Genomic DNA, 71,308 nt, shown 5'->3' on the forward strand with positions numbered 1-71,308 from the left:
ATAGCTTGTTATATTGTCAACTGTGCTCCTTCTGTTGCTCTTAGTTTCAAGATTCCTGAGGAAATTTGGTCAGATACTCCTACTGATTACTTTGATTTTAAAATTTTTTTGTGTCCATCATACATGCATGTAAATGATGAAAATTAGAGTTCCGAACTAAAAAGTGTATTTTCGTTGGGTATACTTTTGGGGTGAAAGGATACAAATTATGGTATCCTAATCCCATATTTCTAAAATTTATAATCAATAGATATGTTACTTTTAATAAATTTTTTATGTTATCTTCCAAGAAGGAATCTTCTAGTTCTTGTCAAACAGATGATAGTATGCAGAAGCAGGTGGAATTTAAGATTGGTAGTTCTGGTCCTTCTATGCAACAAGTGCTAGTAGATACATCTGAATCTACTGATGAAAATAATTCAGAAGAGAAAGAATATTGCATTGCCAGAGATAGACCAAGGAGGGATATTCGACCACCACAAAGATATGCAAATTTGGTTGCATATGCTTTGTCCGTTGCAGAAGAAACTAATGTAATTGGTGAGCCTACTATCTATTCAGAGGCAGTTTCTTGTGATGACTCTGCTAAGTGATTGATTGCAATGAATGAAAAAATTGTGTCTCTCCATCGAAATAGAACTTGGGTTCTTGTGAAGTCGCCTTCAGATAAGAAAATTATTGGATACAAATGAATCTTTAAGAAGAAAGAAGGTATTCCAGGGATTGAAAATGTAAGGTATAAAGCACGATTGGTTACAAAGAGTTATAGTCAGGTACAAAGTGTTGATTTTAATGAAGTATTTTCACCTGTTGTTAAGCATAACTCTATTCGTGTTTTGCTTGCTTTAGTTGTCATGTATGATTTGGAATTGGAGCAGTTGATATTAAGACAGCTTTCTTACATGGTAAATTTGAAGAGAAAATTTATATGAAACAACCTCAGAGATTTGAAGTTGAAGAAAAGGAAAACCATGTTTGTTTACTAAAGAAATTCTTATATGGATTGAAATAGTCTCCAAGACAGTGATATAAGAAGTTCGACACTTTTATGTTGGGTCATGATTATTCAAGGAGCATGTATGATAATTGTGTTTACTTCCAAAATTTAGATGATGGTTCTTTCATTTATTTGTTGTTTTATGTTGATGACATGCTCAATTTGTCAGAAATTCATACTTTAAAGTTACAGTTGAGTAGTGAATTTGAAATGAAATATTTGGGAGTAGCTAAAAAAATTCTTGGCATGGAGATCAAGAGAGATCGAGGAGTTGGAAAGTTATACTTGACCCAAGAAAATTACCTTAAGAAAATCTTAGAGAAGTTTGGTATGAAAGATGCTAAATCTGTGACTACTCCTCTTGTTAGTCATTTTCTACTATCTACTGCTCAATCATCACAGTCAATTGAAGAGGAAGAGTATATGGCACAAGTTCCTTATTCTAGTGCAGTCAGCAGCATTATGTATGCAATAGTTGCACTCATTCAGATATTGCACAAGCAGTCAGTGAAGTTAGCAGATATATGTCTTGTTCTGAAAAAACACATTAACAGGTCGTGAAGTGGATTCTCGGATACTTGCGAGAGATTTCAAACTATTGTTTGGAGTTTGAAAAAAATAATGATACTTTGGTTGATTTTTGTAGACTCTAACTATGTCAGGAATCTTGACAGGAGAAGATCACTTTCAGATTACGTATTCTATATTGGCGGTTGTGTAGTTAGTTGGAAAGTTACTTTACAACCTGTTATAACTTTATCTACTACGGAGGCAGAATATATGGTTATGACCAAGGCAATCAAAGAAGTCTTGTGGTTGAAGAGTTTGTTTGGCGAACTTAGTCTGCATCCAGGTGTTACTACTATTTACTGTGATAGTCAAAGTGCCATTCATTTGACTAAAGATCAGATGTATCATAAGAGAACGAATCATATTGATATGAAATTTCATTCCACTCGAGATACTATTATTGAGGGAAAAGTTCTTGTTCAGAAAATCAGTACCAAGGAAAATCATACTGACATGTTCACAAAGCCTCTTCCAGTTTACAAGTTCAAACAATGCTTGAATTTGGTTGTTATTCGTTATTGGTGATTTAGGCTCATTAGGGCTTATGTGGAGAAGGTGATAGGTCATAATTTGTTACTAAATTTATAATTATTTTTCCCTTGATTTTACCCAAATATTATTTTAATTGTCGGATTCTACTTATATTTGATAGTTTGTACTTATTTCAGGAGTGGGAATTAAAAGTGTTTAAATGAAGGTTTTCTAGTGAAAAACATCTAATAGTTACACGTGGGCGTGCCTAAACTCACTACTTAAAATCGAAAAGTCGGGATTGATATTGTGCAGTCTCCTAATCCGAGTCAATTTCCTAATTTGTTAGCTGTCAGGATCTTCCATATTCTGGGGGGCACTCTCAAGAAAAAGAAAAGCTGGGGAAATTGATTGAGAATAGGACTTTCTTTTAGAAATTTGATTGGTATTAGGATGCCAATCAATTAAGAGTCAGCAAGTAGAATTCCGTGGAGAGAAACTTTTTGCCTAGGACCAGAAACGTAGCGGCTATTTTTATTCTTCCTTTTGGCCGAATTCAAGAAAGTAGAAAAGACAAAATTTTGTAAGCTTCTGACAGGTTCTTTTTCGCATTGCTTATTCTTCATTAATGGAGAGCTAATTTCATATTTTTAGTCAAGGGGACAACCGAAAATTTTGTTCAATAATAACTGTGAGATCAAAATTATTTTAATTGTTTCTTTCATTCATTGGTATTTGTATATTTTCTGCTTTTAGTGGCTATGACTATTGTGTATGATTAAATAGTTGCACAATATTTAATTATTTGTGTAATCTATTTGCTAAATGGGGGTAATTGAATCCGTAATTATTTGATTACTCTCATTCCGGTAGCAACTGGCATAATTGAATTTGTGTCGGGGAAACGTACAATCTAATTTAAATAAACCCTCGTAGCGTATTTATTGATTAGAGTAGGGTTTCTCTAGTTTCTAATGCAATTGGAGAATTAAATCCTATGGTTGTACTTAGGATTATTTCTAAATTAGAAAAATAGTCAATGGTCGTACCTTGACTATTGAAACAGTAAGGAGAGACTGATTGTCAGATCGTATCAGCAGTTAAAAACCTGCTTATTAATGAATCTTGGAATTATTATTGTACCAATGATCAGTTACTTGAACCATCTCTGAACTGTATCATTGGCTAGAGTTTTCTCATTATTTCTCTCTCTTAATTATTTGTCGCAGTTGATTAATTTAGTTAATAAGTCATTAGCTTTTAATTCTCAAAACCCCCCCTTTTATCCTTGATTTGAAAAGGAACAAATTTTCTCCAGTTCCTGAGGATACGACCCTACTTGCCTTATATACAAATTAATAAGTTCTCGTGAATAAATTCTGATATATCGAATCTAACAAACTCTTCGGAGCCAGGGTGAATCTAGTAACCCATTGCACATCTAGAGTCCCTACTCCAGCACTAGAATTGATTCGGAATCGCTTTTGTTGGCAACTAGGATTAATATTATTATTATTGCACAGGCTCGACATCTGTCAATTTTTGGCGCCGTTGTCGGGGATTGGTGCCTGAATTATTTGTTTCTTTTTGAGTTTATTTTATTTTTTTGTTTTGTTTTCGGTATTGTTGCTAGTTTATGTCCCGTTCTTCCCGTACAGGTGAATTAATTTTTTATCCTGAAATAGAAAAAACTGTGCATAGTGCCACCTCTAGTGATTCTGATCAAGAAAACGTCGAAATGACTATTGCTCGAATGTTAAGGGAGTTGGCTGCTCCAAATTTAAATCGATAATCATTATGCATTACTTTCTCAAATTTAGATGATAATACCCATTTTGAATTAAAGTTTGATTTAATTCACCTTTTACCTTCTTTTCATGATTTTCAGGTAAGGAACCCTACAAGGACTTATACGAATTTAATGTAGTATGCACAAGTATAAAACCCCCAAGAATTACTGAGGAGCGGATAAAAATGCGAGCATTTCCCTTTTCCTTCAAAGACACAGCAAAAGATTGGTTGTACTACCTGCTACCAGGTAGCATAACAACCAGGGAATAGTTAAAGAAGAAATTTTTGAAAAAATATTTCCCTGCATTTAGAGCCGCGAGTTTGAGGAAGAAAATATGTGGCATTACACAGTATCTGGGAGAGTCTCTCTATGATTATTGGGAGAGATTCAAGAAACTGTGTATTAGATACCCCCAGCACCAGATTAGCGAGCAATTCCTGATTCAATATTTCTATGAAGGTTTGCTATATACAGCTAGAAGTCTTATAGATGCTGCCAGTGGAGATGCTTTGGTGAATAAGAGCCCTTAAGAAGTTTGGGAATTGATCGAAAGGATGGCAGAAAATTCTCAACTATTTGGCACAAGAGAGGACGTCCATACTCGTCGAATAAATAAGGTAAATGTCTCATCAATTCAACAATAATTATTTGAATTAACTTCGATTATTCGACAATTGGCTGTAGGAAATCTGCAACAGACCAAAGCATGTGGTATTTGTAAGGACACGGTCATTCCACAGATTGGTACCCAGTGTTACAAGATGAAGGAGTTGAACAGGTAAATATGGCTAGTCACGTGCCCGCACCAAGAGAGCAGTATGATCCATACTCCAACACCTATAACCCAGGTTTGAGGGACCATCCGAATATCAGCTATGGAGGAAATAGACAGCAAAATTTCGTGCCAAATAGATAGCAAGGGTGCCAGCAACAGTATCAATCCCGATCGCAACCTTCTTCTTTCGATTCAGGTCCTTCTTTGGAAGAGTTGGTGAAACAATTGGTGTAAACACCATTCAACTCCAGCAAAATGCCATTCAATACCAACAAAGGACGGACAGGAGCATAAGAAATATAGAAAATCAATTGAGTCAGATAGCCTCTACACTACATCGTTTGGAGTCTCAAGAGAAAGAAAGACTTCTATTTTAGCCTGAAATTAACCCTAAGAACGTGAGTGCCATGACCCTCAGAAGTGGAAAGGAAATTAAAGGGCCTACAGTTCTGAAGGATAAAAGTCAGAATCAAATTCAGAAAGAGTTGGAAGATGAAGGATGGAGCAATGCAATTCGTCAGGTAACCTCTGATTCCCTTGTTAACATTGTGACTAATCCCCCACCTTTTCCTAACAGGTTAGAGAAACCAAAGAAACAAGATAAGGAAAAGAAAATTCTAGAGGTGTTTCGAAAAATAGCAATCAATATCCCTTTGTTGGACCCAATCAAGCAAGTGCCAAAATACATTAAATTCTTGAAGAACTTGTGCGTCACAAAAAGAAAATGAGAGGGGATGAGCAAAGTGTGTTAAGTGAGAACGTTTCAGCGATTTTACAAAGAAAACTACCACTTAAATGCGGGTATTCAGGTATATTTACTATCCCCTGTAAGATTAGACATTCTAAGATTAAAAATGCCATGCTAGATTTAGGGGCTTCTTTTAATGTGATGCCTAAATCAATTTATGATTCCCTAAATTTAGGACCTTTGAAAGAAACAAGGATAATAATTCAATTGGCTGATCGTACATTTGCTTACCCGGATGGAGTAATTGGGGATGTTTTAGTGCAAGTAAATGGATTAATTTTTCCTACTGATTTTTATGTGCTTTACATGGATGATAGAAGTGGTTCAAATCCATCACCCATTATATTAGGAAGGCCATTCTTGAGTACTGCCCAAACTAAGATTGATGATAGTAAGGGTGCTCTCACAATGAAATTTGATGGAGAAATAGTCCACTTTAATATTTTTGATACAATGAAACATCCTATTAACTCTCATTCTGTGTTTGTCATTCATACTACTAATCCCTCTATGCAAGAATTTCCTGAGTTTGATTGTAGGAGTAAATTCAAAATTGCTGCGAATAAGTATCCCCGGGATGAAAGCAATTTATAAAGTGAAAATGAGTAGAAAATTAAGGAAGATGGTTGCACTCAATAGCTATTGGGATCCCGGAGGAATGTTACTGAATGTAAGAAAATTTGAATTACATCTGAATTGAGAAGTAGTGTTTAACGTCTAACCAAAGACGTTAAAGAAAGGCGCTGCTTGGGAGGCAACCCAAGACCCTTTGTTTTTAGTTTTCTTATGTTTTTTGAGTTTTTGTTAAGTGTTAGTTGTGTTTAATGATTTGTTGCTTTTGTGGTAAGAACCTGATAGTTGGCGTGCCCGCGTCTAGTAGTCACGCCTAAGGAAGGAATTTTTAATTTGACGGCCAGAAGACTCTTCACTAGTTAGACGTACCCACGCCAGGTGATTACGCCTAAGGCATGAATTTTCGTCGTTTCGGCAGAAGACTCGGCATGAGTTAGGCGTGCCCATGCCAAGTGGTCACGTTTAAGGAACTTAATTTTCGAAAGATAGTCAGAAGATTCAATGGCAGTTAGGCGTGCTCACGTCTAACACAGCATTTCAAAAAAAACTTTTGTTTTGTTTTCTTTTCCTTTTCCATTTCTTTTTCCCTTCTTTTTCCTTCTCTTTCTTTCTTCTCTCTTTCTCTTTTCTTCTTCTCTTCCTTTCTTTTTTTTCTTCCTATCTTTCCTAGGGAAGGCCCCAAGACCGCAACTTTAGGATCTCAAATTCCACCGCTACCCGTCGATTGCCGTTGCCGCCACCATCGAGCTCTACATGCCCTTTTACTCGTCACCCGTAGCTGTCCACGGACCCCCTCAATTCTCAAGAAAGATTCATTATCCCTTTTGTTTTGTATTCTATTCTTTATCTCTTACATTGGGGACAATGTAAGATTTAAGTGTGGGGGGAGTAGTATATTGATAATATATTGAAAAAGTGCAAGTGTATGCAAGTTTTGTTAAAATTTTTTGTTTGATTTAATCGAATTTTATCCAATTTTTGCCTATCTTTGTGCATATTTGTGATTGTTCCTGATAAACGATGGCTAGATGTATCAAATTTTTCTATTGTTAAGATTTTACACTCTAAGGTGTTAAGTATGACATGGTTAAATTTAAGGGTATCTCTTTGATGAATATTTCAGATCTTATGATTTTTACACTTTTTGGTTAACCTCTTTAAGTATTATAAATATTTGTCTAGCATTTTTTTATGCAAATTGGTTCAACTATTAATCTTAATTTTCTATTTTTAAGAAATGAAGCGGATTTGTGTGATTTTTAATTTTAATTTGGTGTTTATTTATGAATAGTATTCGGCTATATTCTGTTAGTATCGTTGCCTAGTAACCGGATGTCTACACCACAAGTGTAAATTTTCGCGTCAAAAAGCGACGATTGCTATGAGTATGTGGTCCTTTAACGATAAAAGTTGAGTAATCGGGGTCCTTCATTTGGTAGATGTCGAAGTTCGCATCAAAATGCTTAAATAGCTAAAGACTAAGTAGTTCCCCTGAAAAAAAAAAAAAACTCAAGTGTGGGGATATTTTAGATAACAAAAAAAATAAAAATTTTCTTTTGTGTTAATAGTGAAAAATGTGGAAGTGTTTGAATGAATTGTTAGCCCGCTGATCCATAAATTTTAATGTTGAGATTTTGCTTAATAGTCGAATCATTTACTTATGGATGCTGGTTGAGTATTATATATTCTTAAATTAGTTAATCATAAATTGAAAGAATCCTTGATCTTGAAAGCTAACTGGAGAGATATTTTTTGAAATTTAACCACTAATACTTGACATATGTTTTAATTGTATCTTGGCAATAAAAAATTTGAGCAATAGCCATTGTTTGAATTTGATTGTTTGATTTGTTGTTCTCATGCTTGAGAAGAAGCATTGTTTAGGTATGGGGAAAATTGATAGGTCATAATTTGTTGATAAATTTATAATTATTTTTCCATTGATTTTAACCAAATATTGTTTTAATTGTTGGATGCTACTTATATTTGGTAGTTTGTGCTTATTTCAGGAGCAGGAATGAAAAGTACTTAAATGAAGATTTTCTAGTGAAAAATATCTAATGGTTGCACGTGGGCGCGCCTAAACTCACTGCTCAAAACCGAAAAGTCGGGATTGATATTGGGTAGTCTCCCAATTCGAGTCAATTTCCTAATTTGTTAGCTGTCATGATCTTCCTTATTCCGCGGGGGCACTCTCAAGAAAAAGGAAAGCTGAGAAAATTAATTGAGAATAGGACTTTCTTTTAGAAAATTGATTGGTATTAGGATATCAATCAATTAAGAGTCAACAAGTAGAATTCGATGGAGAGAAACTTTTTGCCTAGGACCATAAGCGTAGCGGCTATTTTTTTTTCTTCCTTTTGGAAGAATTCTAGAAAATAGAAAAGACAAAATTTTGTAAGCTTCTGGCAGGTTCTTTTTTGCATGGCTTGTTCTCCTTTAATGGAGAACTAATTTCATATTTCTAGTCAAGGGGACAACTAAAGATTTTGTTCAACAATAACTGTGAGATCTAAATTATTTTAATTATTTCTTTCATTCATTGGTATTTGTATGTTTTCTGCTTTTAGTGGCTATGACTATTGTGTATGATTGAATAGTTGCACAATATTTAATTATTCGCGTAGTCTATTTGCTAATTGGAGGTAGTTAAATCCGTAATTGTTTGATTACTCTCATCCTGGTAGCAACTGGCATAATTGGATTTGTGTCGGGGAAACGTACAATCCAATTTAATAAACTCTTGTAGCGTGTTTATTGATTAGAGCAGAGTTTCTCTAGTTTCTAATGCAATTGGGGAATCAAATCCTATGGTCGTACCTAGGATTATTTCTAAATTAGGGAAATAGTCAATGGTCGTACCTTGACTATCGAAACAGTAAGGAGAGACTAACTGTCAGATCGTATCGGCAGTTAAAAACCTGCTTATTAATGAATCTTGGAATTATTATTATATCAATGATCAGTTACTTGAACCATCTCTGAAGTGTATCTTTGGTTAGACTTTTCTCATTATTTCTCTCTCTTAATTATTTGTCGCAGTCGATTAATTTAGTTATTAAGTCATTAGCTTTTAATTCTCAAAACCCCATTTTTATCCTTGACTTGAAAAGGAGCAAATTTTCCCCAGTCCCTGAGGATACGATTCTACTTGTCCTATATACAAATTAACAAGTTCTCGTGAATAAATTTTGGTATATCGGATCTAGCAAACTCTTCAAAGTCAGGGTGAATCTAGTAACCCATTACACATCCAGAGTCCCTACTTCAGTACTAGAATTGACTCAGAACCGCTTTTGTTGGCAACTAGGATTAATATTATTATTATTGCACAGGTTTGACATCTGTCAATGCTTGAATTTGGTTGGTATTCATTGTTGGTGATTTAGGCTCATTGGGGCTTATGTGGAGAAGGTTGAGCAGTTTTGCTATTGTCAATATTGGAGACACGCCAAAGTGAAGATTTGTTAAAGTGACGTTGTCCCACATCGCCTTTTGTATAAGGGAACATTTCCCTTAATTGCTTATAAATATAGTGGAGCTGTGATAGGATTAAATGCACCAAAGCAAGAGAGATTTAGTGGATTATTTGGGCCTTTGGATCATTAAGTCTTTTGTTTAGTAAAATATTTTGGACTCTCTTGTGTTTTAAGTATTAGGTGTTTTACGCCTAAAAATACTTTTCTAAGGTATTTTTGTACTCTCTTCTTCATAGTAAAATATTACTCCTCCTCCGCCCGTGGACGTAGGTCAATTTGACTAAATCACGTAAATTCCTGTGTTTCTATTTTATTTATTTTGCTTTGTTATTTGACTTTCGGGGTTGTCAAAAATCCTTTCGTCAATTTCCTGAGATCAGACCTAACACCACCAGGGACTCTGGATGAGAAAAAACTATTTTTAGGTCTGTTTATTCTGGTGTTTGGTAACCAAAAAAATTGGGAGAATTTTTTCCCGTGGAAAGTCTTTTACGCCATCGGGAGTAAAATGACTTTCGCATCTGTTGTACTAAAGTTATGTTGCAATAAACTCTTAGATCTCATAACCTTATGATCCCCTTAACAAGAAAAGATTTTAGACCTCATTAGTCTCATGGTCCTTTACTAAACCGAAATCATCTATTGTGCCTAATTTACCAAATCTCCAATTGTGGAATTTGACCAAAATCAATTGAAAACCTAAAATCCAAAACCCCAAATAGAGAAATTTCAGCAAGGATAGACAACTTGAATTAATTGAGTTGTCTTCATTTGGAATTTAACTCACTTTTTGATGATGTTCCAAGTTCAGTGGATTCATGTGCTTCTCTTACTGACATAAATCTGACATACAATTCATTTTGAAGGAAATTCCAACAAGTCTTGGTTCCCTTCCAAATTTGATCTCAAATAATCAATTTTTTGGTGAGATTCCTCCAAACTTTACATCGCTATATCTAAAGCTTCTTGATTTGTCAAACACTCGGTTGTCCACATCCCAAATTCTTTATTAATAGATGTTTATATTCGATATAATGACTCAAGTTGACGAAAAGGATAGAATTATACATTTTAATTAATTGAAAGGTTAGAACTTATCAGTTAATAATTGGACGGTCAAAAATTGAACTTTGTAATAGTTTGAGAGCCACTAGCATCTCATGAATCCTTATCTCTGTCAGACATAACAACTCAATTTGATGAAAAGGCTAGAATTTTATGTTTTAATTAGTTGGAGGGCTAAAACGTATCAGTTAATAGTTTTAGGATCAAAAATTAAATTTCGCAATAGTTTGAGGGTCATTCGGGCATTTTGCCCTAGATTTGATGATTCAGCGGATTAGTGTCTAGAACTCTCATCATCCAATGAAGCAAAGGTAACCTATCACTATAATGTTGCTGATGCAAGACTTTCCCAGCACATCAAGAAAGGAAATGGAGATGGTCTGTTTATTAGAAGTATAGTATCTCGTCAAAATCTCTGGGCACTAATCACGGATACGGTGCTCTGGCTTCACTGCACAAAGTTTACAACTCAGTGGATGCGGGCACTGGCTTCACTGCTACTCAGTGGATCAATCTCACAACTCTTATAGTCCTTATTGTGTGAAATTTGTACGGTGTTTGAACAATAATTTCTATTTAACGAATGGCTATGCAGCCATCCGTTAAATATCCTGCTTCTAGGATTCTCTGGACTAGCATGGATAATTTACTTAGATTAATCATCATGCCTCTAAAAAATAGAAAAAAAAAAAAGCTGATTGGCACCTAAAAATATCTAAGGAAGTTCTTGTATTTTTACCTTGAGTTTTGTGTACAACATAAGAAGATTCTGTTCTGCCTCAAGATCTTTCCTTCAGGATACTAAAAGCCTCTTTGAGCATCACTTGTCATAAGCATAGAGTTAAAATGCTAAATTTTAGATGTTTTTTGTGGTTGGATGGACAAAAACATAGGCTTCAGCTGTTCAATAATTGCAGGTACAAAAAGTAATTTTAGCGTAAAAGCAGGATATGCAAACCAAAAATTTGGATGGACCTTGAGGTATTGATGATCTTTAATTGAAAGAAGTAAAAGAAACCAAAGGAGGGCATCAATTTCATAAATTCATATTCTTGGTTAGGTATAGGATCGAAATAAAAGGAAAAAAATGTAGGGTAAAATGCTCATTAAACTATGTTTCGTTTCAATTAGCCCACTAAAATCCTAAAACTATTTCTTTTGTTGTCAATTAAAATAAATGAACCATGGACGTCATGGCGACGTGCACTGCCACACCACTTTAACAACAGCAATTTTGACATTTCAATACACCCCATCTATCTCAGAATAGTTCAGTTTGTTAATCGATGACCTCTAGCTCATTTTATTCAAAAATTGTAGAGTTTTTAGTTTACCATTTGTCGAACAAATTAGATCTTGTCAGAAAAACTTAAAAATTATTTAGTGGGTTTTATACTATTTGGTCACTTCCTTTTGCGTTTTCGTTCATTTGGTTACCAAAGAGAAAAACAAGATCAATTAAAAGACTGGATCACATCCAAGGTTGTCTAAAATAGTTTTGACATTTGATCATGATAGAGGATAGAAGGAAATGTTAGGGCGGTTATGTGACGCCTCACTTCTCCCTAAAACGAACCAAAGGGTATCCGCGGGACGCCTACCTAGCTCTCGCCAGAACTCAAGCAATTTCATTCAAGCTTAATGCCAGACCGAACATCACAACAAGATAGAATAACATAAACACAATAATGCGGAAGCGTTCAAACTTAACAATCATCCATTATCCAACCCATACATGGGGTGTACAAAATACAACTCAAATCCCAAATATACGTCAGGCCCAAATATTACACTTCAATTCCAAAAGTACAACCCAAACCAAGGGCATAACCAAAATAAAATAGAAACCCTAAAACAAAAGTACATCAGGAGGGTTTCTCCACACTTCCCCGAGATTCAATTCTGTTAAGGAAAACAAATCTATAGGGTGAGCAAAACGCTCGTGAGGCCAAGAACACACATGCAAGCACGTAGTTCAAATAACAATCTCAATTACGAGCTAAACAATAATATATTTCAACAATTGACGATTCACCAAAGGAAATTTATCAGAAACGATTCAAGGATATAGTAGCTCTCAGGAGCTAAGTTCCACTCGCTTTGCCGATGTCACTCGTATACCTTCCCCCGATGACACTCCGTCAACTGGGTAGGTATTTCCAATCCATAGATCACCACTTACTTCTTTCCGTCCACCGAACACCCACTCGGGCCCGCAAGACATGTATGAGGCAATATTCCACGAGTATGCCAAGCAAGACCTCTCAATAGGTCGAGCTTATTTGTCTCATGGCACGCCTAGGTTCCCGACCAAACCCATGCCGGCTCGAGTCCCAGGTCAGCCTATGAGTTTGGGCGTCCCCCATTTACAATTGTGTGTCGAGGAGATTCACTCCAGCGACGTATGCGGCCATTGCATTCAATATCATTCAATATCATTTATTCAAATGAGAACAAGTGAGATAAAGTAAACACTCGTCTTCATTCCTAAAATCAGTAATCATTCATAACAATTAACCACGTATCAAGTACTCATACACTTGACACTCACCAAGTATTGAGTGCAAGTAAGGTCAAGGAAAGTTCAAGCGTCCACCGTGGAATCCTCTTGAAGGTCCTCGTGTGCGCCTGAGCAAATAATAGTGAATTATTATTCACACAACCCAAATATCGAGAAATAATTCGTGCACTATAATAATCTAGGGAATTATGTGAAAAGGAATCTTAATTACTTGCAAATCGAGATTCGAGTGGCGTTTCATAAAGTACAGGAGCATTTGGATTTTTATCTTGGAAATCGAGGTTAAAACGTTTGCATAATGTCGAAAGAATAAAGAGTTCTTGGAAAACTCTATTTCCTTGAAAGTTGAAAATTTTCAGTTTTGATATGAATTTTTGAAAAATCGTATCTCACTCGATACAAGTCGAAAATTGGAAAACTTTATACAGTTGGAAACCTCTTGGAAAGTACTAAAAGTTCTTAGAAGACACTTTTCTACGAATCTAAGTGAAAAGTACACAAAAATGAGCTTGAAATCACTGTTCCAGAATGTTCAGGATTGAGCTGGGATTAGTTTTTCGCTAACTTTGGAAATTCGACAGAATTCACTCGTTACAAACCAACCCTTGAAATTTATAAATCAATTAGAGGTTCAAGTAAGGTTTAGGACAGAACAAGCGGATCAAGAATCGGAGTTTCGAGTACCAAGATATGGTAGCTCAAAGTTGGGAAAAATTCAAGACTGTTGAACAATTTCCAAATTTGAGTTTCCGACTTTGGACCTTTAGTTAAGTGTTGAAACGGACTTGGATTGGTACCAAATTCTACAGTATTATACTCCTATATTAAGGGTATCTCTCTATCAAATTTCATGGAAAAATACCTTCGGGAAGGTGGTTAACCAATCAACCAAAGTTTTGAAATTATTAAGGTAAAACTGCCTTTATCTCTATTTCTCTTCGTTTCCAAACATTCGGCTAAGGAAAACCTCCAAACATGGTTCATTTGTGCAAGAAAAGTCTAAGGAACATACATTGTACATTTGGTAGGTGTTTAGCACCAAGAAATTCATTTAGTAAGACCACAACAAGTCTCACATCAAATCTGTCCAAATCCAAGGGTTTTCAGGAACAAGGCAGTCACCGTATTTTGATTATGACTCACTCAATTTAACTCGGAATTGAGCATGGTTGATAGTGTTGGAAAATACATTCATAGGGCTATAATTTCACAGAAGAAATCGTTTTAAGATTCAGCATGCAACTGGCTCGAAATTAAGCCTAAAGTTGCAGCATCATCAAATTGTTCCAGCAGAACAGAGAAACAGGGCAGCCTTCTTAAAACGATTGGTTTTGCTCACACAATTGGAACCAAAATGTGCATTTTATACCGTTGGAAAGGTGTGGATGTCTAGTTTCAAATGCCTCTGAAGGCACTTGATTTCGACATCGGAGGACAGAGTTACGGCCGAAACACTATCGCTGGACAGAGCTACACGGAAACAGTTTTCCAGCTTGACTAGTTTCACAAAGAAATTCATTTGCCCAACCAAACCTCAATATTTTCCAATGAAAATTTTTACACAACTAATACAACATATAAAAATCATATTCAAGCCATTAGATCATCAAAAATTGGCCTTAAAATAACCGAACAAGGCAGGGTCAAAATCAAAAATTTCTATCCCATGAGTTCCTTGAAGTTTCTACTAATTATACACCATTAATCCACCATTTCAAACACTAAACCAACATTATAAATATCATCAACCACAAAATTAGCAACAACCCAAGAGTGGGAGTTCATAGAGCCCACTTTCCTATTTTTTCAACAATATCAAGTCATCCACTTACATGCAAGTGCTTAGAGATGCATTTTTACTACCATAAATCAAGTTTAAGGTGTTGGACCATGGTATACCTTCTTGGTGTTCTTAGATCAGAATTTTCGGCCCTTCAAATGCTCCAAGAAAACCGTGAAAACTCTCCTTCTTCCTAGCTAAATGGTCTCTCCAAGTGATAGGCTAGGTGTAGTTCAAATTTGGTGGGATTTGAATGGGTTTTTGTGAAGATTTGTGAAGTAAAATTGAGAGAGCAAATGTTAGTTTCTCCAATGCTGCTGGCCGAACCAAGAGAGAGAGGAGGGAGAGTGATTTTGATCAAAATTGGCTTCCTTGAGAAGCTACAAGCTTGTGGCCACAAATCACCCATAAGTCAACTCTTCATAGGGTGCGTTTGGCGCGATTAGGGTTCGATTTTCTCTCGCGTTTGGTTCACTAGTGCACTAAACCTCTAATGCACTTGTAATCATATAAATATTATTTACTCTTAATTGTCCCAAAATAAGGGTCTAAAGTCCCTCAAATAAAGTCGCGCGTGTGAAAACGCGTACCGTCCATCTGAATGCTATGACGCGAAACCTTCGAAAAATTCTTATGACGATTACACTACTAACTATCACTTGAGTATTTAAACATAAAATTACCTATTTTAGGACTATTGTACAAGTCTCCAATATTCCAAACTTATCGTACTCTCAAGCAGATAAAATTTCCAAGCACTATTCACTATTTTCACTAAACGCACTTCCGGAAATTAATTTTTGAAACGAGACACTATAAAATTATAACGAAATTATAATAAAATATATTTAGGTCCAATAAAACTAGAAAATATTATTCGTGGCAAAAATCCAAATAAATAATTAATCGAGCCAAAATTAGGGCTTAAAAATAATAGTTTTTTTTTCGAGTCCTCACAGGTTATTTATATTTAACCTTTGGTGAAAACTATCACCTATGAAACCCCAAGATCTTTATGGCGATTATTGAGAAATAATTAATACAAAATTGCGGAATCGTACCTTGATTCATGTTGACAAACTGATGCTTGAATCTCTAGAGATTTTGGGGTGGCCTTCTAGGTCAACACGTATTTACCGATTCTTGAGAGAGCCCTTTAGTATCTCTATGGTATCTTTCCTAACGATGAAATATCATGAAAGGGCTGTATATTGTGGTACTAGAAAATACGACAAAAAGATACGTGTGACCTGGGAACCATAACCTTATTTATAGGTAACATTCTTATTATCTTTTGGAGCCCTATTTCAGCCCATCATAGAAATAGGAACCCTTAAGTTTCTACACATTAAATGTCCACATCCTTTTAGATACATTAAGTCCAAACCATATTTGATCACTTTAATTGGACTTAACCTTATTTGACAGTTTGCAACCCATAATTATTCACATATAAGTCCAATGTTGGATTAAGAATCCAACAATCTCCCACTTGGACTATATGTGTAACCTTATAATTATGTTTTGCAATTAATCGTATGAGATCAATTTTACTGTCATTATCACAATATATCTGGAATCAATTCGCTCCATCAATTACACCAATATAGGATCAAAGCGGTTTTTGTTACAATTTCGTAACTCGACCCATCAATGGTCACATATATCGATGCAATTAATTGACATAAATCATGATGTGGATGTGTAGCATGGAAATTTCATGTAATGTGATCAAAACATGCCTATTTTCAACTAGTCCACCTTAAAATTTTATGAGATCAAACCATACCAAAGTTAGAGTGTAAATAAATCCAAACTTTATTTATGCATAAAATATCCTTAGATCATTAATAACCGAAATGTATCATAAGAGCATTTAAAATATCAAACTCCCACTAAAACTGTACATCATTTATCAATATGACACCCATACGAGCAGTATGCTCATGAAACATTTTGAGTGGCAATCCCTTAGTAAACGGATCCGCAACCATGGAATTTGTCCCGATATGCTCTATCAATAATTGTCCACTCTGTACTCTATCTTTAACAGACAGGAACTTGATATCTATATGTTTAGATTTCGTCGAGCTCCTGTTATTATTGGAATATAGAACTGCTGATTTGTTGTCACAAAATAATTTAAGTGGTCTTTCAATGCTATCCACTACATGTAATCCTGTGACAAAATTTCACAGCCAAATTTCTTGGTTGGATGCCTCATAACAAGCTATAAACTCTGCAGCCATATTGGAAGATGCTATGAGAGACTGTTTAGCACTCTTCCAGGATATAGCACCTCTAGCCAACAAGTACACATAGCCTGACGTTGACTTCATAGTATCTTGGCATCCAGCATAATTGGAATCAGTATATTCAACGATCTCTAACTCATCTGACTTCCGATACGTGAGCATGTAATCTTTTATTTTCTGTAAATACCGTAAGACCCGTTTGGTTGTTTTCCAATGATCTAATCCTGGATTAATTAAATATCCACCCAACATTCCAGTAATGTACGCAATATCTGGACGCGTACATATTTGAGCATACATTAGATTCCCTACTGCTGACGCATAAGGAATCTTTTGCATCTTTTTTTCCTCAAAAGTATTCTTAGGACACTGCTCAAGAGTAAATTTGTCTCCTTTAGCCACGGGAGTGTCACCTGATTTACAATTTTGCATACCATACCTTTTGAAAACCTTTTCGATATAGCTCTTTAGTGATAGTCCTAAAACACCCTGAGATCGATCTCGGTGTATTTGTATGCCTAGCACAAAAGATGCATCACCAAAATCTTTCATCTCAAAATTCATAGTCAGAAATTTCTTGATTTCATGCAATAGACCAATATCGTTGCTGGCAAGCAAAATGTCATCAACATACAATACCAGAAAAATATACTTGCTCCCACAGAACTTATGGTATATGCAATCATCTACTAAATTCATTTCAAAACCAAATGAGATGATCACTTGATGAAATTTGAAATACCATTGTCGAGACGCTTGTTTGAGCCCATAGATGGATTTTTTAAATTTGTAAATCATATTTTTTGGATCTCCTGATACAAAGTTTTCTGGTTGCACCATATAAATCGTCTAATCAATGTTAACATTGAGAAACACTGTCTTTACATCCATCTGATATAACTCAAGATCGAAATGCGCCGCTGGTGCCATGATAATTCTAAAAAAGTCCTTTGAAGAGACTGGAGAGAAGGTTTCTTTATAGTCGATACCTTCTTTTTGTATAAATCCCTTGGCGACAAGACGAGTTTTGTATCTTTTCACATTGCCTTTCGAATCCCTTTTGATTTTAAATATCCATTTACAACCAATGGGTTTCGCACCTTCTGGCAATGGGATAAAATTTCAAACATTATTGTCTTTCATGGATTTAATCTCCTCATTCATGGCATCGATCTACTTTTGAAAATTTGAACTTTTCATGGCTTGACGGAAGTTGATTGGATCATCTTCCATCAATCCAGAGTTATCCTCATGTTCTTGGAGAAAAATAATGTAATCATCTGACACTGCACTTCTCCTTTCTCTAGTGGATCTTCTTAATGGCACTGGTTCTTGGAGAGGGAGAGTTTGAACTTCTATAACAGTTTATTTTTCGACATTATTTTGATTTGTCATGTCATGATCTTGTTCAGGAATAGGATCTTGAACAAGATTAATGACACCTGTGGGAATATTAATATATTCCTTTTTAAAGACAATGTCTCTTACTGTATTTTCTCCCCCAAACTCGATATCCTCAAAGAACCGAGCATTTCCTGTCTCAAAAATTGATTTAGTTGTGGGATCATAAAATTTGTAACCTCTGGATCTTTCAGAGTATCCAATAAAATAACAACTAACTGTTTTTTAGTCCAGTTTCTTTTCATTTGGCCTGTAAGGCCTTGCCTCAGTTGGACACCCCCAAACATGTATATGTTTTAAATTGAGTTTTTTTCCTGTCCAAATCTCATAAGGGGTTTTGATAGTTGCTTTAGTTGGAACTCTATTAAGGATATATGTTGCAGTCTTAAGTGCTTCACCCCAGAATGACGCTGGTAAGGTAAAATGACATATTATATTCCTTACCATGTCTTTAAGTGTTCTATTTCGTCTTTCAGTTACACCATTCATAGTGGATGAACCCGACATAGTGTACTGTGGGACGATACCGCATTCATCTAGGTATTTAGCAAATGGTCCTGGACGTTGTTCACTTGAACCGTCATATCTATCATAGTACTCACCACCACGGTCATATCTGACACTTTTAATTCTTTTATTGAGTTGATTCTCAACTTCATTCTTAAAATTTTTGAACACGTCCAGTGACTGTGACTTTTCTGAAATGAGATATATGTAGCCATATCTTGAAAAATCGTCTATGAACGTTATAAAATATTGTTGATCATTCCAAGCAGATGTAGAAAATGATCCACAAATATCTATATGTATAAGTTCTAAGACGTCTGAGGACCTATTGGTTTTAAATCTCCTTTTATTAGTTTGTTTCCCCTTTATACAGTTAATACAATCATTAAAATCTGTAAAATTCGAGGGATTGAGAATTTCATTTGATACAAGTCTTTCCATTCTCCGTTTGGAGATATGTCCCAATCTCTTGTGCCATAATACAGCTGAATTCTCATTGATTAATTTTCTCTTTACTTCTCTAGTACTCAAGTGTAGAGATTCATTAAATGAGGCAATCGTATCAATTAAATATAGATTATCGTAATGCATTAAAGAACCAGAACCAACCAATTTTGAATCATGAAACAATTCAAATTTTCCATTTTCATATGAACAAAAAAAATCAAATTTGTCCAAAGCAGAAATAGAAATTAAATTCCTTCTAAAAGACGGTACAACAAATGTCTCATAGAGATCCAAATAAAATCCAATTTTTAACAATAATCTAAAAACTCCAATTGTTTCAACTTGAACTGTTTTGCCATCGCTCACGTAGATATATCTTTCATTATCATTAGGCTTTCGGCAATTCAGGCAACCCTGCATAGACACACTGATGTGAGTTGTTGCACCAGAATCTAACCACCATGTGTGTCTAGGTACCGAAGTTAAATTAACCTCAGAACAAACCAAATTAAGAAGCATACCTTTCTTAGCACGCCAAGTGTAATAGTTGGTGCAATGCTTCTTTTGATGCCCTTCAGCTCCACAGAAGAAACAACTATTCTTTCCCTGATCATCTGATTTCTTTTGTTGTTTCTTTTGTGGCGCTGTACCTGCAGCTCCTTTTTCCTTTTTTCTCTTAAGTCCCTTGCTTTTATTATTAGTGGTTGACACCAGATGGGCACTTTCTGTCTGCTCTTGCTTCAACCTTTCCTCTTCTTCTACACAGTGTGAGATGAGTTCATTTAGAGACCAAGTCTCCTTTTGACAATTATAACTCACCTTAAACTGACTAAACTGTGTAGGAAGAGATATTAAAATCAAATACACTAGTAACTCTTCAGAGAGTTTCAACTTAAGTGCATTTAATTTCGAAACAAGATGAGACATCTCCATGATGTACTCTCTGATATTGCTTTTACCACTATAGTTCATTGAAACTAGGCGTGTCAAGAGCGTACTAATTTCAGTCTTTTCGTTCTTGACAAACCTTTTTTCAATGTCCTGAAGGAATTCTTTAGCGGTTACAGTTGTTTCTGACATTGTTCCCCCGAATGCTTCTGGAACGGCCTTTTTAATGATCATCAGACACAAGCGATTTGATCTCTCCCACCTCTCATTATTTCTCTTTTCATCAGAGGTACTCTGATCTGTAAGTGGTGGGGGAGAATCATCCCTTAACGCAAGGTCGAGATCCATTACTCCAAGTACTATCAAGAGATTTTCTTTCCAGAATTTGAAGTTTGTGCCATTCAACATAGGGATATTATTGATGTTGGAAGTAATATTCGTAAGATCATTTGCAACTGAACAGAAAATATTAAATAATTAAAACAAACTCACATAAACCAAACAATAATAAATTTAAATAAAGGTAACCACATATCAAGATACCGATGTTCCATTAATATTTTGTCTTTGGACAAAAAAATATTAACTTCTAAATGATATCTTGGTGTAGTAATAAATACTGATAATAATAACATGTCAAAAAAATAAATTTTCGTTTGAGTCAATTTATAATTCACATGTAAAAGCCGAATAATTATCACATATTTATTACCACAAGTGCACATGTAATTTCATTAAATATTAACCTTCCTTTGGGCCGATCAATATTCATAAAATTACTAGTACCCAACTAATTATATTTTAAAATAAATTAATTTCCATAATAGAGGTCACTTTGGTGGCATATTATTTCAATTAATTTATTCCAAAATATATATAATCATACCAATATTCAAATTTAAAATTATCCAAATTAAATAAAAATTTTGATCAAAGTCAACTTTGGTCAACTTTGATCAAAACGTGGTCAAACATGGTCAAATCAATCAAATTAAATCATGACCTATTGGACCAAAGGTCCATATCCATAATTTGACCCAAAATTAATATTCAAACCCAAAAATTTTCTTGAAATCCATAAGTACTTTATAAAAAAATACATATTTAATGGGTCACACATATGAATTTTATAGGGCTTAAATGTCCTATTTAACTTTATTAGGGTTCACTTAAATTAAATAAACCCTAATTTCTTTTACATAAATATATACATATTGGCTTTTAAACAAGAAAACAAGTCAAAAATTCAAGTTAATTGTCCTAATTTTATAATCAAAAGCATACCCATAAATGGATTCAAATGATATAAACAAAATAAACAATTAACTAGGGCAAGTAAACTTGATTCTTGAAACACGTGCCAATTAGTCATAGTTTCAAACAAAACCGAAGTAAACAATCGGTCAACAAATATCGCATAAAGAATCAATAGATCGGCCAAAACAATGGATAGTACAATTCACGAATTAACCACTGCCATGAACATATGCAAACAATCATGACCAGAATAGTATTTGACTAACATATCCGTGAATCAAGACCAGAAACATGGAAACCTTATGAAGACTTGTTGGTGGAACCCACGAATTGAAAAGTTGACCGAATATATGAATCACACGATGCAATTTGGACCACAGCATAAAGATGACATTATGGATGAATTCATACGACATGCAATCGCTCAATTATAGAGGCAATTCTTTATCACATCCATTCACGTCATCAGCAACCAAGATTGCAAAAGTAAAAGCAAAGCCGAAACATGAAACAATCATGGAACTTGACAAAAAACAAACCATGAAACATAAACTTTCGGCCGTGCAAATTACTATGAATTACTAAATCTAAATTATTTCCTAATAATCAACCATATAGGCTCTGATACCACTTGTTAGGGCGGTTATTTATATTTAACCTTTGATGAAAACTATCACCTATGAAACCCCAAGATCTTTATGGCGATTATTGAGAAATAATTAACACAAAATTGCGGAAGCGTACCTTGATTCATGTTGACAAACTGGTGCTTGAATCTCTAGAGATTTTGGGGTGATCTTCCAGGTCAACACGTATTTACCAATCCTTGAGAGAGTCCTTTAGTATCTCTCTGGTAGCTTTCCTAACGATGGGATATCAGGAAAGGACTGTACATTGTGGTACTAGAAAATATGACAAAAAGATACATGTGACTTGGGGACCATAACACTATTTATAGGTAACATTCTTGTTACCTTTTGGAACCCTATTTCCGTCCATCATAGAAATAGAAACCCTTAAGTTTCTACACATTAAAGGCCCCCAACCTATTAGATACGTTAAGTCCAAACTATATTTGATCATTTTAATTGGACTTAACCTTATTTGACAGTTTGCAACCCATAATTATTTACATATAAGTCCAATGTTGGATTAAGGATCCAACAGGAAAGACTCTGCACTGCAACTTCCCAAACTCCCATGGAAATCTGTGCTCTAATGGTATCAACTCTGGCCCAAACACTGATGTTTTGCTTCCTCATAATTAATTGCAAGTTTTGCCCGTCCAAAAAAATTGAATTGGCAACAGAATCAATTTATTTTCTTTTGCTTTTTTAGCTAGTGAGGTGACAAAATCTTTAATATCCTTGCTTTGAATATTGGTATCAAATAATGTGGGTGTTGTATTGTTTGTTTGATGATGCAGGAAGAAAGGAAGTTCAGTAAAAAGCAACACACCAAGAGTTGCTGAGATTAATTTTTCTTCGAGCCAGATTTAGTTATTGGACATGGCACCAGCCACCTATTCTCATTTATGCTCCCTTCACATCACAGCACCAACCCCAATTCCTAAAATTAAATGCTTCCAATAATATTCATCCCCTGAAATTAGAACCTTAATAATTAAACGTAACCGTCCCATTTGCTAATTTATTTTATTCCCGCAAGTTGAGATCATAACCATTTATTTACCTACCAGTTTGGCTTGAGATCAATACTCCACTTCACATCATTATCATTAATTACTTACACTACATATCCTAAACTCACTTGACCACTTCATTAATCCTACTTCAAACATTCATATACTCCATGAGCATGAAGACCCCAAAATAAAGGGTCTCTAATGGACAAGTGGTGCATCCATCATTTACCGTCATCAATAATAAAAAAAAATCAAAGTTACTGATCAATTTAAAGGTCATCTGATTCGACATGAACAGCAATAAAATCCCAACCAAGATAGAGAATTAAACAGAAAAAAGTTCCCCTTCCTTGTTGCAACAATCTTCACCACCACCTTCTCTCACGCCCAAAAAAAAAAAAAAAGTCAGCGTATATCTCTCTTCTGTTCACCCCATTCATTCTCTTTGTGTTTAAGCCACCTGAAACTGTAAAGTTGAGGGAATTAGCAAGAAAATGAATCACTACTTCAAAGCCCAAAAATGAGATGATAGAGGTGCGTTGAAGCACCACCCACCTGTTAGCCAAAATTACTACTACCACGGCAGCTTCAACTGTTGACAAAGTAAACTAAGCTTAGAAATATTTATTTATTTATTTACTAGTTTTATTGGAGTCAGTCTTTTAGTATTTGTGTGATTAAGGAATTTGTGTTTTATTTGGTAAGTTTTTATTTGGTAAGTTCTTTCCCAACAAGTCTGATAGATTATAAATAGGACAATATTTAAGGTGTTTTTATTTAGAGTGTTTTCTTAACGGAATCTAAAAGAGTCCAGAAAAAGTTTGTAAGGTTTTACGTGACTTTCTTCCATTGTTTTGAAATATAATATTGTGAGTTATTTATGTAATCCAAACAGGTTCTGAAATTTCCAAGTGACATTTTTTTTTTTATCAAAAGCAGTCAAAGTTAATAGTTTAATGATATTTAGAGCCATTTGCTCAGTTAGAAAATAATACTAACACAAAAATTATAATTAAAATTACGTGTTTTATGTCTAGGACTAATAAGTACTATGTTATAAGTCTATACCTGACAATTGGATTTGGGGATGGAAAGAATATGAAGAAGGTGGAAGGGTTAAAAAAATCTGAAAAGAAAAAGTACTATATAAGCCTGACTGCGAACTCCTCCTTCCAGGAAACTTTGTGGGAAATGCCAGAAATGAAAAATACAATCCACGTTGGCCTCCTCCTTCAAACAAATATCTCGGCCAGAAGACTTTTGACAGGAAAAAATCTTCCAAAAATGAAATGGGAACAAAAGCAAATGCTTTTTGCTTTGCCGTTGTCGCAGGAAAAAGAAAAAGAAACATGAAATGGGGAAGGATGAATTTCATTTGCAAAAGAAAAAGAAAGAAATAACTTACTACTTTAGCACCTAAATTTCATATTTCAAATTTTAGTTTTATTGGATGGGCTTAAGATATGTTTTGTTGAGCTTCCTTGGCATACTTTCTTATGTTTTGCTATCCATCTAGACAGTTGGAACAAGGGCAGAGCCACCTTGATGTGAGGGTGGGCAATTGCCCCCACTCAAATTTTCCAAAAATCACAAAATAAGCTTGAAAATTTATAAGAATTTTTAATTCTCTAGCAATTGCTCAATTGCTCCCCATCAATTTTAAAAAAAAATTACTCTTATCTCTTGACATTGCACCCTATAATTTGGCAACTATTTATCTTTAAACAATCAATTTCTTTCTTTTAAGTATCTCTTCTATGGTCCAATTATTTCAAAGCTATTAATTGAGAGGCATTAATTACTACTTGAGTGAGAAAAATTATAGGAAGTAGAACAAAAATCTCAAACAAAAATTGTTTATTTCATTTTATGTGTACAATTTTGCCCCCACGGAGTTTAAGTCCTAGCTTTGTCACTGATTGGAACTAGGGCTGCAAACGAACTTAGCCGCTTGCGAGTCAAGTTCGAGCCAGCTCGAGTCGAAATCGAGCTCAAAATATTAAGCTCGTTAGACTCGCGAGCTCGAGTATATATATATATTTTTTTTATTTTTTTTATTTTAAGTATATATATATATTTTTTATTTTAAGTATATATATATTTTATATTTTTTTAATTTTAATAGTAAAATTACATATATATCCTTAATATTTTATTATTTATTAAAAAATATTATTTTATTTATTTTTTAAAAAATAAAATAATTATTTTTTATTTTTTCGAGCTCAAGCTCGAGTTTGAAATTGTCAGCTCGTCGAGCTCGAGTTCAATGAAATTATGTCGAGACTCGGCTCGATTAGGCCAAAATTCGACTCGGTTCGGCTCGTTTTCAACCCTAGTTGGAACAACTAGATTGCATCTTAAAAAGTATTATGCGTAGGTGGAATCTGAGTGTTAAGAGTTTCAAATAAATATTAGAAAGATGGATTATTTTTGCAAACATTTACCATTTCATTTCTGGTAGGCAAAAAAAAAAAAGAACAAAGAAAAAAAGGACAGATTGTTCAAATTCAAGTCTAGTTTGCTTTCACACAATAGAAATAGATTTTGTTAAAGTTGCCTCCCGTTCAAGGTTCAATTCATTGAACTTGATAAAAAAGAGGTTGCCTCAGGTTTCAAGGTTCAATTCATTGAACTTGACAAAACAGAGGTCCAAATTCGTGTGGGGTTCCGAATGTATTTTCTTAGTAGAATTCAAGCCTTTTAAATCAATTATATTCTTTCTAAAATGTATAACTTGGCTACCATTGTTCCACTCTTAATTAATTAAGAGTGGAAAATAAGTTTTTTGCCAAGTTTATCTGCTACAAGTTTTTTAAAAACTTTAGCTATAATAATTTCAAAAAACTTTTCAAAGTTTTTAAACTATACACTTCAAAATATTCAAAAAAAAAAACACACTTCAAAATTTTTTTTAAAAACTTCTACAGTAAGGTACAGTAAAGTTTTAGACAAACTTTCAAAAAACTCACCTGTCAAACGGGACATAAAATGGATTCATTCTAGCTACTTGGATCATGCCTTCAACAGAATCTTGTACCCAAAAAAAAAAAAACAAAAAGCACGGTCTGAATGAGGCATGCAAAAATCAGAAAGCAAAATACTAACAACCACAAAATAATAGCATATAGATTGGGCAGTGACCAGAATGTTGCACTGTTCACAACACCTCTACTGATTAAAAGGATCCGTTTGGGTTCCTATAGTTTATTGAAAAGTATTTTTCAAGTAGAACTTTTAATAAAAATACTTATTAACTGTTTAAGTACTTTTAAATATATTGTTTGGAGATATTTCAGTAAGTACTTATTATGTTGGATAATGCATAATTTGAAAATTTTTAAAAATATTTATCTTTTTATTTGGTTCGTAATACAGGATAAAATGATTAAATTTAATATTTTATTTTTTAAATCACAAAAACTATTCTAAAAACACCAAATCGGCCTGAATCATATACTTTGTCCTTGTACAATTATTATGTAGGACATATAAATTTTAGGGGATCATTATGTCCCATATAACCGGGATCATTATGTCCCGTATGACCCATGAAAAGCCATACACATCATGTTAGTAAAGCCATACACATTTAGACCAATTCTAAGCGTTAGGGTCACGGTCCACGCAAAGATGGCAGCAAGAGACTTGGAATAGAGAGTTGGAGTACAGATATTCCCACGTGGTGAAAAGCACGATGAACGGAATATTTTGACGGACAACCAGCAGGGAATCTTTTTTTTTTTTTTTTGGTAACAGCACGTACAACCAAACTTAATCTACTCCTACTCTTAGGGAAACCTATTTTATGGGTGGCCCAACTGAGTCGAGAAATCTGACAGGGATTGAACCACCATCAGACCAGACAGATGCACCACACATCCGTATGGATTTAGAACAAATCTTATATTAAGGCACATTGATGGAAGGCAAGGTTTTAACCCCTTGACCTCCCACTCCACAATTAATGCGGTGGCCAACTCCTCTAAAGGGAGTTGATTAAACAGCAGGGGATCAAGTTGAGTGTTTTTGGTGAGGATATTATTTGAATTATTATTAGAAATAATTACTATAATAGTTTTTGTAACGTGATATATGTGAAATAAAAAGTTAATTAGAAATTATATTTATAACATAAGTAAAACAATATTTGGGATATATATATGTATGTATTATATATGTATTATCAACAATTTCTACAATATTTACATATTCAGTACCCCTGACAAAAATAAATGCATCACAAGTTCTATATAGATTATTTTTTAATACAATTTCTTTCAAATTCATTAAGATTTCATGCACCGATTCTTGAATATCCACTATGGTAGAATATATACAACATTTCAAACCAAATCTCTTAGATAGCTCCCAACCCCCAATCCTTTTTTCTTGGATTTTTCATTTATTTATTTTACCATTAATTGAATCATATCTCCCATTTAGATGAACCACAATTCCTTAGCTTCAATAATTTCGTTTTTGTCACTAATTTGACAAGGTTCCAAACAAGCCTTGCAACACTAGCCCCTCAACAGATCAAATTACTTAATCATTCCAAAAATAAGCTTGCATCCCTCTTTGGATAAGACAAAGTTTGCTACATTCAATAATAATATTTACTTGCCTAATTTGACATACTTCCAAACAAGCCTTATAATAATAACCTCTGAAAAAATGCAACTTCCCAATCATACTAAAAATGCAAATTAGTAGATGATCCAAAACTCATGAAACATCAAAGTGGAATAGCAATATTATAGTATCAATCCTTTCCCACACTGATAGGAAATAAAATATTCAAACCAGGCATGCTAAACACGTTTGACCATAACCCATCAGAACATTATATCCTTTCGTCTATCGCTTCTTGGCTTTACCCAGTGACTAACACTCCCACCATAAACTAACTGTACTGCATTTAAAAAATGAACCACTCTCATTTGCATACTTTCCAACAAAGACTCGATTCCAAAACTGCAAGATTGCAGGGAAGAAAATACATGATTGTCAAACAAAATAGAGACACTATTAGTCCAACACCTGTGAAAAAAATTCGCAAAATTGATAGCCACATTGATCAATTTTGGCAAGAAAGACGTTGGGTCAAATCCCAACTATTTTAGATGAAGCATCACAAGGGTGGAATTAGGCATGCTAATGACCAAATTTTACCCAGATTCGACCCAGAATCTGTAAGAGACTCATGGGTCTAGTTAAGATCTGATTTTCTATGATTCGTACCTAAATTCAGATACATACCAAACCTATCTATATAAAAGTAAATAATATTAATATTTGTGTGTGTCTAATATATATATATATATATATATATATATATATATATATATATATATATATATATATTGGTAAATTTATAAAATAATTTAATATTCTATGGCCACCAGAGCGAATAAGTAAGACTTCATGATTTTTTTTCAAACTAATCCTAGTTGCCACTATAATTGGTACAAACTTTTTTCAAGAAAAGAAAAAAAAAAGTAAAGGCAAACAAATAAAAGATTGATGTGGATACAGTTGAAATTTTGAAAATAAAAAGAAATAGTCTACAATAGTTCTTTTCTTGATATCATAATATTGTATTCGACTTCTTGAATATTAATTTTATTATTTGAAAATAAAAATAGGATGGCATTTATATTATTTTTAACTCAATATATTTTGAATGTATTTTTAGTTTAGTAGATTCAGAAAAATATAACGGATACCCATTGGATGCCGAGATCCATGACAGTTTGGATTTACTTTTTCATACCCACAAGGATCTGCATCTAAATTTGGGTTTAATTAAATTTAATGGGTTGGAATTTGGATCAAAGGGATTCGATTTAGACTCTATCCATTGACATATCTAGGTAGAATTTATAATAGCACTGAGTGTGTTTGGATAGGAGATTATTTGAAATATTTATTTGAAATAATTACTATAACACTTTTTGTAATGTAATATATGTAAGATAAAAAGGTGAGTGGGAAGATAAAAAGGTATGTTGGAATTTGTATTTGTGATGCAAACAATTTATATTTTTTTCCAAATCATTCCTATCCAAACAAACTTACTAGTGTCTCAAGCAATATGAACATTTCACGTCTTTTTATGATATATATTGTATTCACACACCAAAGTAGTGTTTGTCAAGTTGCCACATTTCGATTTGGTTGATATTTCATACACAAAAGAATTTGTATATAGTTCATAAATTTATTAATTGAGTTTTTCTTCATGCGAATTCTTAATTTGTATTTGGCTGAAGGTTGAATTCAACTTTTGCTATTTGATTAACATATACACTATCAAATTTTACATTTGGCGTCGGTCCACGATCGTGTGCGCTTGAATGCAGGGCCTTAGCCTCCTGGCAGCTTAAATGCCTTAATCTTAATAGTGTCGTAAGCTGCCTTAATCTTAATAGTGTCGTTGGAAGTTGGAGTGCCAGGAGGCTAAGGCCCTGCATTCAAGCGCACACGATGGTGGACCGACGCCAAATGTAAAATTTGACAGTGTATATGCTAATCAAATAGAAGGTTGGAATAAAATATTCCTACATTCTATTACCTGTCAGAGTCTTATTTTATTTTTTCTTTTACTAAGTAATTTACTGGTAAGCATTTCACAAAGTAAAATTCTTTTTTTCGAAGAAAATAATTATTGTATAACTTATCTATTTTAAATTAAAGGGAAAAAGGAATTTAAAGAGCCTTTATATTTGTGAATTTTTTTGCTGTAAGTGGGATTTGAATCCTCACATATACCTAAATAGAGTCTTAAAACCTAAGTTGGTGGCCATTGAATTAAGCTAAGGGTACGTTTGGTTCTACAAACTTGGAATTGAATTAGAATTGAAATTCTATAGAATTGGAATTCTATGAATTGGAAATCCAAATCCTTGCAATTCTTTCGTTTGGAAAATGCATAGAATTGATATGGAATTTATTTGAAATTCCAAATTCTTTGTTTGGATGAGAAAAGAATTCATTAGGAATTAGAATTGTTTTCATGAAACATTTGCTTACATAAATTTTTTCTTTTTTTCTTTTTTATATATAATAATTTCTTTTTTTCTTACATTTAGCCAATTTTTACTAAAAATTTAATTTAAAGGAAAAAACCAATTTGTACCTTTAATAATTTACTTTTTCTTGCATTTAGCTAATTGTTACTCAAGCTTTAATGAAAATGCAAATTACTTCCTTTTTGGGCTAAATATCAGCCAAAACCCCGAAACCAGCTAAGACATTCAGGGAAAAATTACAACCAACAATGACAATATAAATAGAAAATATTGCAACAATGATAATATAAATCGACACTTGCATTTCAAGAACAGAATTATTGTGCTAAATTGCTTGCTTAAACAACCATCATAGAGATAGAGGTTATATACACTGTAGTGGAAAAAGTAGCCCTCATTTCTGGCTACTTTAACATTGAAATGGTTTGTTAGCAATCGAAACTTTTGGCCTCTGGAAGCAACACCAGTCCTAGCCATTAGTAGTCTCTTGGCGTCTGAAAAAAGCAAACATTGATACACCAACATCGAAATTAAGTTTAAGCTTTGGCATTTATAACATATACACTTCATTGCTCGAGTTTAACTACTATTATACACAAAAGTGAAATTAATTTGACTAATTTTTACAAAACTTGCCATAAACTTGACAAATTTTTCACCATTCAAAAGTTATGCAAAATTGAAATTAGAACATCTACTTTACAATCATATAATGTTAGACAGTCATGAAAAACACTACATCAGATTCTCACAAAAAAAAACGAAAAACACTACATCATAGATCATATTGGACGTTCATCACCTGCTTGACCAGCAGTGAGCTAGCCTTGAATAGTAACTTGATTGGCACAACAAAGTATCTATCTGTGATACTTCTTAGGGGTAAAACAAAATGCGCATGGGCAGTCCTAAAAACAGGAACACCAGCCGCCACAACGAGGCAATGCAAAGTTACATATCGGTAGCATGCAGTACATTCTTATAGGTGTCCAAGACAAGTGAAAATGACACAAGTCTGTTGAGCAGAATACAAAAAGAAAAAGGAAATAATCTTCCTTCGCTCTTCAGTCCAAAAATTCGCCCACTCAGCTTCTCTAACTTAGTAGAAAACCAGTATACTAGCTTATAGTGCATAAGCAGATTGGTGTTCAGGGTATTCCGAATATTTGTGAATAACTGATGCATGCTCTTAACATAAAGCGTGCAAAAATTGAAGACAAGCAACCATTTCAGGAACAATTAACCAGCACTTAAATCAATAAACATTGCCACCGTACAAAGTATCTCAGTTTATTGTACCAAACTAATAACTGGATAGTTAGTAATTATTCAGGATATATAATTACTAATTGACATCAAGAATCCCAATCAACAATAGCTCATGCTTATAGAAATAAAGACCATGAAGCATACTTTGGAAGGTTACTAATGTAAGAGCAGATATCATTAATTCCTGCTCAAGGGGCCTTAAATCCCTCCTCTGTAACCCAAAAAAAAGAGCAGATATCATTGATGTGTAGCGCATTGCAACAGGAAAAAAAGTAGGGAAACGGGCTATCACATTCATAAGTGGTACCTGCTCACTATTATTGAAATAAAAACCTAAAAAACACTACAAACATACACCTTCTTCCAAGACTACCATCTCCATTCTTAAACACAGAGATAACAGAGGATGATAGTCAATTAGCATTCATCATAAGAAAAAATAGACATGAAAACATAACAAACCATTGCAATATGTCCAATGAAAAAAAGCTATGTAAAGCCCATAACCAATGATTAATTGAAAAAATTTCAAAGATAAAGTTACCTTTCACAAGCCCTAAATGTGTCTGAAATTTGGGGAAAGCAGAAGAGCTGAAGGAGAGAGCCCAGAGAAAGGATAATAAGATTATGGGGCCGAAAGGCCAACTCATAGTCAGTCGCATAATTTTGATAAGCTAATGGGGAAGAATTTAGGTAAACCTGAAAAGATGCATATGCAGAACGGATCTCGGTCTCTCTGACTCCTGAAGGTTCGCCTACCTCAAGGCGTGCACGCCAACAAAATTGTCGACTATCATCCACTGAAACGGAAGGCAGAGGGAGATGGTGGTGGGAGGGGTTAGGGTTGGAGCTGGAAAGATGGTGGAGAAGGAGCGATCGGAACAGAGAAAGAGTGCCCGTGCTTCATATTTCCGCTTGACCCGATTTTAATTTTTAACCCATATTAGATCCGCGTATAGACCCATTTTTCAGGGTTTAGTTATGGAATTGGAATTGGAATTCTTTTGGTCCAGTAAAGAATTCAATTCATGGAATTGGACCCCATAGAATTCAGATTCAATTCTAATTCTTTGAGTGGGACGGAATCCAAACAGCAGAATTGGAATTGGGGCTCCAATTCCAATTCTAAACCTCAATTCCATGGGGAACCAAACATACCCTAAGTGATTTTCACAAAATAGAATTCAATCTCCTTATTGCGCAAACGTATTTGTTTCTCTCCGCAGATTCATGTCAACCGGGTCCCGTTCGTCCAGCCCTTGAAGTTTTAAAAAGGCGCAGCCCTTTTGTCGCCTGTGGTCCCCGATAACCTTTTAAGCTTTAAAGGAGCAGCCATTTAGTCGCCTGTGGTCCCCGATAGCCTTTTAAGTTTTAAAGGAGCAGCCCCCACGTTTTGCTTTTCACCAGATTGGGAATATCCGTACGGCTCCCGCAGCTCCCGCAATAGGATGATCAGCGGTGGTTGGGACAGTAATGTCAGGCAAAAAGAGTTAAAATTCCACGCCAAAGATAGGCATGGCAATCACAAGTCTCACAACAACAAATGCTCTAGTGATTCTTGTTACCAATCTCAACCAACAATTCTTAGAATAGCTTGCTACTAAGAAAGTCTTAAAATTCTATTTGGATGTAGGTCAAAGATTCTCCCGACCTATATTTTAAAAATTTAGAATTTTCTGAAATATTTTGTCAGTGAATGCGTATACATTCATTTGAATCGGTGGTGATTCAGTCTTTACGGATCCCCCTTTGACTTCGTTGGATCACCTCCCTCCCCATATCCGAAAAAAAAAAGATTCTTGTTACCAATCGCCCAAGTGAGGGCAACAATGCACCAGGCTCCTCTGTTACAAGTCCTATTCCTAATCCTAATCCTAATTGTTGTCCTTGTGAAAGTTCAATACCTCTACCACCACCACCGCCACCACCAATCAAAGATGGCACGGGATTGAATTAAAAATCGGCAAAGTAATAGATATTTTAGTAAGAAACTACTGGTTAAATAGGTACTAGCATTATATCCGGTGCTATGCACGGGAACTACGTGCAATTCAATGATTATTTTTGTTTCTTGAATTTGAAAGCAATTTACATTTGATCATATTTCGTAGAACTCTTTGTAATTTGCAAGAAAAAGGGCTTGTAGTCTAGTCAGTGTAATATGTTGAAAAAAATTTGATAGATTTTTACTTGGTTTTTGAATTTAAAATGGTAATGAATGTGGTAGAACTCTTTGACAATTGAAACTATTGTGGATTTTGTAGAATTCTTTGTAACTTGGAAAGATACGTTATACGGTGTATGCTAAAGGTAAGAACAAAATAAAAATAATTGTAAAGTCTATAAAATTAGTAAGAAAAGATTCTAGAAGTTTTGAAGTGGTGAATAGCCTATAGTATAGTTACAGACATGTAAACATTAATGCTTAAAATGTGCAAGCATTTTTTGTACTAATTACTTTTTAGAGTTGGATTTGATCAATTTGAAAACATATTAATTTTCATTGAAAAGATAAGATATACAACATATATTTGCAATAGTGAAACTGATTGTTTTTTATAATTTAAAAGCATATATCCTGACTTAAACTCTCTATAATAAGATAATTAGCAAAACTCACAAATTTGTATAAAAGGGTTGAGGGAAAATATTTATCACTTTTACATTTATAAGGTAGTCACGCATTGATTTTATTAGTTTGTTAAACCATTTAATTAAATTTACAATATCCTATATACAAAAACATTTTGCAAATGACAATATATGTTATTTGTCATGTAACTAAGGTACGCATTAAAGTAGAAAATTTTACTTAGAGAGACTTATTAGTAAATTAGTTTAACTAAGTTTTTTAACCTAACTGATAAGTTATATTAACAAAACATTTTTTGCCTAAAATATAGGGATTTAATTTGAACTAAACAAATTAATAACCATTATATAACAATAATTGAATTTGAAGTGCGCGGGGTATGCATATATAATTATCTCATCCACAATCAAATTTTACATTTATAATTCCTAAATACCCCATACGCAATTTATCGCAAGTATACGAATCGTGAGCAAATATAGGGTATTAAGGGTCGATCCCACAGGGAAGAGTGACAATTACCGATGTTTTTCGAACTCCTTTATTATCTAGACTACCATAAACATAAAATTAATGGAAATAACACTAGAAAACTCCTAGAGATATGGAATTCCTTACTACTCTTGCAAATGAGATTATCGGTTAAATGAATGCTATTATCTTTGCTAGTTATGGCGTAATTTCCTAATGTATGTGAAACCTACTCTCGTAGTGAATCAACTATACTTGTAGCTAAACCATACATACTCTCGTGGTTATGAATTAACTACAAATTCATTTCTTCTATGAAATTACATGAAACAAGTCACTTAAGCCACAAAGGTGCACCTCTACTCTCATGAGTGTATCACCTAGGTTTATCACTTCCTTGAAATAGTGTTAAATTCCAATTCTCATTGCAAACTTAACACCTTTAGATAATCACATCTAATGGCCGATTAATCATGATTAGATAAGCAAAAGTGATAAATAACTTACTCAAAATAATATCATCAAATAACCAAATAAACATCACTAATAAGATATAGCAAGTTCATCCATAACTCTAGACATAAACTTTAACTAAACATGAAAATAAGATCCAAACTTGTATTATAGTTAAGCATGAAATCAAATACAAAAGAAAAAGTGAAAGGAGAGAAATCACCCTTGTCACATGAGTTTCAAACTCTCCATCTTTGCTCCTCAATCTTCATCCAAATCTAACTATAAATACAAGATGGATAAACTACACTACCTATACTATACTACCCTAACTAATGAAGTAAGAAAATTCTAGTGAAGACTACATTTTTTGTGAGTTTCTCTAGCCTTCCAAAGTTATGAAAATGTTCTCCAAAGGCCTCTATTTATAGAAGATTCAAGAGCCAAATGAATTGTTTCTAGTTGTCATTTTTTACTCTTGAAACTTCTATGTGTTGTCTTTCCAACGTTTCAACCTTTTCTTGATCAGATACAGCTAGAATTGATAGATGGAATTGAGCTGAAAAAGTTGTGTGAAAGCAAGGCAAGTTGATGAGCAAATTACAGCAATCAGGTGAGAATACGTGACTAGAGAATACGCGACTACAACCCACATATTGCCAAGTCACGTATTCAATTCTGTGCATTTGACCTCACTTCAACTGCTATTTTCTCGATGATGGAGGCCGAACTAACTCTTGTGCAAAACATGAAAGTTGTAACCCTTTGAGTTAGCTTTCCAATGCCTCAAAAATCATCCCATTTGGAGCCTATGGACCGAGATATGACCGAAATACCAAAGACTGGTCAGAGCTCTGTTTTAACTTTCAACAACAAAGTTTGCGCTTTTATATTTCAACTTTTTGACAATTAAAACGACTGAGCTGGGTTTCTTATACGAAATGTAGATCTATCTCTTAACTTTAAAATGGTTCAAGAATCACCTCAATCCGATCATTGTATCTTAAGATATAGCCAAAATACCATAAGGTGTCAAAACTGTGAAACTTGCTTTTTTTTGTTATTGCTTGCATTTCCTCTTTTGTACTTCATATTCTCTTTTTATCACTTTAAACTATCATCAATCATCCAATTATCTTCTCAAATCATGCCATTTGATGATTGAATCCTTAAACCTATAAAAATATGAAGTTTTCACCATCAAAATCCATAGAAATGCAATTTTTACACTTTAAACCACAAAATACATATTTTCACTAGATTCCTAGTTAATTAGTTATAAAAGTAGTTAAAACGCACCAAAACTAACTAACAAAACACACTAAAAACACGTAAAATATATAATTATCAGAATTAATTAAAGAATACAAATTCAAAATTATTAAAGAAATGACACATGTCATATTATTGGATACCTTCTAGAAGATATGGACTGAATAGTATATAGTATAGATATAGATGTCTAGTTGTCTACTATCCCTTCAATACCGAATCTAATCACAACCACGATATTGTCAACAATAGCAATTTTAATATCTTTGGGAGGCAAAACATTTGGGAGTTTTTTTTTTGTTGCCAAAATAACACTTTTGCTAAAAAAAATTGTCAATGTGATTCACTTTCAAATTTTATTCCCATAATAATCTTATTGTTGCCATCTAGTTATCCTAATTGCCATGTTGGATAACAAGAAAGGAAAGTTCTAATCTAGTTTATACTTTTCAACGTCAACTAAAAATTTAAATTTTTTTTATTATAGAGACACAAGAAGATTGCATAACTTTTATAATATCCTTATAATTATTTAAAATAAATTCTACCATTATTGACCTTGCTATCATTGGTCTCTGAATTTTTCTAAATGCATCAAACCTATTGCCTATATTTTTCAAAAAATAAATTTTAAAAATACAAAAATTGCAATGAAAATTATAAGCAATTACAAAAATAGCAAGGCTATCATATTTGTTTATGTTATCCTTTCTGCTCCTTGAAAAGACAAGAGAATAATCTTCATTTGTTTTGAAATTATTGATTTGAAAAGAATATTTTTTAGATGCTGTGAATATAAATATTGGCTTTTTAGAATTACGGTTGACAAGAAAAAGATAACAAAAGAAAAAAATGCGGGAAGGTTTAGAGCGAAAATTGGAGAAGATATTAGATGGGAAACAAAAATGGATGATGCCTCTATTTTCACCCTGGCACATATGCAGCTTAAGTGGCAAAAAAAGGATCATAAATGTAATAAATTTTAAAATTAGATTGGTTTGGGTATATGTTTTCGAAGAAGAGTGATTTTGGCAATAAACTCTGACCTTTGGAGTTAAAATTTTTTGTCATTTTTTTTATACCAAATTTACCCTTATATAAGTGAGGATTTACACATAACCACCACAAACAAATTGTTGGTAATTATTAATTTCAATAACTCCAATAACTCCTATTATTTTAATTTTCAATATTTTCTTTTTTTTTTAAAAAAAATAGAATTCTAATTGCTACTACTCTTTAATTATAAAGAAAATTATTTTTTTTAATATGCATATTCATAGTGCTTTGTCCACTAGTCTTTATTACCCCTACAATGGAAATTGGTTCTTGAGAAAAATGTACTTTTAGTCCCTAATATTTAGTTCCTATGAAGTTTTAGCTCTTGAAATTTTGACAAAACAAATCTGGTCCTCATATTTATCACAAGTGCAATTTTAGCCTCTAAAATTTTCAGAAAAGCAAATTTGGTCTATAATGTATCCAATTTAAAGCAGATTTAGGACATTTGAAGAATTTTTTGCAATTACTAATAAAATTTAGTCACATCATATGTCCATTAAATTAATTTTGAAAATAAAGCAACAAAATAGTAGCTAACTTTAAACAACAAAATTGAGAACTAAAAACTCACATATTAACTAATTAACTAGTAAAAAGAAGATCATGTCGTGTCCCTCTCTCTAGTTTGAGAGCTTCCCTCCTGCGATAGGAAACTTGAGATTCAGACCTCTCTGTAGTGACACTTCAACTTTCGTTCTACTACAAACATCCAATTTTAGCAACCTTCAACCTTCAGTGTGCTTACGCCTCTGCTTTCTGGTGTGAAAGTAGTCAAGATCCTGGGAACAGTAGATGGGTGTTACCTATAAAGAATATCATAGTGTGTGTTAGATGAATCGGGTGATTGGATAGGGTTTTCTTTGGGTCTTAGCTCGTCTTAGGTTTCTGAGTTTTCCCATACTCTGTGTTCTTCTACTCTGTTTTGTAGGTTTGAGCAACTGGAGTTCTAAGAAAGGATATAGTGCAAAGGCAGTGTCAAGTAGCCGGATTACCAGAAGATGGAAGAAGAGTTAGCTCGTGCTTTCAGCAAATTTGAGCTCTTCACAACGGAGCTGGAAGGGGTGGACCTCTGCTCGGATGATGCTAGTGATGGGGTATAAGATTGCAGCAGAAGCCTCGTGGGAAGGCTGATAGGAGAGAAGGTGGCAAACTTCACAGGGGTTAAAAATTTTACCAATCATGGTTGGGGGTATCCCAGAAACTTGGCTGTAACTGAGCTTGGACCAAACCTCTTTCAATTCCAATTTGAAAATGAAGAGGACCGGGCAAAAGTGTTGGTGGGTGGTCCATGGATAATGGACAATCAGGTCCTGGCGATAAAAAAATGGGAAATGGGGTGTGAAAGAAAGCTCCATTTTTTTAGATATACCTACTTATGGGTACAGATCTGGAATCTTCCTGTCCACTGGCTGTGTAGGACAGTGGGGATTAAATTAGGAAAAATCTTCAAATCAGTAAGGGAGGTAATTGTTCCCCCAGGGGGGGGGGGGGGAAAGAAGGGCAGGCATATGAAGATAATGGCAGAGGTGGATGTGTTACAACCCCTTCTAAGAGGCACTTTGGTGAAGCTTGAAGGGGTGAACACCTGGGTGGAATTTAAATATGAGAGATGTCCAGATTTTTGTTATAACTTTGGGATAATTGGTCACGGTGACAAGTCTTGCAATGGGGAAAGGAAGGAAGGGCAGTCCGGAAGGGAAGGCCAATATGGTGCTTGGATGAGAGCAAGGAATATTATGGCCTCCTCCTTGAGAGTATGCAAAGGGACCGAATCTGATGCAAAAAAAAGGGGTATAGTGATAGGTGTGGGGAACAAAGAACCTAGAATTTATGCAGGAACTTCTAGGGAGCAAGATGCGGGGGGTACAGTAGATACGAGTAGTAAAAGGAGTGGGAAGGAGGGCATGACTAGTGAGCAGAAAAAGGAAGCTATTGAGAGAAAATGGAGAGAGATATTGAGAGAAAACAATGAGCTGGAAAAAAAGAGTGGAAAAAGGTGAAGGGGAAGGGGAAAAACAAGTGAGAAGGAGTGAGCTAAGGGAGAAGGAAAATATAGAAATATGTAAGGTGATTGTGGACTTGAGGAAAAGGGATAATAGGAAGTATGATCATGCTCCAGAGGACATGACGGTGGAGGTAGTTCCAGAGAAGGAAGTGCTGGACAAATCTGAAAAAGGGGGTACTGTAAGTCAAGCTGATGAGATTGGAAACAATGTTAGCAGATCACCAGCCAATGAAAGCAAACAAGGGAGGGGGAAATGGAGAAGGAGCTCACGCATTAAAAGAGTTCCATTAAAAGACATAACAGGTAGAGAGCTTGTGTGTTCGTTTGGAGAAAAAAGGAAAATGATGGATGATAATCAATATTTGGACCTAATGGAGGAGGATGTGGTAGAAAGCTCGAGACATAAGCTGGCAAAAAGAGATGAAGTTGCTGGTCAGCAGGGAGAGGAAATGGAGGCTAGCCCCGCAATGCCTCCACCAACACAATGAAGGTGGCGGTGTGGAATTGTCGAGGTGCAGGAGGCCCCTTGACAATTCCTCAACTGAAGGAGGTACTTCACCTCCACTCTCCTAATATTTTGTTTTTATGTGAAACAAAGAACCAGGAAAAATATATGAAACAAGTGCAAAAAAGAGTGAATTTCGAGAACAGCTTTGTGGTGAATCCCAAGGGTAGAGCTGGGGGGTTAGCTTTGTTTTGGAATGAGGAAGTGGTATTGCTGGATGTACATGGCTCGGATTGGTACATTGCAGCAAGAGTAGTAGACAAAGAAACAAATGATAGCTGGTGGTTAGTAGGGATTTATGCAAGTACGGAGGTTAGGAAGCAACAATGGGAAACAATAGAGGAAAAAAAAGCGAGAATGGGGTGAGAAATGGGCTGTTATGGGCGACTTTAATGATATTTGCTCTAATGGAGAGAAATGGGGAGGGAGAGAAAGGTCTGAGGGAAGCTTTAGGGATTTTAACAACTTCATAGCTGAGAATGAGCTGGTGGATATTAGGTTTGTGGGGGTTCCTTGGACTTGGTGTAATACATGGGAGGGGGAGAGGGAGGTAAAGGAGAGGTTGGATAGATGTTTAAGGAGTGTGGGATGGATGCAGATATATGAAAATGTAACCTGTGAGCATATTGAAACAGAGGCATCTGATCACTGCCTCCTAATGGTGGACACAAAACCGCAGCAAAGGAGAGGGAAGCAAAGGTTTTTCTTCGACCATAGATGGGCGAAGAACAAAGCTACTGAGGTTGTAGTTAAAACAGTTTGGGGGAAAGAACATGGATCCGAAATGTTTAAAGTAACAAGAAGAATTTAGGAGTGTAGAATAGCATTGATTAGTTGGAACAGGACAGCTCAGGGTAATGCAAAGGTAAAAATCCAGGAAATTAAGGAACAGTTGAAGACAGCAAGAGAGGCGGATGAGCTACGCACTAAGGGAGTCATTACAAACTTGAAGCTTCAATTAAGCAAAGCCTATAAGGATGAAGAGCTATACTGGAGCCAGAAGTCCAGAAGTAGATGGCTCAAGGAGGGGGACAAAAACACTGCCTACTTCCACCAAAGTGTCATGGCTAAAAGAAAACGAAACAGGATCAATATTCTTCAGAAGACTGATGGGGAATGGTGTAGGAGTGACCAGGAAATTGAGGAAGAAATGTGTAAACACTACAAGGAACTGTTCACCTCTAACAATCCAACAGAGTTTGATGATGTGCTACAAGGCATACAGTGCACTATTTCCAATCTCATGAACGCATAGTTGATTAAACCTGTGGACGAGGTGGAGATCAAACAAGCCATTTTTTCTATGTTTCCTAACAAAGCCCCAGGAGTTGATGGTATGTCCCCGTGTTTCTTTCAATCATACTGGAGCATTATCAAAGTTGACATTGTCCATGCCATATCTACTTTCTTTCATACGGGTAATCTCCTTAAATCTATCAATGAGACCATCATTTCTTTAATCCCCAAGGTGGACAACCCTGTGATACTTGCTAACTTCAGACCTATTAGTCTATGCAACGTATTGTATAAAACCATTTCCAAGCTGTTGGCTAATAGACTGAAGAATGTTCTTAAGCTCTGCATTAGTCCATCTCAATCTGCGTTTGTTCCTGGTAGACAAATTCTAGATAACGTTATCATTGCTCATGAAATTTTACACTTCCTGAAAAGTAAGAGATCTAGTAATGTAGGCTTCATGACTCTTAAGCTTGATATGTCTAAAGCTTATGATAGAGTGGAGTGGAAATTTCTGGGTAGAATTATGATGCACATGGGTTTTTGTCCTACTTTTGTTCGCTGGATCATGACTTGCATTTCCACGGTTTCTTACTCCTTTAATTTAAATGGGCAAAAAGTGGGATGTGTAAAACCTTCCAGAGGGATTAGACAAGGAGATCCTCTATCTCCTTATTTATTTATCATTTGTTCTGAAGGGCTCTCAAACTTGATTAAGAAAGCTGCGGAAAAGAAGCATCTAACAGGGATAAAAATCTGCAAGGACAACCCTATGGTATCCCATCTATTTTTTACAGATAATTCTCTATTGTGTTGTAAAGCAAGTAAACAAGAAGCTCAGAAGATCAAGGAGATACTCCAGTTTTACGTCCAAGCATCTAGACAGGTAGTAAATTTTGATAAATCTGCAGTCTTTTTTAGTAGAAATACTCTTAAGAGGCTTAGAGGGGAGATTAGTGAGGTGCTGGACAATATGAAGGAGGCACATAGTGGTAAGTATTTAGGACTTCCGATGACTATTGGGAGAGCTAAAAATCAGGTCTTTGGGTTCTGATGAATGACATTAACAGTAAACTCCAAGGATGGAAACAAAAGTTACTTAGCCAAGGGGGTAAGGAGGTTTTGATCAAATCTGTCATCATGGCTTTGCCAACGTACATCATGTCCTGCTTTAAATTACCCATAGGTTTGTGCAAGGCTGTTAGTGCTAGAGTTGCGAGGTTCTGGTGGGGTGGTGGGGAAAAAGAAAAAAAAGTACATTGGGTTAGGTGGAGTAAACTCTTTGAGGTAAAAAGGGAAATGGGGAATAGGCTTTAAAGACCTGGAAGCCTCCAACTTGGCTATGCTTGCAAAACAAATTTGGAGAATTGTTATTAATCCAAATTTGTTAGTAAGCAAAGTCTTGAAGGCTAGGTATATGAAAGAGGATAATTGGTTAGGACTTCAACCACCTAACAATGCCTCTTGGTGCTGGAAAAGCATGCATAAGGGGGGTGAACTACTTCAACAGGGGCTATGGAAGAGAGTGGGAGATGGGAGGTCAGTGAGGATTTGGCATGATAGATGGATACCTGGGCTGGTTGATGGAAGAGTCTCTATGGTCAAACCAATAGGTTGTCATCTTGAGTTTGTTAATGAGCTTATTGAGAGAGAAAAGTGGAACAAAGACCTTCTGCAGCAATAGCTTAATGTAGATGATGTGGACCATATTACTAATATCCCACTTAGTTTGTATGATAGGAAAGACAGATTGTTTTGGAACTTCAACAAGTCTGGAATCTACACTGTGAAGACTGGATATGTTGTTGCAAAGGGGAAAAGGAAAAAACGAACCAAAGGCTACCACCTGATCTGGAAACCAGTTGGGAGATAAGAAAGCATACAGTATGGAAAAGATTGTGGAGTCTAAACATTAAGATGAAACTGAAACATTTCTTATGGAGATGCCTACAAAATGGGTTGGCCACAAACGAAGCTCTCTACAAGAGACTTGGAATAGGAAACAAGATATGTCACTGCTGTGGGGAGGAAACGGAAACCATTGAACATATATTCTTCACCTGCCCAAAAGCTCAAGTGATATGGAAGATTGCGCCTGTAAGATGGGAAGATTTGGCTAAACTACAAGGTAACTTGTGGAGATGGTGGGAAGCTGTGTCGCAAGCAGCAAAGGAGACACAAGGAGTGGGCAGAATCCAGCTAACGGCAAACATCTTATGGCAAATCTGGAAAGCGAGGAACAAGTTCACATTCCAGAGTGAGGTAGAGGATGCAAAAGTAACTGTAGACAAGGCACAACAGGATTGGATCGAGTATGAGGCAGCAAATGAGTCAGATACAAGAACAAATTCTGTCACAGAAATGGCAACACCAGTCCAGCAGCGATGGGAGCCTCCGAAGGAAGGAATAATGATGATCAACACGGACGATGCAATTTCTGCTAAAATGGTCAGATTAGGACTTGGGATCATTGCAAGGAACTGGCGCGGAGTGTTAGTGAGAGCGAAGGGAATCACTGAGAGGAGGAAAGGAGAAGCAGCCACTGAGGAAGCTCTAGCAATCAGAGGGGCGCTAGAAATGGCCCAAGTTGCAGGATGGACAAACATAGAAGTCCAATCTGACTACAAGTATGTTGTGAGCCTTATCAACACGGACAATGTTCAGGAATGTAGACTTCAAACAATCCTGGAAGACATTATGGTCCTGAAGAGAAGATTTGAAAGTTGCGTTTTCACTTTTGTTCCTAGATCTGCTAATAGCTGTAGTCATGAATTGGCTCAATTCGCAGCAAGGGCAACTAGAAACTTTGAATGGGAAGGTTCATTCCCAACTTGGCTTTCAACGTTAGCTAGAAAAGATATGGGGGTAGTTACCCCTTTTTGTAATTAGCTCTTGTAATATCAAGTGTTAATATATATATATAAAATGTTATCGTTTGTCAAAAAAAAAACTAGTAAAAAGAAGAAAAAATTTTAAATAATGAAACTAAAACTTGTCGGAGCACCTGATTCATTGATTCATAGCTAATTTCACTCTCTGTCTCCACTATCCCTAAAGAAAAAATCATAACAAAATTCTTTCATGTGGATTAACAAATTCCCTTTCTTTTTTTTTTTTGAGTTTCTTGATTAATTAGTTGCCAATATGCCATCACGTGAGTTATTATTACTAGTGCTTAGGGCACACCCAATATGTGTGTAGTCTAGAAATAATTATTAATTTTTATGATAATATATTAGTTTTGTTTTTACAAAATTAAATTTTATATAAATTCTTCATAAAAAATGGCAATTTATTAGTAATTTTTTCTTTAATACAGTTATAGTTAATTTGGTAGTTACAATATTTAAGGGAGTCAATGGAGATTATACTAGCAAATGTGATTAGGTGGTTAGAGTAAAAATTAAATTTTTATGATAATATTGGAAGTTCAAAAATGACACAAGATATTTACCCCAACTGCCACCTCTCTCCTCCTATATTGTATAGATTGTTCAAGATTTACTCACCATTTTGATTCTTTTTTATGAAGTTTAATTCAATAAACACGTGATTGCAGTAATTCCATCGATATCTGAGAAAATCGATCAACTGTTCTAAATTTGCTTCAAATTGATAACCTCGGGGATTAGATTTGTTTTTATTGAATCTTTAAGAACTAAAATTGCATTTGATGCCAAACATTAGGGACTAGATCTGTTTTTGTCGGAATGTTAGAGACGAAAATTTTGTAGGTACCAAATATTAAGAACCAACACTGCATTTCTTACCTAGTTCTTTCCTGGAATTACTGTGCCCTGGTACAAACTGGTACGCGGCATGGGATATCTCTGTCAAGGTATGCTTCTATACTTTGAATGTTTATTCAGCAAAAATTGACAACTAAGTGTCGTTTGAGAAAGTGGGGGTCTCCAAATATTTCTCGTGTTTGTGTACTATGCAATGAGCAGGACGAGAGTTAACGTCGTTTGTTTTTTGATTGTGGTTTCTCACGTTGCCACGTTGTATGTGGGACAAGGTTCAAAGAATATGTTTCCCATAAAGAGGTAATATGACTTGGTATCAAGAATTGCAGTGGAGCAAACTAAGCTTAGAAGACTGGTCATGGCACTGACCATCTGGCACATTTGGCAAACTCGAAACAAGAGGATATTTCAGCGTACTGCCGTCTCTTCTGTGCGAGTGGTGGATGATGTGATACCGGTGGCTCAAATGGTTGCACGTTCATCTTACTAATATTCCTTTCTTTAAGGAAAACTAGGAGTCAATGATTGAATGAGGAACTGATCATGTCAGTTTACATAGATGGTTGTTGTAGTTCGTTTTTCCATTTTTTTTTTCATTTGTTTTTAACTCATACTGATGTAGATAGGAGGATAACTTCCCTTGTAAAGCTTTCACTAATGATCAATAAAAAGAACTATATTTTGCCCGAAACAAGATGCAATCTAAAAAAAATTTAAGAAAAAGATGCAATCTACGTACTATATATATATATATATATGATATAAGTCAAAAGCATACATCAAGAACCAAATACAAGGGAGAGAGGAATGAGTTAAGTTGCTCAGAAAAAAAGAGTATAAATGAAAGATTTCGAATTCGAATCCTCCAATTTATACTTTAAAAAAATCATAAAAAAGGAAATAAGTACAAATCAACAATAGAATAGACAAGGACAAAACAAGGATTTTAGTTTAGGGGAGCGATCTGTCAAACACAATATACTATTATTGTAACTAATCATATACTAATTAATATTGAAGTGATATTGATCCCATATACTACTATGAGGAAACTAAGAATTGGATTGTCATAGGGAGTTTTTGTAAAGAGAAATTAAAGGACATTTCTTAGTTGATATTTAAAAGTTGTAAGAAACACTAATTATATGCTAATATTAATTTTGTACTAATTTTATATCATATGCTAATATAAGGAAACTAAATGTTAGATTGCTATCTGACAATTTTACAATGAGAAAAGACAGAAGATTCCTTACTTGATTTTTAGAAGTGATAATAATAAACATGTTACAAAGGAGGGCAAAGTAAATTTTGATTAAAAAATTAAGATACCATATAGAAGTTTTGAAAAACTTTGAGGGTCTATATAGATTTTACAAAACCTAGGAGGGACGTCTGCCCCTTCCCCGCACCCCCCCCCCCCCCTCTTCCAAAAAATCCCCCAATCTATCATTGAGAAGAGAAACATAATAACTTCATAAAACAATAAAAAGTGTTATTGTTGGACAGTTCCTAGACCTGGTGATTGCAGCTAGAGTTGAAGCAAGATTTTGCAAGATCTTGGATACCTGACTTAGGCCTTTTGCTCAATGAGCAAGAAGTTTCTCAAATTCAGATTGATGAAGTGGGAGCAATAATAGCATCAACGGAAACTCAACAAAATCAAGAAGTTGAAAGACCACATTTTAAAGATGTTTTTGAAAAGATTAAATGGGAAAAGCTGCATAGCAAAGTCAGTTACAAGGTTACACATTGGCAATGAAAACTCAACAAACCACTTTCCGGAGGTAACTGCTTGAGTGTTTCATGAAATGCCAACGATGACAACGATTAAGAAGATAGCGATAGAGATCATCCTAATAATTTCAAAGGAGGCCAAGGAACGAAAGGAACATTCAAAAGCTGGCAAAACAATACAAACACAACAAGACTTGAAATCAAAACATCAAGCACCTTCACGGTATCATAAATGTGGAGCATGTTAATTTCATTTAAAAACTTCCCAAATTTTCAGTTACTCTAAATTTGGAGGTATGGCCTCCCTATCTTGTACTCTTTGAAAATTTTTAATAAACGGGTAGGGATTTATGCCCAATCCCCAACTGTTTCTCGGTAGTTTCTTAAAAATTAAAAAAAAAAAGACTTGGGCCTTTTGCTCAAATTTTTGTGGAGAATGGCAGGAATAAGTTGACGATTGGCATCCTATTAGCATTTTTGTACGAGTCTTTATCTGATGACTTATTGTTTTCCTGATATGGTACAGAAATGTAAAGTACAACGGTTTCATTTTGCGTTTTGCTAACGTTTTGCGGCTGGCATGCAATATAGAGTATAGATTCAAAGATGGGGGCTGGTGGGCAACGGTGTGAGTGCTGTGTAATAGCTTCAAAGAAACTGTAGATTTTGGAGACAGGTGCCAGCTTTATGTCTACTTTGAAAAGGGGAATGATGAAATGAATTGGTGGGTAATGATGTGTGTGCCGTGTATTAGCGTAAATGTTCTTTTCTTTTAGCGTATATTGCTACATACATTTGCCACATACTAGTAGAGACCGTTGACCTTACGGGCCAGACATGATTTGCAATCCCCCGAGAGCTGCTTTCATTCTTGCTGAATAACTGAACATCAATTTCACACTTCAATAATTACGGGCATCAAATGCGACACCAGTTGTCTATAAATGAACTTGGCATTCTTAGGTATTAAAGCTCTGTATAACATTCTTCAACACAAATTATTCTTAGTTTACTATTCCCCCTTTTTACTTTAAGTTGCTTAATTTGAATTGATATTTTCCTGTTCTATTAAAGAGGGGTTTACAGAGATTTTTAAGTAGGGCCATGGAGAGTTACAATGCTAATGATGCTACAACAAAGCTTGATAGGAAGACTACTGAGAGGAACCGAAGAATTCGGATGAAAAGTTCCATTCTTGAGCTTATATCTTTTGTTCCTCAGCAGTTTAATCCTTCCAAGGTGCTCCCTCTTTTTTTGCTTTCTATCTCTGTGCCTAGAATTTTTTTTTTGTAATTTATATTTTTTTCTCCTTTTGAGATGAATAATGGATTTTACTTTTGCTTTTGGAATGAAAAGGTTACTAGGTTTTAACGTTTGAAACGTATTCAAAGCATACAAAGGTTGAGAATCAAGGTGGATAGCAGAAGATGCAGAGCAAAAAACCGGGGGGGGGGGGGAACAAGTCTTTCATTAATTACTTTAGTCTAGATTCCATTGGAAATTTACCTGGAATTGTGTCAGCCACTAGGGCTTTTTAGCTCATAGTCCATCATATTTCAATTGGTTTTGGACATCAATATTTCATCTGGTATTGCTTGCCGGAAAATAAGTAATTTTAAGGCTTAATATGTACTAAAGCCAGGCGTCGGGTTCCGGCAAGATGAGATAGGGGCGTCCACTAGATTTTATTTGGATTTTCTGCCTAAAAGAAAAAGAAAGAGGCCAGACGGTCTATCTGGAGCCATGGAACTACTAATATGTTAGATAAGCAAGTTCAATGAAGGAAATCAAACCAAGCTAATTTAGTAATTTAATTATCGTTTAGTTACTTAGTTTGGATGATTGTAAAAATTATAGTTATGGAAGTTGCACGGGATCATGCCCATGCTAAGTAAGTCTTTCTTTATTTCTTTGTCGGTTGTCCAAGAGTCCCAAACCGAAGCTGATTTGGTTGGCAAGTGCAGGTTCCTTGTAGTGTAGGTTGTCTAGTCCTATTAGTATTTGGTTTTGCAACTTTCCTTTCTACAAGTGGTTTAAGTCAGTCAAGAATTACTAGTCCAAGTACTAGTTGGTTTAGGTTTGGTCTCGGGTCTTTCTATATATATCAACAGTGGAGCTAGGTTATGCTTTGAAGAGTTGAGTTTTGAAAGTAGGTTTGAGAGAAAATCTCATAGTTGAAATTTGTGAGTTGTCGTGAGCAAAAAACTACGACTTGATATATATTTTTGTTAGGTTTTGAGTTAATTAAATTATTGAGTATTTGTTCTCCTTCTCTTCCCATATATTTTTATATGTGTCAAAATTACTTTCGCCGGATGCGTAACTTTTTGTGCTAACATTCAAAGAATAGATAAGAGCACACGGACTATAAAATCTTGGTAAATTAGGCCATACATGGTTGATAGCTTTTAATTTGATTGTTCATGATGATGACTATTGGATCTGTAATTTTGAGGGAAAAAGGAAGAGGACTAACGAATAGTAGAAGAATAGATAAGGAGAAAAGAAGAAGAAGAAGAAGAAGAATCAATCTTTGTTAAACCACCTAAGCATGACTAAATTTCTTTGGTCTGGTCATGATTGAATCATAGCTGCGGTGATGGTTTATTAGTTAGGAGGAAAATTAGGGTTTTAGATGTGGGAAGATCTATTGCATGTGCTACAATTAACAACTCTCTTTTTCACCAATGACTATTGAATTTTTTTTTCTTAGAGATGAATATTCAATTGAAATCTAGTTTACAAGAAATGTTGAGGGAAGTATCTGTAATCAAAATATTGTTCTACAACCGTTTTACTTTAGAAATTGCAGTACGCTATTTTTGGAACTTTAAACTTTTAGGGTTTTGTTAAACCCATATTTTGTTGTCCCTATGATTGAAAAGTTTGCCCAGGATCCATCAGTAAGAATGGACCCAAACGTAAAATCATCTATCGACGATAAGAAATTATTCTACATTTGTGAATAACCATTTTTCTTTTGCGATCAGTTCCAATATCAAAGAATTAAAACAAAAAAGTAAAATTTTTTTAATCTTATCCAAGGCTTCAAAGATATCCTCGAAATTTTGATTTTTACTCTTCTTTTGGAATATGAACTATGTTATGTTGATCAATATGAACCTGTTACCGGTGTGATTGTTTTGGCCTATGAACTGCTTTTGTCTTAAAAAAAAAAGTTCAAACATTACGTGTATTAAGAGTACTTTTGTATTAAGAATATCTTTTACGTACAAGATATTTATCATTTATTTTGGGTAACCAATATGAAATATGGTGCCACAATTTTCTTTTCTCATCAAAATGGAAGAAAAATATAAAAGAAAAATACCTTTTATTACGTGATGTTATAGACATCTCAATTTCACAAAGCTTGTCATACTCATGGATTTAGTTTATGTTGCATTCATTGACAAAGTTTAGAGTCTCTTACATGGTAAATGCAGGAACGACTTTCCCTAAAAGACCAGCTTCATCGGGTTACTGCTTATATCACACAATTAAGAGAAAGAGTAGAGAAATTGAAGAAGATGAAAGAACTGCTAATCAGCAGATTTAACACTTCTGGCATCCCGGGCTCAGGAATTCCAGTTGTGAAAATCACAGAAATTGGTTCGAACTTAGAAGTGGTTTTAGTAACTGGTTTAAGCAAGAAGTTTGGGCTGCATGAAGTCATCTTAGTTCTTCAAGGACAAGGAGTGGAAGTAGTCAGCATTAGCATTTCTACTATGGACGATAGAATTTATCACACATTGCATGCTCAGGTTGGTTTATCAATCTTATTGGTTTTAATTGAAAGAAAATTTGAATGTTTATATATTTATCAACTTTTGAGGATTGGATATAGAAAATGCTAAACTAAAGATATTCGAAACCCCAAACAGATCTCTCATCGTCTTTTTTTTTTCTGAATTTGCAGGTGAAAATGCCTAGAATTGGGGTGGATACTTTGATAATTTATGATAGGTTGCAGAAGTTGTGTTTGGATTGAAGTTAATTGAAAAAAAAAAAAAACTATTGCATTAGAGTGCATTTTTTATCATTTTCTATTTTGTTCAACTACCTTTTTGTCTCACACAAAAATTACATTGCAAAAAATATTAAAATATTATTCTGCAATTTTTTTTCAAATAATCTTAGATCCAAATACACTCAAGGTTATTGTTTCGAGATCTAGTGGAAAAATAAATAAACAAATGAAAGGTATCTAGATATCGCTCGCTCTTGCAATCAATATTTGATGAAGATGAGATTGCAATTTATGATGCCCCTTCAAGAAGAAATTGGAGAGCAAGGCGTGGGATTTAGAGTTTCGTGAACTGGAAAGTTCTACATGCTCTTTATTCTAAGTTTATATTTTTCAATATTGAATTCTTATTTACTCTTACAATTATGATGAACGAATTTTTTTCTAGGGTTAGGATTTTGTGAAGGACTTTTGATTATTTATCCAAGTTAAATTCTTAACTTTTACCTTGATTTATCTATTTTAATTTAATTACATGTTTGTGTTTGGCCACCAAAGAGACGCTCTTAGGATTTGTATTGAATTGAGAAAGAGTATACAACCTTACACTAGATAAGTAAACATACACAACCTAATCACAAGAGTGCGTTAGGATTTATATAATATAATTATATCACCTAAGGCCTCAAAAGATTTAATTGAATGCTTACGATCTCAAGAGTGATGAGAGATTTAATTGACACGATTGAGATGTGTTGAGAGATAATCTAAAGTATCTTTGCATGATACGTTCTTGGCTTGTTAAAAAATTAATTGGATAATTAATTCTAACTCTCGATCAAAATTTGAAACCCTAGTCTTTACCAATTGTTTTCTCACCTTTATTTATTAAATTGATTATCTATTTTCTTCTTTAATTAGTTAACAATAAATCCTTTGAATTTTATTATTTTCCTGTAATAATTAAAGTAAAGGAAATTAACTCGTCCCTGAAGGTTTGACCCTTACGACGATCGACCTTGTATGATTGCAGGAATTCGTCGATCAATATACATAATCCTATATATCATACCCATGATTATAATCTAATAAACTCTTGTCACATCATTCAATAATTTAAACACTTATAACTATCTAAGGGTTGATATCTCTTTTTATACATCTAACAGTGAATTAATACGTAACGGTATGGTACCCAAAAGGATAGTATTATATTTGTCCAGACTTTGAGGTCTTTTATTTGTTTTGAACAAAAATTGGAAATTTATTATGGAATATTCGAAATACAAACCAAACAACTTGAGGGGCAGTGAATCCAGAATGTCTAGAAAAGGGTATGTGCAGCCTCGTTCCATGCAAAGACGCATAAATGCTCTAGGCACGTTCTTGTGGGCTGTTCTCTTATATAGGCTGTTGAGTAATGTATGCAACTTAGGTCCATGGACAAGCCAGAACAATTCACATTATATTTCTTGTTCGTAGACTTGGTCCAACTTTATTGGGCCTAGTGGCGTGTCCTCATTAATTTCCCTACTGGGTCTTCATCAAAGGTCGTGAACTATTTTGTGGCTCTTCCTCATTCATTTAAGTGGGGCTTCCCTTAGGAATTTTTCTCTTCCCAAAACAAATTTGGATGGTTTCTTTGTTTTTTTTTTCTCTCACTGCTCTTCATACCTTTTCTATCCTGAACTATCAAGTATATGATTCGATATCCAAATCTGACAGTGAAGAAGATGTGAAAGAAGATTTTAAATGTCTTTCCCTGACCATTGTACCAAACCCAATGGTTTTTATTTAATTGCTAACTGACTGTCAACTAAAAATTAGAAAATTGGGACTATGAATCCAATAAAGATCTAATTCATAATCGAATGAGTGATCCTATCTCATCTAGTGAACCAAATTAGCAAAGAAGATTAAGTATCTGAACAAGTTCTATTTCTATTTTGAAATTTATTATCAATTAACATTATTTGTCCTAATCCAATGCATATAGAGATGATAGTAACATGAAGATTTTGTCATGTTTCAAGATCTCTCCTTGAAAATTCTAAGTCGTTGATTTAGATAGCATCTTGGACCATTACTTATCACAACCATAGAGTTAAAAGCTGAATTTTAGTACGTAAAATCTCAGCTTGTTATTGAAAATTAACTGAATCTTAATTTCGGTCGGATATGACAACCATCATTGCTATTATTATCGATTCTTTTGAGTCTACCAAGTAACAGACTAGTATTCAGCATGACCAAATTTGGCTATAGACATGGTCACAGTTCAGGACCAAAATTGGATCAGAATCGGACTAGCATTTTGTCAAACAAATTTAGAACCGGCTCTGGAGAACCCAAACCAAGGCTGAAACCATGGTTAAAGGTTTAAGTTCAGTTTCATTAAAATTAGAACCAATATTCGGAATCAAAATCAGTGGTTCAGGGCTGGTATGAACTGTATTTTTTTTTTTTAAAAAAAAAAAAAGCCAACCTAATGGGAAAACTGAGATTTTTTCCTATTTTTATTTCAATTTCGATAAGAAAATTATGTATCTTGTGTTTTATTTAAAACGTTCAAAAAATGTGAGGTATTTTGCATAGAATTTGTATCATTTTTTCGTTTTCCTTGTGAGCTAATAATACAATAAATGTCTTCTTTTTCTTCAACATATTTTTTCCTTTAGTTTCTCCTTATTCTAAATTCATTGTAATATATTCTCAGAATCAACTTTGTAAGCATAAGTGATTAAATGTGCCTTGAAGGAATTGCAGTCATAGTTTGTACGAACCAGTATAATAAATAGGGGTATGAGAAACATAACTCTCCTGCTGGTTCTAATTTGTTTCGGCCTTTCAAAAGAGTCACCACTGACCATTTTGGAATTGTGACCCACTTATTTGGCTAAGATGGTATTTGACTCAATCAAATACCTGGACTTACGCCATGGGATTGCTCCAGAAGAGAAAACGAGTTATAGACATTATTCGGTAATTTTTTATTTGAGATTTTCAGAACACTCTACTAACGTTTTAATTTTTCAAGTCACATTTTTATTTCATATCTATCAAAAGACATAAAATGTTACAAACTTACAATAGATACAAAAAAATATTCCCAATCTTCCATTTAAACACACTCATACTGTCACTCATGTCATAAACAAATTGATAACTATGCTTTGAAACTCGGACCGGACAGTGACTCAATCAAGGTTTAGGATTAGAGGTTAATGGGTTCGACCAGGGATGAACCTATTTAAGAATCGGGTGACATTATCGTAATGTCATAAATATATTAATTAAAAAATAATTATTCAATATGAAAAAATATATATAAGGTAGTATTAACATGAATAGAATTGTTTCTTTTATCTCTATATTTTTGTTCCATTTGATCCTATTACTTAATATCCTTTGAAAAAATAACTTGTTTTCAAGCGTTATACAAAGATTGATAAGCCTAACAATTAAATTCAATAGTCCAATTTGAATTGATAAAGAAATTAAAGGACAAATTGAAATTTTGCTAAATTTATAAGATTATTTATAATTGTTCAAAATATTTAGGGGTCGAAATACAATAAATGAAAAGCTATGGATCAATGTTTGATCTATACCCTAATGAGTCTTTTTCGAACTTGGTGCAGCCACACCTTCTCTTCCTTTCCTTTTCCAAACTCCAGAGCTTACTGATATCCAGTTCTTTCTAAATTTTTTGCCTCTTTTCTATATTCTTTTTTTTTTTTGCCTCTTTTCTTTATTCATTACAATGAAAACAACAATTTTTATCCTTTATATTCACTGCATCGAAAACAAGAATCTTTATTCTTTATGTTCTTTTCTCTTTTTTCTCATTTCTTATAATTTCAATTCTAGATATTTCATTATTTGATCAATGTTGGAAGAGTAATAAAAGGCTACACCACCACCATAGCCTTCACCCCTGCTTTCTCTATCATGGGATCTCCCATATGCACTTAGAGATCAAGATTGGATGAAAATTTTGGAGAAAAGTAGATAGGATAAAAATTTGAAAAAAAAAGAAAAACCAGGGTTCACCGATTTTCTTTGATTTGCAGGTGAACCTGATCTTTGACGATTTTGACCAAGTCTCTGTTGCATGGTTTATTTGACCAACTTGGACCAGACAACCATTCGGTTTTTAGTTTGATCGGTCGAATCGACCAGTCCAATCTGAATTTTAAAACACATGTTGATAATAACAAAATTGAGTCTAATCATTTGCACTAACGCTTAAGCAAACCATGACGTAAATGGAAGTAAAAAAGGTGTTGTGTTCTTACCAAATGAAATTGTTGAGATAATTATAGTCCTTTGGGTAAAGTTAGGGTAAATGACCAAAAAAGTCCTTGAAGTATTGTTTTGAATCACCTTTTATCTTTCCACATTAGTGTAGGACAATATCATCTCTTAAATTTTATTACTGAATCGATTTAGTTCTTCCACTTTAACTTAGGACAATTTCATCCATTAACTTTTATTATTAGTCTAGTTTGGTTCTCCAACATGCATTTAAATAGCTTAAAGGGGAACAAACTCGTCAATTTATATTTTTGACTAAGGACCAAAGATAAAGAGCCTAAATACTTACAAAAATGCAGATCAAGGAAGAGAAAAATGCTTATAATGAAATTTTTGCTCAACTTAATTGCTTACAATAAATTTGAATTCACTGCTGGAAACTTTCAAGACCCAGTTGAGCTCTTCCTATGGTAAAATAGTGTAGGATTAGTACATATAAAGTACCATTTGACAAAAAAAATAATTGATTTAGGCTACATTTTTATAAGCATTTTTTATGCGGTAACAGAAGCACAGGAATAGAAAGGGCTTCACAAACACTCTTCAAAAGAGAATCGTTAAACAAATGAAACCCTAGCATGAATTAGAGATTTATAGAAATGAGAGAAAACTCTCAACAATTGGTAAAAACAATCTGATTACAAAAGACCCTAAATATGTCTATTTATGGGCTAAAAGTCCCTTAATAAAAAGGAAATGAAAACAAGCTAAAATTCTGAAAAGAAATAAAAGATATGTTGTAGCCGTCATGAGATCCATTGCATTTAATTAGATGGCTCACTCCATAAGACTAGGCCTGTCAACGGGTCGGGTCTAGACCCGGATCCGGACCGGATCCGTAAAATTATTGCGGGTATGGGTAGGGATTTAATTCCGTTTCCCGGATCCGGATCCGGATCCATTTTGTCAAACAAAAAACGGGTCGGATACGGAATATAGTATTCCGACCCGTATTAGACCCGGATCCGGATATAAATGAATTAATAATTTAAAAAATATATATTTATCAATATAATTTGATTAGGGTGATGTATTTTAATAAAGTTAATTTTATTTCTTTTCTTATTTGATTTTTTCTTTGCATTAGTTAGAAATTAGTTTACAAATATATTTTTTTCTCATTTTTATTAGAAATTATAAATTTTGGTAAATTTGTTCGGGTAGACCCGGATCCGGATCCGGACCCGCCGGATCCGGATCCGGAACATAGAATAAAAGACCCGTCGGGTAAACGGGTCGGATCCGGATCCGGCATAGTAATTCGGGTCCGGGTCCGGAATAATGAATTCCGGCCCGGACCCGGCCCGTTGACAGCCCTACATAAGACGTGCCCATATCTTATGCCACGTTGCAGTTTTGTAACATCGATGTATGGATAGAAGATTTTTATGTTATAAGGCATGCCCACGCAACCTTTCGGCCCAGCAATTAACCTCGATTTCTCTTCTTGCCTTTCACTTTTCTCACACATGATAACAACTAATAATAATAACAACAACAACAACAAAAATAATCTAATAAAAATATTACTCAAATTACTATAACTACTCAAATTATTTAATTCAAATTAACTTTTGGTCAAGCCTAACATACAAAATGATGGATTAAGAACTAGGGTCTCCTTGTTCTGCATTAAACTCGCCCAATTAAAAAGAAATCGCCCTCGAGTCCTATGAAGAATCTCGATACATGAGCAAGTGAACAAACTAATGATCCTCTCAAGAATCTTGTAGGATTGAAATAACATCATGAACTTGCACAGCTGGCCACGAGCAAGGAGCTCCATAACATGTTTTTCGAAAACCTCAAACTCAACAACTTTGCCACTCTCCATGGTTAAGGGACATAGACCTTAGCTTGCCAGGTCTTGACAAGAAAATATTCACAAGGAGAAAAATTTTCAACAATAATAGCTTAACCAAAATTATTGTTTTCCTAGGAACCTCTCGTCTTCCAGGAGGTGAATCTAGTAGTGTTGAGTCTACAAAGATTTAATCGATCTCTATGCTAGCAAATTCACCCAATCCCTTAGCCTTTATGATTGGGAGATCTATACAAGATTCATCTTTAGTTGGAAAGACAACCTCTTCACCATTAGGTACACAAATATACTCATCCTTCTCGCACACAAGTTGTGGTACTTCTGGTTCAGGTATTACTACAATAATGGGCGTTGTAGTTGAGCAGATCTGATGCTGACATTGAGTGATCTAATCTAGATTCTAAAAGACCTAACAACTATGAGAAATTGAGGGAGAAACTGCACGAACATCGGAGTCCCTAGGAGTGAATCACCAGGCTATACACCTATGGCATGTAGATAGTTGGTGCTCGATTCCTATGGCATGTAGCTCGATTCCTTCAACAAGCGATTCGATAGTTGGTGCTACAGTGGCAAGACATGGTAACTATCTTGAAATTGGCTCTAAACATGCTTCTATTTGTTCATTCATGTGCAAGTGCACTGTCTTCAAAAATTTGCTTTTATATCTTAGTTGCAATGGTTAACTAGATATTTGTTCATTCATTAGCTATTTTCTTATCTCAGTTGAGTTGGTTAACTAGAAATTTGCTTTTATATCTCAGAAATTCATTTGTTCATTAGATATTGTCTTATGTATATGACTGTAACTTGTAAAAACATAAAGTAGATGAGTTTTATCTATGGTTAACTAGAAGTGCATTAATGTACTCTTGACATAAAGTAGGAACATGATGAGCATATCACTAATTTCTACAGACTTGCTAGGCAAATCATATTGGTTTCTGATTCTACATTATAAGCCAAATTGCTTATAAAAAAATAGTAACAAGATAATTTTTCAGCCGAGGGGCTCATAACAAGATTTATAGGCAGCTTAAGGGAACAAAAATAGAAAACAAACTACGAAATGAATATCAAGAACTATGCCTTGGTACAAGTATGCCCTTTTTTCTGTTCTTGTTTATTATTCATAATCTTAAAATTAAGGGTAGGTTATTGAAAACCTTGTATATGTAGTTGTGATTGTGATTTGTGAATGACTAGTTAAAGAATAAATAAACTTTGTATAGCCTTCCTTTTCAATGGCCTTTTATTTTGGCATTCATAAATAAATGACTAGTTTATTGTGATTTGTGAATGACTAGTTAAAGAATAAATAAACTTTGTATAGCCTTCCTTTTCAATGGCCTTTTATTTTGGCATTCATAATCTAATTATGGTATTTATAAGGTGAAAATTTTTTTAAAGGCATGTCTATTAGTCCATCCAAGGTTTCTTCAATATCATGGAAGTCCAGGGCCAATCTGTCTACTCTAGTAATGATTTACAGCCCATTATTTGTGAGCTGTGACACCAGTGGTCCCAATCCTGTGGATGGTGGAACACAACAAGAGGGAAATAGAGACAACAATGGGCAAGAAGGAGAGGAAGTTAAAGGCGATGGTAAATTTTGAGTGCCTACAAGGAATAATGATTTGGTAGAAAATGACATTTATTATGCCATATGTAAACAATGTGGCAAAAAACAAAACGGGGGCAAAATGAAACAAACTAGTAGCATGTGGAGGCATTAAGAAAACTATCCCGTTAGAAAAGACAAACTTAGAAAGGCCGAGCAATAGACAAAGATAAACTTTCATCAGGCGGATGAACATTTTTCAACTGTAACAGTATTACACACGGGCAAATTCAACATGGAATCAATGAGGGAGGCTGCTACACATTGGATCTTGATGCATTAGCATTTTTTCACAATTTTGGAGGAAGAGGATTTCAACCTAATGATAAAATGTAGGTGGCTAGAGTGGTAGAAGATCTCGTGAATGACAGCTAGAAAAAATTATACATAGATGTATGAGATAGAGAAAAAGAAGTTAAAGAACTTGTTGAGGCATGTACAGAAAGTGAGCTTAACCATCGATATGTGAAAATCAAAGAATCAGAAAATTGAATACATGGTGGTGACCGGGCATTGGATTGATGGAAATTGGAAGCTTCAGAAAAAAGTCATAAATTTTGTTCATTGATAGGGTGCATTTTAGTGAGATATTTTGCTAATATTACATAATTGTTTTGACAAAGTATCGCACTATTTGATGGATTCTACTCAGATTTTGTGTTTGGTGTTAATTGCAGGAAGTAGTGAAGAAAAGGTGCAGAAATCAAATTCTAGAAGACTTCCTGACATTTAGGCGTGCTCACGCCTAATTCCAATCTTCAAATCCGGATTCTCGTGATTCTCCGCGCATGGGGAGTTTCAAAAAGGGAGTAAAGTGGCTGGCTACAAATTTGGAAATCAGTGGGGTCACCCCAGAGCGGAAGAAAGTGATTTGTAATAGGATTTGTTATTTAGGAAGTTTGGTATTCGAATACCAATTTTTTAGGAGAAAAACTAGGACTAGGGTGCATTTATTCTCTGGTGGGCCTAACCGCCAAAAGAAGAATGAATTCCTTCACCTTTTTGGGGCTACCAACGTAGAGAAGGTTGTAGAGAATTGGAGAACAAGCCATGCGTAGAGAATTGGAAAAAAGTTGTCAAATTTGCTCTTTCAATTTCGATCAACGGAGAAAGAAAAGAACAAGGAATTTCATTGCTTTCAATTGTCTCCAACCAAAGCATACAAGAGAGTCTGATGCTTTTTTTGTCAATTCGATCAAAACCAAAGGGAAAAGCAAATTCAACAAGTCAACAATGGTGGCTCTCCCAATTGTTCCCAAAAAGGTAAGATAAGTCAAACCAAAAAAAAGTACAACCTTCTCTACGTTGGTAGCCCCAAAAAGGTGAAGGAATTCATTCCTCTTCTGGCGGCCAGGCCCACCAGAGAAATAAATGTACCCAAGTCCTAGTTTTTCTCCTCAAAAATTGGTATCCGAATACAAAAATTTCTAAATAACAAATCCTATTACAAATCATTTTCTTCCGCTCTGGGATGGCCCCACTAATTTTTAAATTTGTAACCAGCCACTTTACTCCCTTTTTGAAGCTTCCCACGCGCGGAGAATCACGAAGCATCTGGCTCTGAAGATTGGAATTAGGCGTGGGCATGCCTAAATGTCAGGAAGTCTTCTGAAATTTGATTTCAGCACATTTTCTTCACTACTTCCTGCAATTAATACCAAACACAAAATTTGAGTCAAATCCACCAAATAGTGCAATACTTTGTCAAAACAATTATGCAATATTAGTAAAATATCTCACTAAAATGCACCCTATCAATCTCCCCCACACCTAAACTATGCTTGCCCTCAAACATAATTAACTCAGAAGTGCAATCAAGATACCAAGCAATTCACAGCAGTTATACCAATAATGGTATTCCAAACTCCCCAATAATCTCATCGAAATCAGAATATACCAAATTGACAATTCTCACATTTAATATGCACTCATTCACTCCAAAGTATATAGGATATAGGATGGCTCTCAAATCAATACAATGAAATGACATTACAATAAGTTTGCTCATATATCATATCTCCACCACTTAACTATGAATTAAATGCACCAATCAAAGGGACTTCACAGGGTTATATGAGGCTCGGGTGAACGGGTAGGATAAAAAGGATTTTAAGGGTGTAAAAATGTAAAAAAAAATGTCCAAAAATTCATTGCACAGGTTCTTGCAAATTTGTATCTCCAAGGCATCTCAACAATCCAACAAGTGAAATAATAGTCGGCACTTATCACAAATACCTTGATTTCAACTTCTTTTTTTTCATATATTTCTTTCTCTTTCTCTTTTTTTTCTTTTGCTGCTTCTATTTCTTTTTTTCTTTTTTTTCTTTGTTTTTTAATACCGACACCATAGAAATCAACTTCACTTGTCATACTTGCATTTTCGGTTCATTGCCTTTCAAATAATATCCCAACGCCCAAGCAATGGAATCAAAGCATTTCTTTAACTCAAGGTTCAAGAGAAAGTCTGAAAAGAAGGTTTTTCGCTAACAATTAGCGTATCAAACGAAGAAAGAGGATTAAAGACTCAACTTGGCTCACTAAAGGTAGATAAAATAAAGGTAGATTTTTAAGCAAGTAAAAAATGGTTCAATCCTAGGTGGTCCATCATTTTAATGCATCAAATTCAATTAAATGTGGTGTTGAGATGCATAATCGAGTAAGTTCTAGAATGACAAACCATGTGCAATAACCACTCAACAAACAAAAAATTAAGCCCAAAAACCGCGCAACTGGTCAAAATTATGTCAAGTTCAACATATTTTTCAATCAATTCATTATCGAGAAAAGTAGAACACCCCATGGAATGAACTTACTACTCATACTCATATCTCAATTGCGTTCATCACTGTTTAAAGCAAAGAACCACTAATGCAAAGAAAATACAAATCAAACAACTAAAAGCATAATTAACCCTCCGCTACACCTAAACCTTGCATTGCCCCCAATGTAAGCAAATAAAGATCAAAAGTAGAGGTGATGGGGCAACGACACTTTTCTGAATACGGAGGAGGGCAGAAACGAACTAAGTCTCGGAAGGAAAAGTTGGGCAGAAGCCCACGTGATGGAAGTATTGAGCCAAGTTCTGCGCCATTCCGGCCACCTGACGTTCTATCCGCTCCAATCTAGAATCCATGTGATGCAGCTGGAAGCGAAAGGCGGAAGACTGGTTGTCAGTAGAGGACATCGGCGGAGGTGCAGAAGAGGACGGTCCAGGGGCGTCGGTGGAAGGACTGCCAGCCTCAGAAGTGGCAGATTTGGAAGTTTTGCGCCTAGGAGGAATCTGGATTGGTCCCGGAGGAACGAATTTGAAGATGCCATCGACCTGTTGCACGAGACCCACCTTTTCCAAACAAATCAAATCAAGGGGTTCCATAGTACATGCCAAATGCAGATTATGATTAGTCAAATCCAGAACCCTAAGATTTATAGCTAATTGAGTGATAAAAGACCCTAGGATTAACGGCTTATTTTTCTTACTTAATACAGTTCAGAGGTGAGAAGCAACCAACAACCCAAGTTGACTTTCATCTCAACCACCATACACCAAATTAAAAAGAACACAGGTTTGGTCAAAATACCCGAACTATCTTTCCTACCAGAGAAGCTATAAGCCATAAAATAGTGGAGATATCAAAAAATGGGGTCCTTAAGGAAAGATGCCTTAGACTGGTTAGGATCATAGGATTGTCGGTCAACCGACAATTCTCTCCAATAGCCAGTGTTATGGGAGAAAAAAGTCTCAATGTATTCGCATGCACTCGCCATATATTCATCACTTTGGGAATAGGGAATGTCAATAAAATCAAGAGTCAAATTAAATTCGGTGATAGACTGTGTGAACTCCCTACCTATCAACCTAAAACGCACCACCCCAAGAGCAGTAACGGAGAATTCATCGGGAACATTAAACTCAAAAATAGTATAGAATTTCCACGTTAACTCAGTAAAAGCAGGTAAAATAATAGCAGCATAACAGGTCCAACTTATGGCGGCTAACTTTCTAGTGACCTCATCCCTAATATTGAGAAGATCAAGTATAGGGCCGTGGATGAACTTACAAGGAATAATTTTCCTTGTGCAAGTAGCAGCATACCATTCCTTATCGACAACCCTGGTAAAGGTCAAATGGCCTCCGAAATAGGCCGGAAAGAAGATGTGAACCTCCCTATTCCGTCCAAGGCGGGTCGGAAGGCCTCCCCAAACAGTCGCTTGGGAAGGCCCACTCAAAGGTACAGTTGGCTGTGGGGTGGAGGTGGATGGTCTATTTTTGCTTTTATCTTTTGGTTTAGCTATTTGACACCAGTAAATAGGACAAAAGCAAGGTAAAAACTAAAAATAAGTCAACCAGCAGCCAGTTAAACAAAAGGGTCCCCCAATCACAGCTCTAAGCACTGGCAATTAAGGAAATAGACACTAAATGCCCCAAAAACTAATTAAACAGGTAAACCCAGCAAAGACTTCCCCAAATACCACGATTTTAGTACAAAATTAAGCAGATAATCAAAAATTGCAAAATGCAAAATCACAGCACCCCAATGAAGCACAAATTATCTGTCCTTAGCTAAAATAAAAATTCTAGCATCAGCTAGAAATTGAAATTCTGTCCTCAGCTAGAATAAAAAATTAGAAATATGGGCTCAACTAAAAGTGACAGAAAATTAAAGAAAAAGAGGATCTGGGGTGAGAGCGGGCAGTGGGTACGCCAGCAGAGGAATAGAGACGGCAACGGCGACGTCAGAGGTGGCGCGCGTGGCTCGTACGCGCTTCGACAGTGGCGCGTGCCGGCGCTGGTTGGGCGCAGAGAGGAAACGAGTAGAGTGTGCTGGTCGCGTGCTGTGATGGACAGACGTGCAATGCGCGCGCGGGCTGGCTGGCGAGGGTTGTGCGAGCGTGCGAATATTGGAGGTTGGAGCGCGTGGGCTCTCGCTGGAGGGGCGAGCAGGCACCTGGTTTTGTTGCGCGCTAGTATCGCACTTGGCTCGCTAGTCTGCGCAAACTGGTCTAACTTAGAGGAGACGGACGCTGGGTCGCGCACCTGGGTGGCTTGTGTGCGCAGATGCGCGACCTGTGGGCTCTGGGGCTTGGGTGCTGGTGTGCTGGAGGGTTGTGCTGGTGTGCGCTGCTGGCTGGAGCGCACAAGTGACGCCAGCGGTGACGCAAAGCCACGATGGGCGACGGCGGGGAAAGGTGCGGTGGCGGCCAAAGAGAAAAGAACGAAGAAGATAGGAAAGAATGAAAAGGAAGAAAAAGAAAGAAGAAGAAGAGAAATAGGGCTACAGTGAAATTCTTTCCCTTTTTTATATATAATAAGTGAGGGCAATTCATTTTTTCATCCACTTTTTTTTAAGGGACCCCCGTGTTAAGCATGGGCACGCCTAGCTCATAGAGAGTTTTCTGACTAATTTCCAGAAATTGAGTTCATTAGGCGTATGTGACCACTTGGCGTGGACACGCTTAACTGCTATAGAGTTTTCTGACCGCGGACGTGAATTTCTTTCCTCTACTGGAGAGTCTTCTGTCTGTCAATTCAAAACTTCATTCCTTAGGCGTGACCACCTAACGTGGACATGTCTAACTGCCAGTTTCCTGCCACAAAACAACAAACCACTAAATGACACTAACACTTAACAAAAACTCCAAAAATATAAGAAAACTAAAATAAATAGCCTTAGGTTGCCTCCAAAGTAGCGCCTTTCTTTAACGTCTTTGGCTAGATTTGGCCGGAACTCTCAAATTGGATAAATTGGATTATCGAGTTGTATAACTTCGACTTTCTCAACGGAGAATCCTTCATAGTAAGATTTGAGACGATGACCATTCACCACGAACTTCTTCTCCGTTTTCAAATTTTGGATCTCCATTGCACCATAATGAAAATATTAGAAACGACAAATGGGCCAATCCAAAGAAAACGTAACTTATTGGGAAAAGTTTAAGTCTCGAGTGATACAAAGGGCTTTTTGCCCCACTACAAATGATTTTCTTGAGACTTGTTGATCATGAAAAATTTTGCTCTTCTTTTTGTAAATCATTATATTCTCGTATGCCTCATTTATAATCTCCTCCAGCTCTTGTAGTTGCAAGTTCCTATGGACCCCCGCTTCCTCAAGATCCATATTACACTGCTTCACTACCCAGAATGCCCTATGTTCGAACTTCACGGGAAGATGACAAACCTTATCGAAAACAAGTCTATACGAGGATATCCCAATCGGCGTTTTATACGCGGTGCAGTAAGTCCATAGTGCATTTTCCAATTTCAAGCTCCAATCCTTCCTATCAGGGTGTACCATCTTCCCCAAGATTGATTTGATCTCTCTATTCGACATTTCGGTTTGGCCATTTGTCTATGGATAATATGGCGGGATACTTTATGGAGTCCGCCATATTTACGGAACAGGGTAGCGGTAGTTTTATTACAAAAATGTGTCCCCCTATCACTCACTACAATTCTCGGCATCCCAAAGCAGACAAAAATGTTAGACTTTAAAAACTCTGCAATCACTCTAGAATCGTTAGTTCGGGTGGCTTTTGCTTCCACCCACTTAGAGACATAATCAACGGCAAGTAAGATGTATAGAAAACCAAAAGATGAGGGAAAAGGACCCATGAAATCTATACCCCATACATCGAAAATTTCAACAAACAACATGGGGGTTTGAAGCATTTGGTCCTTACAGAAAATATTCCCCACCCTTTGACACTTATCGCAAGTTTTATAGAATAAATACGCATCTTTAAAAAGGGTGGGCCAATAAAAGCCACTTTCCAATACCTTACGAGCTGTTCACTTTGGCCCAAAGTGCCCTCCACATATAAACAAATGACAAAAAGTTAAAATAGAGTGAAAGTCACCTGCACTTACACACCTTTTTAGCACTTGATCCAAACATTGCCTCCAAAGGTAGGGGTTGTCCTATATGTAGTATTTGGCATCATTTTTCACTTTGTCTCTCCTAACCTTTGGCCAACCTGCAGGTAATTGATTAGTTACTAAGAAATTTACAATATCAGCATACCAAGATGTAGACGAATCAACGGCAAGTAGTTGCTCCTCTGGAAACGCCTCTCTCAATGGTTGTTCCTCCTTATTTGTAAACAAGCGGCTCAAGTGATCAGCCACCAAGTTCTCTACCCCACCAAGTGATTAGATTTTAGATGTAATTTTGAGGAAAAAGTTCATACTATTTCCATTGACAATGTCTCAAACAATGATATGGCTATGAGACTATTAAAAGATGACTTCGACAGATGTAAAAAGTTATTGGGTAGATGAAACCTATTTCATGTTTGTTGTTGCACCCATGTCTTGAATCTTATGGTTCAAGATGGCCTGAAAGAGATAGTAGTTATTTTTGAAAATATCCAAGATAGTGTGGATTTTGTGAACAAGTCTGATGGTAGGGCATTGCTATTTGCAAAAATTGCTTAACAATTTCAAATACTTGGGAAAAATTGCTCCACAATTGTAGGACAAGATAGAATTCAACATATGAAATTTTAAGCTGTGTTGTAAAATATAAGGAGGTTTATCCTCGTTTCCTAGTTTAAGAGCCCTTTTATGAGTTGTGTCCATCTTCAGAGGATTGGGAGAAAGTTGAGAAAGTGTGCATCATTTTACAGAAGTTCTACATAACCATGCACATAATTTCAAGTACTAAGTATCCAATCAGCAACCTATTCCTCCCAAAGATTCTAAATGTGAAGAAACTCTTGGATGCATAAGTAGATGATGAAGATGATTTCATTCGTGGTATGATTACAAGAATGAAACTCAAGTTTGATAAATACTGGAGCGAGCACAATTTATTGATATCCATTGCGGCTATCTTGGATCCAATGCAGAAATGCAAGCAATCGAGTTCGCCTTCCCTAAGATGTATTATACATATGAAACTCAAGAGAATATCACAAAAGTTCAAAAAACCATCTTTGAGATTTAAGGCGAGTTGCTATGGCTTCCAACGGAAATGCGATGACAGATTCTTCAATAAATGCTGCAACTTTTATCTAGGATCCATCTCGAGCACTAGTTGACTATTGGGATGATTTGGATGAGTATTATGGTGAATTCGAGTCCAATGAGCCCCATAAGAGTAAGTTGGTGAATTACCTAGACAAGTCTCACCAGCCAACTCAAAAAAATCCAAAGGATTTCAACTATTTAGATTGGTAGAGAATCAACCGGTCCATATACCATACCCGGTACTCTCTCAGGTGGTTGCTAATGTATTGGCCATTTGTATCACTACCATCGCATTTGAGGCCACCTTTAGTGCTGGGACTAAGGTGACTGATTCCTACCATGCTTCACTTGCTCCAAAGATTGTACAGATTTTAATGTGTGCAGGCAATTGGTTTAGAAATTTACATGATGATAAAAAGAAATTGAAAGTAAGGGTCTGTTTGATAACATACAAAAGTGCTGAAACTGAACCTTTCAGACATTCAGATGTTTTGAATGTTTGATAAATGAAAATATATTTGTTGAACTTGTTAAGTAGTGCTGAACTTGTGTGTATTTTTTTTAGCAAAAGAATCCTAACTGAATGTTTAATTCTGATAAGAATCAATAGAATTACTTCAACTATCTTATCTTATCTACCAAATCTACCCTTGTTTGTTAATTATGTTCAAAATTCTTATCTAATTAAACAACCTGATATCTCTATCTAACGGTTTTTTGTTTCTCTTTTCTCCTTTGTTAATGACTTTCATATCTTCTCCATACTCATCATATAATACATTTCATCTTTTATATTAATTTGATTTAAAAATAAATATTGTCATTTTCATACCTAACAATTTTAAACTAATTAAATTCATATCTTCTCCATACTCATTATATAATACATTTCATCTTTTATATTAATTTGATTTAAAAATAAATATTGTCATTTTCATACCTAACAATTTTAAACTAATTAAATCATAGGTTCTATTTCTTGTTTGAATGAAAAGATATAAGGGCAAAATTATCAAATTAAACTTATTAAGTATTCAGTTATAAATATTTATCAAACAGTATAAATAAATTTAGTATTAACATTTAGACGTTCATTTATTTCTTTTCAGTACTTAAAATTCAGCAAATTAATTATTTCAGTATTCAGATTTCAGAATTCAGACTTTAAAATTTAGATTCAGTTTTATCAAATAGAACCTAAGTTTTACCTATATAATTATGTTATTTCAAAGATAAATTAGTATTTATTAGCTAGTTTGTTGATTTTATAGTGATATGTTTCTTTGCATTTCCACCACCTAAATGAAGCCACAGAAGCTCTTAAAGAATATGAGCTTTCGAGATTTTGAAGTTGCATAAGGAGCAAACAAGTTGCTGGAAATGAGGTCCACCTTTTTTTGTGCATTCTGATTTTATTGTTCTTATTCTGCTTTAAGTTGTGTTCAAAGTTCAAATTTAAATTGCACATAAATTGGTTGATTTGTCATTTCTGTATGGGCAGGTGTTGTGGACTGTAAACTATCACTTTAACTGCTTGACGGCAAAATTGGCATGACTTCATATGAACTATGAAGTTTTAAGTTGCATAAGGAGCATATGAATTTTACCTTTTAATTGGTTGCACTCTTGGTTCTATTTTCGTGAAATTCTAATGAGATTGAGAATAGGTTATTGCTTGTGCATATTGCTGAAAATGTTAATGTGAATCATGGCCACTTAGTTTTTGCATGCGTATGTTTTTCTTTGTGCCCTTTTGTTTCTGTTTTGCTGAATATCTGAATTTAGAATCTGGAATTCGTGAATCTTTGATCATGACCCTACTTGGTTTCTAGTTGTTGGTTGGAATGAAGTGATCGGCAATCTTGTTATAAATTGGTTGATTTGTCATTTCTGTATGGGCAGGTGTTGTGGACTGTAGACTATCACTTTAACTGCTTGACGGCAAAATTGGCATGACTTCATCTGAACTATGAAGTTTGAAGTTGCATAAGGAGCACTTGAATTTTGCCTTTTAATTGGTTGCACTCTTGTTTCCATTTTCATGAAATTCTAAAGAGATTGAGAATAGGTTATTGCTTGTGTATATTGCTGAAAATGTTAATGTGAATCACGGCCACTTAGTTTTTGCATGCGTATGTTTTTTTTTTGTGCCCTTTAGTTTCTGTTTTGCTGAATATCTAAATTTAGAATCTAGAATTTGTGAATCTTGATCATGGCCATATTTAAATTTTTGCATGCGTATGTTTTTTTTTTGGAATCTATCTGCCCTTTTGTTTCTGTTTTGCTGAATATCTGAATTTAGAATCTGGAATTTGTGAATCTTGATCATGGCCATACTTGGTTTCTAGTTGTTGGTTGGAATGAAGTGATCAGCAATCTTGTTTGTGCAGTTCTGGACTCCTGTTTTCCCATTCTGTAATCTACACTCTTTTTCATGTTTTGTCAAAATTTTTAATGTTGGACTTGGATGCAGTGCTGGACTGTTAGTGCTGGACAGCTCTATGTTCTTATTTAGTTTCATATGTTATTGTGTTTCACCTAGATGTAGTGAAGCTAAGCTACTGGAAACTTGAATTCTTGATGTAATTGTCTTTCAAAGTTCAAAGAAGCAACAACATGCTCATAAGTCTTGTCATTTCTTTGGATTTTTCTCTTTAGTTGGCTGCACCTCTTGTTTCATATTTTGTTACATTCCAATTCGTCTTGTTCGATCGATATTAATATACTTTAATTAGAATGTTTAGTGCAACTTAGTTTAATGTTTAGTACAATTTAGTGGTGCTAGATTTCAAATTCAAAGTCTAGATTCTTAGGAGTTCAAAATATTAGTAATTATGTAGAAAATGGACGAATTAATAACCAGAATGCTTTATCTAGCTCAAATACTTTGACTCAATATTGAGCTTGAACGGCATCTTGTGCTCAATCAAGTCAAGTTCAAGTGTTCCTTGTGATCTTCGAGTTGATCTAGATCTTTATCTCACCAGCTTACTCTAGCTCGAGCTTGAGTGCTTTGAGTCTAGTTCGAGCTTGAATATATCACTACTAGATCTCAAATCAACTCGATATCACCCCTAGATTCTGCCATTCTATACTTCTGTAATATCGATGCATGAACAGAAGATTTCTATGCCATAAGGCGTGCACATGCAACCTTCTAGCCCAACAATTAATCTCAACTTCTCTTCTTGCCTTTCACTTTTCCCACACATGATAATAACTACTAATAATAATAAAATTAAAAAGAATAATCTAATAAAAATATTACTAAAACTATTACAACTATCTAAATTATTTAATTCTAATTAACTTTCAGACAAGCCTAATGATACTGAACGATGGATTGAGAAACAGAAGTTCCTCATTCTGTATCAGTTTTCCTATTCCTTGATTTGTATATTTTGCAAGTTTTTGGGTTTTTTTCCTTATTTCTTTTCAATCACTTTTGGGACTTAGATCAACGGTCAAAAAATAAATCGATGACTTTTTTCTTACCTTAAGGAAGATAGTAAAAAGTTGGGGGATCAAGTGGCGCAATAATAAAAATTTCGGGATTGATTGGTATTATTCCAAATTAAAGTTGAGGGATCAAATTGGTCAATAATAAAAGTTAAGAGATGATATTGTCAAAAATTAAATTCAAAAGACAAAACAAATGCAGTAAAAGAATTGAAAAAGATTAAATGGGTCATTTGGCCGTAAAGATGCTATCCAATTCAAATTTATCATGTGTTGACCGGTGGTTGATAGCAGTAGTCCACATTGCCATCCAATGGTGCACTTTATCGAAATTCTACACACTTGTCCAAAACTACACCTGCCTCGTAAGCGGAGCTCAAAGCATTTGAACGATTACGTCGCAGTGACTAGATGATGACGTGTATATTCCTTCATCATCCACCGTTCATATGGTTTATATCGATACTGAACCATGTAATAATACTGGTCATGCTTGAATTGCAATTCTCTTGAGTTTTTTAAGAAAATCTAATATATCAATTTGATATATGTAATATAAAAAAGTGATCGAAAAATATGTTTATAAAAAATATAAATTTTATTTTTTTGGTAAAAAAAGACTTTTCAAACAAGGCCACCATTAATCATGAATTGCTAACAGCTAAAGAACCAGCACCACGATATCTACGAATAGTTGGCAATGAACTTCCCTTGTGCTTTTGTTATCTTTTTTTCGTCGAATCTGGTCAATAGCGTAATCAAGATGCCAAGCATCATTATCACAACTCTAGACGGTTGGAAAAACAGCGATCAAAAATTGAAATGAGATGAATTTATCCTGTGAAGCACTTATCCATTCTTGTGAAGCTGATATACCGAAAGTCAAGAAAAGGAAAGCAACTTCACATGCAAAGCCAAATCCAAATCCAATTCTCTGCCTTTTGCAGCTATGTTGTTCCATCAGTCAACAAGATTGCCAATTTCGGACGCTGCTTGAGTTCATCTCATGCACTTATGATGTCAAATGTTAAAAAAAAAAAAAAGGTGGGGGTGGGGGGATGAGCCCTTGATCTAATGGTAAAAATTGTAATATCAAAAAAAAAAAAAAAGGTTTTGAGTCAAATCTCACTTGAATTTAGGCAAACTTTTTTCGGTGTTTATCTTGCTATTTGTAAGTTATTAGTTCTAAAATTGTTGAAGACTTGTCATCTATGTATATAACCATTTAAGAAAAAAATAGACAAAGTAAAAAAAAAAAGTCAATGAAAGAAAGTACCATGGATTTTTTTATACATATATAAAAAGGATAATTTCATTCGAATATCTGTATTAATGGCAGTAAGCACATCAAATTGACACAAATATATAAATTTGAAAATCAACTAATACAGTAGATCTTAAGAATAATAAAATTGATCATAAAATTGAAACTCCAAAATATTTTGAGCAGATGAATATCATTGTAACTCAATAAATCTATGTACATGCTTTCCAATAATCAGCTATGGTAAAAACTACTTTAAATCTTAAAAAAGTTTAGTTCTAACTTCTACATTAAATTTCTGAAAGCTACCAGATCTCTTATTTAACCCACTAAGAAAA

The 71,308-nt window shown here is 34.9% G+C and overlaps 2 protein-coding genes and 1 long non-coding RNA gene across 3 annotated transcripts; 1 reads left to right on the forward strand and 2 right to left on the reverse strand.

Moving 5' to 3' along the window:
- Positions 1–16,963: 16,963 nt before the first annotated feature.
- LOC140005484 (secreted RxLR effector protein 161-like) lies at positions 16,964–17,590 on the reverse strand. Its single transcript, XM_072046484.1, has one exon. It carries the CDS (start codon positions 17,588–17,590, stop codon positions 16,964–16,966), a length of 627 nt encoding a protein of 208 aa, XP_071902585.1.
- Positions 17,591–30,487: 12,897 nt separating this feature from the next.
- Positions 30,488–32,866, reverse strand: LOC140006067 (uncharacterized). Its single transcript, XR_011813654.1, has 2 exons — positions 32,019–32,866; positions 30,488–30,699 (listed from the first exon to the last, which is right to left on the reverse strand). It is a non-coding gene; the product is annotated as an uncharacterized lncRNA (long non-coding RNA).
- A 7,348-nt stretch (positions 32,867–40,214) lies between these two features.
- On the forward strand, positions 40,215–41,090 carry LOC140005485 (uncharacterized). The gene is made up of 2 exons (XM_072046485.1): positions 40,215–40,577; positions 40,689–41,090. The coding sequence occupies exons 1-2, from the start codon at positions 40,215–40,217 to the stop codon at positions 41,088–41,090; spliced, it is 765 nt and encodes a 254-aa protein (XP_071902586.1).
- The last annotated feature ends 30,218 nt before the right edge of the window (positions 41,091–71,308 follow it).

This window comes from Coffea arabica, chromosome 4e (genome assembly GCF_036785885.1).
Source record: "Coffea arabica cultivar ET-39 chromosome 4e, Coffea Arabica ET-39 HiFi, whole genome shotgun sequence".
Taxonomy (NCBI): Eukaryota; Viridiplantae; Streptophyta; class Magnoliopsida; order Gentianales; family Rubiaceae; genus Coffea; species Coffea arabica.

Bases quoted from the DNA above. Each gene is read 5' to 3' on its own strand.
- LOC140005484 (XM_072046484.1), bottom strand. From the start codon at position 17,590: ATGAATTTTGAGATGAAAGATTTTGGTGATGCATCTTTTGTGCTAGGC.
- LOC140005485 (XM_072046485.1), top strand. From the start codon at position 40,215: ATGGGCGACTTTAATGATATTTGCTCTAATGGAGAGAAATGGGGAGGG. The intron at 40,578-40,688 runs GTTGTAGTTAAA...AGGACAGCTCAG, and splicing joins CGAAGAACAAAGCTACTGAG to GGTAATGCAAAGGTAAAAAT.